At 39.9% G+C, this 60,948-nt stretch overlaps 1 protein-coding gene across 2 annotated transcripts; it reads left to right on the top strand.

The window, feature by feature from the left end:
• The first annotated feature begins 21,023 nt into the window (after positions 1 to 21,023).
• LOC137297645 (probable nuclear hormone receptor HR38) lies at positions 21,024 to 57,984 on the top strand. Of its 2 annotated transcripts, none has more exons than XM_067829543.1 (9): positions 21,024 to 21,192; positions 45,214 to 45,374; positions 47,581 to 48,374; positions 49,529 to 49,712; positions 50,339 to 50,468; positions 52,147 to 52,307; positions 52,923 to 53,125; positions 54,220 to 54,398; positions 55,016 to 57,984. In XM_067829543.1, exons 2-9 carry the CDS (start codon positions 45,354 to 45,356, stop codon positions 55,273 to 55,275), a joined length of 1,932 nt encoding a protein of 643 aa, XP_067685644.1. In that variant the 5' UTR covers positions 21,024 to 21,192; positions 45,214 to 45,353; the 3' UTR covers positions 55,276 to 57,984. The 2 variants fall into 2 exon arrangements, with proteins under 2 accessions (XP_067685644.1, XP_067685643.1); XM_067829542.1 differs by lacking the exon at positions 21,024 to 21,192 and adding an exon at positions 43,320 to 43,418.
• Positions 57,985 to 60,948: the final 2,964 nt, after the last annotated feature.

Below are 60,948 nucleotides of genomic sequence, written 5' to 3'. Positions count from 1 at the left end.
GTTAGTGCCTGTACAGAACTCACGGACAACCAGACTACATCGTATCCCTTTACCCTGTGAGGCAGCTGAATCTATGATGTTTTACAGCACACTGAATACTACCCTAACCATGCCGACAAGACAACAAGATTGTGAGCTACCCATTGCACCTGTCGTCCCCGAATATCCCTATTTTTGGGCGCAAACCAGGCTAGACCCCACAAATCCAAACACAAGGTGACTAGCTTCTCCAAAGAACTTTATTCATTCCCTTCTTATATTATTGCGTTCGGTATGGCCAGTGAGTAAGTGTTTCCAAGAGTATCAGCAGAAAATGGGTACCCGGTCTGATAGAACACTACTAAGCTTCCAGCGCCTTACAGGCAGCTTGTGTTGTCGGGTAATTATGTCCATAATTTTGTATGGGACGTGGGTTCAGGGCTATGTAAGGGGTCATATTGTTATTATCACAGCTATATCAAGAAGGGGAACACAACAAACAAACAAGAAATCTAAAAAAATAAAATAAAATAAAACACTTTAGGGCCACAAAACTCTAGCTTGCGGTGAGGACAGCGTACACTTGTACCACTAGGCCACGTCACTTCTACATCGTGGTTACGCCATCGTCTGATCTGACAGGCAGTGGGTTAGCGAATTAAGGCGGTCGTGATATGCACAGTCAGCAAAATGCTAGCCATATCATTACGACCTATCAATAGTCGTGTCTGGCCAGGCGGTCAGTCGTTGTCAGTCAGCGACCTACGCTGTGGCAGCTAGTAACGGTCAAAGTTACATGTTGGACATCATGTCTGTCCATTTTTCAGACAATTTTGACAATTCTATACACGTGAAGTTAGTAGTCGTTTTATATAGGTGGTTAGTTATGTTTGTATGTCATTGCCACAAAACGAACTTTCAACTCCTTTATTTTTTAGATTAAAACATCAAGTTGTTTCTCCCTTTGTAAACCCTGAAACCCGTGAAGATCCAGGTTATAACTGGTCTTCAGTAGCCCATGTCTGTAAGAGGCGACTAACGGGATTGGGTGGTCAGGCTCGCAGGTTGAAGGTTGACACATGCCACTCTTTCCCAGTTAGATAGATCGATTCTCATGACTATTATAAATTGTATAGAGGCCATCATATAGATGGAATATTGTTGAATGTTCAACAACAAACAGACTTTAAAACATTGAAACTGTACGTGAGTGAGTGAGTGAGTGAGTGAATCTTTGAACATTGTTTTAGTTATGACAGAACGTATCATCTTAAGGAACCGTATCCTGCTGGTACCTCTTCCCTCGACCTTCCCTGTTGAGGGATTGGCATACTTTCGTAAGGGTTATTTCAAATAGATGTATACGGAACAAAAAACCTTCGCGTCCCTGAAAACTGATCAATAATAATCTACAAATCTAAGGTCTAAACCAACAATCAAGATACCCTTATGATACATACAAGCTACCATCAAATACGAATTTTTTGTTGGAACAACTTACGTAATTGCGATTATGTTCTTTGAATGTCGTATACTGTCTAAGAATTGTAAATTTGTGGGTATATCACATTATCTAGGAATACTTGTTACTGAGAACAGGATCCTCTGTATATTTGGAATATATTGCATATGTACATTGTACTTTAGAGTACTTATGGAGCGGATGGGTAAGCTAATAGTAAAAGCTATCGCTCATCCCGTCGAAGACTCGAGCTCTGTTCCCATGATCAGTGTACAGGGGTACAGTGAGTGGTGCTGATTCCCGGTGTTCACCATTGTGACATTAGTGCTAACAAAACTTCGTAAAACCATACTCAGTCGGTCATTCACTCAATTATTATTTGTTGATTATTTGTTGTCTAGAGATGCTGTAATCGTTCTAATGATATATACTGTCTACGGATGATATGTATGGTTTTAGTTCATATACATTCTAGTGTTGATATATTTTGGTTGGGGATGCCACGTATTTACCAGAGCTGTTATACACCGTCGTCTAGGTAGACCGTATATTGTCTAGTAGGGTAATCAGATGCCCAACTTCTATCTTATTCAATTCAGAGGTCAACATGTTTTCCCCTGTAAGGCACAGACAGGAAATTTGGATCGATGCCAGAAATCGATGTGAGCTACTTTTAGACTGAATGATGTGTTTACTGCAAACTCCCAGAACCCAGAAAAGACAGTAGTTTGTGGCATCGGGAGAAGTCGAAGACATTTAGGAAATCAGAACAGCGGGGAGGCATGCTTTAAACATTATCCTCCATTTCTGAAACGGATAGTTAAAATGTTCGTTCACTGTTGGTATTTGCCATGGCGTTGTTTTTGTCAAGGTTGGCTGAAAACTAATACCTACAGCTAGACGGTATCTTCGTTCTTTACATATATGATTGAATACTGAACAATGCAAGTTTAATAGTGACATAGTTGAATTTGTTTCACGAGGGTAACTTGTCTTGCTTCGCATGGACGATTTTTCTTTCAGGAACTCCACCGACAGTTGAATTGATTTACAGTGATAACTGAAAGTTGTTTCATATGGACTCAAATCAGACTGTAATGTTTGTTAATACATGGAGGAATGTTGTATAAAACAGTTTATGCAGCATTGCATGGTATTTTATGTACATGAGAAGTTGAATGTTGTTTCACTGCGGCACATGGAACATTACAGGATCTGGCGGGTGTTGTTTCGCGCGGGTTACATAGCAGGAGATTGGGTTTTACAGGAGCAGTTGAATTATGTTTCCCATTAGTTACATTGCAGGACGTGGTTTTACAGGAGCAGGTGAATTATGTTTCCCATTAGTTACATTGCAGGACGTGGTTTTACAGGGCACTTGGGTGCCGTTTCACACGGGTAACAATGCAGAGGATTGGGTTTTACAGAGGAAGTTAGGTGTGTTTCACATATATAGTTTAATTTTGTTTTTAACGATATCTCTATGTTAGATTTACATTGAATATAGCCTAAGTAGCTTACACTGGTATAAAGTTGTGTTTGGATGTTGTTTTGCATGGCTTACTTCAGACAGTATAAGGTAATGCATAACTTTTGTGTGCTACATAACATGGATTAGAGTTATTACATTCATAGTTTAATGACGCTGAGATATAATGTAACATGTAGTTATATACTACTGAAAAAAGAAACGCATAGCTGAAAATTGTTATCAATGTAAGCAGTTAAGGATCAGTAGTACAGGGCAGTCATGAAGAAAACCTGAATGACAATGTAACGGTCAAATGTTGCAAGAAACTGTACGTCACAAATGACAAGTGTTCCAAGGTCAGGGTTGCAGAGCAGTCAGGATCTTGTGTGGCCACCACATCGGCGCCCCATAGACTGGACCAGATTCCGGATGAAGTGCCTGGGCATAAGTTGGTACTCTTCCTTCAAGGCCACAAACTGAGCAGGTAACGTCTGTGACTGAGGGTCTCGCTGTCGCACACGACGATCCAAATCGTCCCACAAATGTTCAATAGGGTTAAGATCCGGTGATCGTGAGAGCCATTCAAGAACCTGAACGTTGTTCCTGGCAAGGAAATCCCTGGTAATTCTTGCTGTATGCGGCCGAGCGTCATCATGCTGAAATATGACGTTCTAGCGGACACAAGGCCTAATGTCAAATTGCCCTGGATCTGAATGAGATCTGTCGTGAGATGTCAGCCCAAACTATGACCCTGCCCACCAAATCTGTTCACTTCCTGTACACAATATGCAGCGTAGCGTTCGTTACGACGCCGATATACACGTACTCTTCCGTCGGGACGTCGCAGCATATAACGTGACTCATCACTGAAGATAACAGTTAACTTTTGCAATGACCATGGGAGATGTTGGCGACACACTGTCTGCATTGTTGCCGAAGTTGACGTGTAAGGACAGGTCCTCGCAAAGATCTTCTGGAACGAATACCAGTCTCAAGTAAGCGTTTCCTCAAAGTCAGATCAGAATTTGTTCTGAGTCCTGGCACTACCGATGTTGTTGAGGATGATATTGTGAAGCTGTTCCGCAAATGTCGAAGCGGGCGTGGTCACACGGGGTCGATCTGACCTGTGGCGATCACGTGTTGACCCTTGCTGCTGCAAAATGTAAGGTTGTCAACTGTCGCAAGAGCATTGAAACCCCCGACTTTTATTGGAAATGATGCATGGAATGTGTGTGCAAAAGGGAACGCACAATTTATTGCATTTATTGAGGAAAACACATTTAGGTGCGTTTTGGCGAGTTGTCCAGAATGGCAATGGATTCAAACTCGGAAACGTTTGCAGAAACCGTTCACCATAGATATACTGATTATATAGACACCAGTGATTCAAATTCGAAAAGTTACATGGAAAAATACTACATACGTGTTTCTTTTTTTTTTGAGTAGTTTATAATCAGACTCGAATGTTGTGACGCGTGTGATAATGCACGGTGTGTTACTGTATATGGACAAATTAATGTTGTTGTTGTGACACGGGGGATAGTGAACGGTGTGTTACTGTATCTGGACAAATGAATGATTTTAAACGGGTGGTACTGCACGGTGTGTTACTGTATATGGACAAATGAATGTTTCTCAGGCGAGTTGCAAAGTATGGTATGGACATTTATATGTTTCATGCGTTTCATGTAGATACCAGGATGCTACTGGGTATGGTTTACATTATATGGTACTGTCTTTTACATTTGTAACTGTACTTGTTTAAACAATGAATTAACTAGAAATCGGTGTGCGCCTAACAAAGCAACAACACCGTTATGCAACTAATAATTGCATTCTAGCATTAAATTTAATCAATGCCAGTTCCTTCAAGACAGTACAAATGGCAGTACAATACTGAGTGATACTAACTTCGATTTCAATTACTGTTTCAATATGATATATAACGGTGATTATTGCAAATACACTGATGGTAATATTCAGTTGGTATCAACAGGTATCAACAGTGCTCGGGGCGGTGGCTACAATGTGTGAAGCCAGTTTCGGGTGTCCCCCCGCCGTGATATAGCTGGCATATTGCTAAAAGCGGTATAAACCCAACTCACTCACTTTGTTGTGGTCAAACTTCCAACAGTCGGAATCAAGGCATAAAGTGACCCTGCATATAGTATAACATTCATTCTGTGGAGCATGTTGGACAATCTAGGAATGTTTCGGCTGAAATAACTTGGTGAGCCTAGTGGCTGAACGAGATGTATGATCCCCAGGAAGTTGAGATTGATAATATGATGTGCCGTTGAAATAGACATCCAATGCAATGATCGAGCGACAAAAATACCATTGAGTCTTGACCCACAGTAAATAGACCCAGGCACAACTATTTACGGCAATGAAAAATGATAAATGCCTAGTGGTAACGAGTTGGTCTTAGCAAGACTGGTCCTATCTTCGGCAGTTACATTTCACAACATTTGAATTAAAATATATCATGCTATTTCAAACGAAATTTGAAAGATTCTTGCTGAAAGCAGTTTGTACATGATTAAACAATATATGGATGCCTTAATATAACTTTCAACAGATCTTATGGTAGAGCTATAGAAACATTTGCTTATTTTAAGCATCAGTGAAAATCCCAGATGTCCCTATTTAATCTGTTTGATAGGCATTTTAGAAGTTGATGGATAATAGAAAAGGTGACAACGTCTTTGTTTCTATGATGCGACGTTTTGGTAGAGCTTCTTATACCGGTTTCAAGCAAGAGAGCTTCTTATACCGTTTTCAAGCAAGGGTGATTTCTCTTGCTTGAAAACGGTATAAGAAGCTATACCGAAACGTCGCACCATAGAAATAAAGATGTTGTCATCCTTAAAGTATTATACTTTTCTGTCCCTCCCTAGTTAGACAGTGACGTTTTGTTCAGATGAGCAATAGTTCAATTTTAGAACAGTTTGTTTGTAGTTTCATTAGCAATATTCAAGATATGTGGTGGCGACCTGTACATAATCGAGGTGGACCTGACAATCCATTGATCAACAGCATGAGCATCAATCTGGGATACGATGACCTCTGTCAAAATAGTCAGCGAACCTGACTATCCGATCTCGTTATTCTCTTCTTGCGCCAAGCATGTTTAGTAAAGACCAAGAGAAGAGCCTTTTTTCTGTGTTGTGTGCCATCGGTGGGCACGAAAATCTCACCATTTCATGAACATCTGCATCACCACAATTTGACAATGATTCATAAACACATGCTCATATTAGAGATGGATCAGTAAAGGCAGATTTCGTAGTATTTCTATAGAATGCATCGCCATGACTTCAGGTAAAACTGACATTCTGCCAATCCACGAGGACGATGAGAGAGGTCTGTCTCATTTACGTGCATAACGAGGTGTTTCCATGATGTACATAGTAAAATGAGAGTTACAATGCAAACAATAAGGAGAGTGAACTGTTGTTTCATAACAAATACGTGATTGGACATATGCAGCTTTAAATAAGGGCAACCGAATGTTGTTCAGCAACAAATATTTAGATATACATGGCGTACAGCCTTAAACACGGACAGATGTTTCCAAACAAATATTCAACGCGGCTTAATACCCACGCAGTTGAATGTTGTTTCACAAATACTACAGCTTTTAGTTACAGCTGGTATACAGCTTTTAACTGAAAATTGTTTCACAAACATATACTTCACGAGACATACTATACAACACATATTTTTTAGACAGATGAATGTTTTTTTCACAAACAAGATCTCCAGGAGACATGACATGCAGCATTTAACCTGGACAGCTAAATGTTATTTACAAACAAACACGTCAAAGGCTTAGTATACATAGAGCTTTTAACCCACGCAGTTGAATGTTGTTTTACAAACAAGTACATCAAGGGGCATATGGTACACAACATTTAACCTGGACATCAAAATGTTGCTTCATATACAAATACACGTACTGCAAAAGCATAGCATGCAGCTATACCATGGACAATTGATCGTTTCACGACAAGTGAACACAGCATGAAGCTTGTAACTTTGACTGAGTGAAACATTCCAGATCCCGAAATGGACAATTTTATTGATTATTGTGTCCCTTGGTCGTAAAGACATACCTAGACAAAAATATGCAGACACGGTCACCTGATGATATGTACAAAGTACAAACCCAGATGAGGTCTACAAACCATGTTGTCACAGTTCATCTAATAAGGTTTCGAAAATTCACAGTCATACCAATTTATTCTATTTGGCAGTTTGAAATATTTAAGAAGATGTTGAATAGCGATAATACAGTGAAAGTATCATGAAACATTCCCTTCATACAATGCTCGAAAGCCTTCCCAAAACCAATGAATGCGTACATTCTCCTTGTAAGACACTGTAAGATTCAATGCAATGAAAATTCTTCTCGTAACATAAAATGGAAGGTTCCAACCATTCAGTGTAATGGAACTACAACCACTGAACGTAATGGAACAGTCTCATTAATCGGCATAATTCTAGCGATTAAACGTTAGGCACAAAAACTAACATTTCAATATACAATGTAATTGAATATTTTCACCATTCAGCGCCATGGTACAATATCACCATTGAACGTAATGATACAATTTCATCATTTTCAGAATAGCACAGCCTCCCTAATCGACGCCATGGCACAATCTCATCATTGGACGTAATGTACGCAGTTTCATCATTCAACGGAATAGAACGTTGTGTTAATTCAACGCCACGGAAGTATAAATGGCACCACACCACACATACAATAAATAGCACGTTCATACCACACATGCAATATGTGGCACCACAACACACATAAAATAAATGACACCACACCACACATAAAATAGAATGACACCACATGGTACATACAATAACTGAGACCATATCACACATATAATAAATGACACACTCTCACCACACACGATGAATGGTACCGCACCACACTACACGCACAATAAATGACACGCCATGGCACAATCTCATCATTGAACGTAATGATACAATTTCATCATTCAACAGAATAGAACATTATCCCAATTCAACGCCATGGAACTATGAATGGCACCTCGCCACACTTACAATAAATCACTCGCCCTAACCACAAAAACTATCAATGGTCCCATACCACACATATAATACATGACACGGCGCACTACACACAGTAAATGGTACCACATCACACTTACAGAAACAATACCACACCGCACGTACAATAAATGGCAGTACTCCATATAAGTAGAGTGCAATGGTAATTCTCACGTTACAACGTATCTCAATTATTTTACCACACATGTAAATACTAGCATGAAGTAAGGACACAATCTCAACATGCAATATAATGCAACCGTTTAATTGCACAATGTGTTGAAGCACATCACAATAACTTGAACTCTCGTTGTAAAAACAGCCAAAATACCATTGTCGTTCAAACATTTGAAACAGACTATGTGAGCAATAACCTGAAAAACCCTCACATAGTATACATCAGATATGCTACCATATACTGAAAGTCTCAAACTAGAATTAATAATTAGAACAGGTTGTACACTACCAGTGGATCACCCCAACGATAAAACGTTATGTGATACTCTCACTATACCGAGACTCTCCGTACATAAAATGTTAGATGACACTCACACTATACAATGTATCGGGAGTCTTTATCCACATGGTGTTATGCGACTCTCTTATGACACAATGTACTACAACGCTCCATGCACACAATATTATATGATGCTCTCACAATACTTTGTCCCTATACAATGTATCGGAACTCTCCATCCATACAGTGTCATTTGACACTCTCCTTACACAATAATTATCAACAATGTTATGCGACCGTCGCCACTCTTGTGTCATACGTTGCCCAACAATGTTTCAGCTCTTATGTGATGTACCTGAAGATACAGTAAGGGGTAGTTTTGAGCTATATGTATCAGGTTTATACAAAACGAAACGATTTAGTAAGTGCTACACAGAAAATAAATCCAGAATCGTTTGCTTTAAGCAGAATTACCTAGTGTCAATCATATATGAGGTATTGGCTTTGCTTAACATCTTACACTACTGGCCATGTTGTTGGTGACAGGAGGGTCTGGTTCTTCGGCATATATTGTTCACAGACTGATGCCACTGAGTTACACAACATGTAATATTCTCACCACGAAACACATAGGAACATGTTTTATTCATAAAACATAATGTAGACATTTTACCATGCAGCACAATAAAACACTGTCACTACACAACTAAACGAGGCGTTTCCTTTCTACAACACAAAAGAACACCCTGTCACACACACACGCACGCACGCACGCACACACACCCACACCCACCATAATGGAATACACACAAACCATACAACATAATAGGACACATACAACATACAACATGATGGGACACACAAGCATCATATAACAAAATGGAACATACAAACACATACACACACACATTACAGCATTACCGAACATACACACACCATACAACATAATGGGACACACAAACACCATATAACAAAATGAACACACACACACACATTACAACATTATCGAACACACACACCATACAACATAATTGAACACACAACACCATACAACAAAATGGAGCATATCCATCACACATATGATGGAACACGCACACACGCACACACAGACGCACATTACATCATGAAAAATAATGAAACAACAATATATATAAAGCACACACAAACTGACCCAAAACATAATGGAACACACACACCATACAAGTAATGGAACAGACACATCATATAACATAATGGAACCCAAAACACGCACCACACAAAATGACGGAAATCACACATACACACACACACACACACACACACACACACACACAAAAAAAAAAAAAACATAACGAAACATACATGCACTACACAGCAAAATGGAACAGACACCAGACAACACACGTCAAAAGAAAATAATAGAACACACACACAATACAACATTATAGAACACACACGACATACTACATAATGAAACACACATATTAAAACATAATGGAACACACACGTCATAAAACATATTAAAGAACACACATCATGAAATATGATGGAAAAGACTCACCATACAACATAATGGAACACACATACACCATGCCACGTAATACAAAATGCAGACAAGCAACATACAAGATATTGGAACACACGCACCATAGAATATAATGGATCAGTCAGGGAGTACAACATAATGGGACACCCATCCACCATACAACATAGTGGAAGACATTCACACAGAAGATAATGGAACACTTTTATACAACGTCATGGAACACACATCATGAACATAATGAATTACGCACATCATACAACATATGGAACACACACATTACAACAAAATGGAACGCATACACACCAAATAACATAAGAGGACAGAACACACAGACACCATAAACATAACGGATCTCACACATTATGCAACATAATGTGACACACAGACCATGCAACATGTACCATATATTGGAACACACACACCAACCAACATAATTGACATACACACCATACAACATAATGGAACACGCATTATACAATATTATGCGACACTCTCAGTATGAAACATGATGGAACGTACCATACAACATAATGGAACATTCTTGCCATACAATATAACGGAATACTTTCATCATGCAATATTGAAACACACACACACAAACACACACACACACACACACACACACACGCGCGCGCGCGCCATACAATATAGTTGAACACCCTCACAATACAACTTAACACAACACTCTCACCATACAATATATACAAACACACACGCCATACAACATCTGTGAACACTGTCACAATGCAAGGTAATGGTACACGCTCACCATACAAGATGATGGAACACTCTCACAATACAACATATAGGAACACTCTCACAATACAACATATAGGAACACTCTCACAATACAACATATAGGAACACTCTCACAATACAACATATAGGAACACTCTCACAATACAACATATAGGAACACTCTCACAATACAACATATAGGAATACTCTCACGATGCAACATAATGGAGCACCATACAATGAAATGTAAAATTTGCACCGTGTAACACAATAGAACACTCTCACCTTACAGCATAATGTAACACTCTGACTCCACCATGGAGCACACATACTAAACAACATGTATACAAGAACACTCTCACCATATAGCATAACAGAACATTCATACCATGCAACATAACTGAACATGCAAACATCACACAATGTAACAGAACACTCTCATCATTCGACACAAGAGAACATTAAGACCATACAACTTACAGGAACACACACACCATACAATATAACAGAACACTCTCATCATTCGACACAAGAGAACATTAAGACCATACAACTTACAGGAACACACACACCATACAATATAACAGAACACTCTCATCATTCGACACAAGAGAACATTAAGACCATACAACTTACTGGAACACACACACCATACAATATAACAGAACACTCTCATCATTCGACATGACAGAACATTAAGACCATACAACTTACTGGAACACACACACCATACAATATAACAGAACACTCTCATCATTCGACATGACAGAACATTAAGACCATACAACTTACAGGAACACACACACCATACAATAGAACAGAAAACTCTCATCATTCGACATAACAGAACACTTTCAAGATATAACGTACCATAATAGTATCAACAACACCATACAACATCGTGGATCACGCTTATCATGTGTGAACCTAAGTTTCATTGTTAATAGTAGTATTCACTGCGACCAACCTCCTCGTTTCGGTTGAAGAGTGGAATGGTTCAAATCCTCAAACCTTTACTTGCCAACTGGTGTAAAATGCTTTCATATTGTTCAGATATTGCAAAATGGTGATGGAAATGTGTGCTCAGTCATACAGAACCGATAATTCACTTGTCTTTGGATGCAAGTGCAGACAGTTGAAACAAAGTCAACGTAATTTTGATAATATAACAGTGATGATTGTAAAAACGTGACTGAAACATCAACTGTTTTCGTACATTAGATCATATCTGAAAATCTGACAAAATAGTTTGGACTGGAGGCCATGGTGAAATTTGATAACAATAACATGATGTCGCTTGTGGAGAACTGTGGACGTTCGATTTCTCGTAAAATAGTGAGTGAGTGAGTGAGTGAGTGAGTTTAGTTTTACGCCACTTTTACCAGTATTCCAGCAATATAACGGCTGATGGTGATCAGAAATGGGAAATTCACACAATTGTGTCCACGAAGGGAATCGAACCCGGTTATTCGGCGTGACGAGCAAACGCTTTCACCATGAGGCTACGCTACCGCCCCCGCGTAAGGTAGATCAGATGGAGTGAAAGATTTTAGTGATTTTGAATCATCTCCTTGGACTGTCCTTTGAAACCCCATCATGCTGGAAAAATGTCACAAAATGTCACACTGATAAACATAGCCCAGTGACCGCTTGTCATTATATCCCAGAGCGAAGATGTCCGCAAACCGAATAACACCCTCTGGACACTCACCTCAAATTACAAAATAGCACCTCTATTTTAAGTCACGCCCGCAGGCTGCGTCCCATTGACTTAAAAACACGGTAAACGTAAAAACAATGTATTATCTCCCCTTGGGCAGAAGTCTTCAAAGACAAACTGTTTACGCACTACAGCTTCAATAAGCGAAAGATTAGTGAATTATCATCAATAATATATTATGATTATTATATAAAACATGGATATCTTTTGATCAGGTTATGACTGGTAAACGTTGAGAAAAACGCATTGATATATTCAGTGTTGTAGACATGTTAAAAATGTTGCAGTTTTGAATTATGTTGCTTATTGCGACATAGCCATAAGCTTCTTTTAGATTCGCTTATCACGACTGACATTTTACAGGCTAAAAATACTTTATTTTAAGTGCGCGGGTAGCTTAGTGCAGAGATCAGGGGATGAATCATCTGAATGTCAAGTACTGCTTCACGAATTTCGTCAAGTATTGAATTTTTGAATTTGGTAGAATAACCGTGCTTGGTCATCAACAACTGCGTTTTCTGAACCAGATGTCGACAAACGCAAAACACTATGGAGGTGGTCATATTTTTTGCGCTAAACTATCGAAAACACCATTTCATAAAGATAGCAAAAATCACAAAAAGTCAGTCAGTCATGCACATAATAACCAAATATGTTCGGTTTTAGGTGTAAGAAATATCTCAGATTATCACAATCTGTTAAAAATCAAAAATACCAATTTACCCTGTAAGTTGAAAAAATAGTTTAAATGTTCGGTAAAACGAAACATAGAAATAATAATAATCCACGTATTGCGAAATTTGAAGAAATCTGAATGCATTATCACAGGAGATAGATCATCCATATCCTCTGCAAGAGGCATCATCCGGACCAGCTGGAGATTTGTTCCACTGGAGGACGGGCTTCGTCTTGTTCCTTCGCCAATATCCCGATCTCCTTCACCATAATGGGTTCTTGCAGGTTTATCCTCAGCTTTCTAGTGAAACATGTAGGTCTGTACTGACGTCTGCAACCCAAGACGTTTCAAACTTCTAAAGTTTGAATAAGACTTAGGCGTCATTGAATGCTGCTATGTTGCGTTCAATAGTTCGCTATGCCTGGAGTCTGCCTCTAGGTCCATCACCTCTATAGACAAACGACGCTTCTTCGAGACAAAATTAGCCAGAGATCGATCGCAGTGTTTCACTAACAATCGAGTTTTACTCGAATAATAACTCGCTTGCAGAGGAGTATTCCATTTTGGGAACTCTTATGACGTCAGGGTATTGATTCGCGAGTGTCACCATAGCAACTCTCGCGTCACTCATGACGTATGGGTACAAAACATGGCGCGAATGGTAATGAAATTTACCTCCTTTTACGCAAGCAGCTAGCACTATATATACATTATTTGAACGTGAAAACCGATTTCTTGAATTAGAAGCCTTCAATGCTTAGCAACAGACGCGAAAGCCTTGGCGCGAAACGTTCAGCTCTGACGACATGTTCGGAGTGTCGTCTGCTCTGGCCCAACATCATACACGGTATTTAGCTGCAGTTGGTCATTTTTGTAATAAGTGATTATTCTTATCTAATTCATCTTCATAACTCCCCGGTATGTCTTCCACATAAAATCTACGTTTTCTTCCAAACAGGATAGCGTTTGTCATGGAGGACTTTCGGGAAGAGGAACCGACTTCTCAGGACGTTGTTCTGATGCTGTGGGATAACGAGAGGATGTTTCATGATCTATGGACATATACCGCGTCTTTGGATACTCTTAATGAAATATATGTGGTTTATTCAGTTGGAAGGTATTGTCAGTTTGACTACGGCTAACGTGACATTGAGGTGGACATAGCAGATTCGTTGAAGGTAAGTTGGTATCATTTTACGTAATATTTTCTCCTCTTCAGATAAGCTTGACTGATATCCAAAAAGTTTGAAAGTAATTGTCTCAAAACCTTACAGACATAGGTGTGAAAGTCAGTCAGTTATGTTTATATCCTAACGTGGCATTGCGACTGGATGTTGGAAAAACATGTTGGAAAACTGTGAAAAATTCATTACCAAACTGTGACAGTGTTTCTTCTGGACTGGAAAGTGTCTCATGTATCTGTTAATTACATCACCTTTTTTAGAAGGATGAAGGAATTCGTAAAAACAGCTTTGATAGAGGATACCCACCTGTTCCTTTATGGCTGTCGTGGCCCCTAGATAAGGACAAGATTGAGACATATTATAGACATTAAAACAAACGAAATTACGTATGAATATGGAACAAGAAGGAGCTTATTACTTCGAAATGTCATTCAGTTCATATTACATAATATCACTTTCTTGTGGAGGATATTGCAGCGGAGACGGATTTACCATGACAAATTGCTGGATAAAAGGACCAACGTTGAAGATTCTTCTTATGTGATTCTCTCCTAAGCAGTGACATTGTCAAAAGGATGTGAAAGTCGTTTACTTATCGTTGAATCTCACCAACTCGTCACAGACATGGCGCACCCATCCAGGTCGCTTCGGCAAACGTGTGATGGATGTTCATTTATATATCATGACAAGCCTTTCATTTGAAATGAAATGACAACCGATTCAGAGGATTATATTGTGGTCAACATTGACATATAAATTCAGTGAATTCAAAATTGAATCAGACTGATGAACCAGAAGCAGACGATAGCCAACCACACCAAACGACATTTCAGTGGATATCGCTGCCTGAAGCAAGGATCGCCAGTCTCTGTTGTCGTAATTCTAAATGCAGGATATTATGCTTTAAAACCATATTTAGAGGTACAAAGGTGCCAAATGTGCCCCTACCGTTCTCGAGATTATGGATACATTCGTGGTGGAACACTACGTATTATATCAGTGATGATAAGTGATGGTATAATAACACAGCTAAAGGGTGATCTAATATGACTTTGACTGGAAGGGATACTTCGAATCTGAACGGAGTTCTACCCTTTATATATCAGAGCAAATGCCAATCTAGCATCGCTCCACCCCATCTTCTGCTACAATGTCCAAACATGGTCGTCTGTTTGTGAACGTGGGAGGTGGTCTCCGATAGCTGCCAAAGAACGATGCAGACTGCAGGACGCAGACGATAAGATCTGCTCTACCTACATCAGCTAAAACCTGCACAACGGTCATGTGGATAAGTGACGTCACAGAAAAACCCAGGTTCCCTTGACAAACATTTTGACACATCGAGGAGGCGATTGTTTTGGAAATTGGGAGCCTATTATGGTAGTAAAAGCCTCTGCGTCTATGCATCTAAGGGCATTAAAACAATAACCAAAAACAACTGCCGGTTCTGTCTCCAAACAGACATTACTCAATGACCCAGATATGACCTAATGTGCCACTATACTATTAATTCTGCGGCGCCATCATCAATCAATACGAGAATGCTAATCGCATTATTGGTTCCAGTTTGTTTGGGCAAGAATGTATCATATAAGTGTGAAACAAGGGTACACCCAGGTCAATAAATATAGTCCCCAAGAACCGTAACTCTGAAAGAACGTGGCTCGGTACCATATATTTTTTGCGCAGTTCCAAAGATTCAAACATGCGGATGTAAAAGCACAATTTCTAATCGATATACCATGGGAGGTGAAGACTTTCCAATAATCAATACCTCATAGTAGAGCCATTTTTACGTGCCACAATATACAACATATTGTTCCAACAACGCACAAGAAAATGAAAGAATAAATTTCAAAGGAGACTGAAAATCAAGTTGGTTGGATTCTTATGTGTGTAAATATTTTCCACACAGGAGTTCGTGGGACTCTGATGTCAGGGGGCAAATCTGGGAAAATTGCAAGTTTGCAAATTGTCCTGTGCACTTATTGATCATGCTTCACGCTCAAGCTCGTGGGAGGTTAAAACACCATAATAGGGATGTTAGTAGAACAACTATTTTTAGACAAAATCAATTGAGCATTTCTTTATGGAGGTGTCAAGAAACCCTCTGTGACTAGGCACCACAATAGAACGTTTTACGTCACAAGGTGTGATTCCATATACGGAAATATACATCAGAAGGGGCTCGCAGCGTCACTGCCTACGTCATATGATAATCAGCAGACGAAATATCGATCGGCCAGCCGGCAATCACGCAATCTGATGTTGTGCGCATGTCCAGCAATGATTGCTAGGGCACGAGGCCACATGTGTGACGTCAGCAGATTGATCAACCTTGGTGGGTCTCGCGTCATCGCTATGACCTTGTTACCGCGCGGATGACACACTTTAATGTGTGATGGAACCACTGCGTGGGACAACATACACAAAAGACCTATTTTGGTCAATACCTAACGATTCCTTACCATTTATGGTAGTATTTAGACACAATGTTGCAACATGGCAGAAATAATGGCGAACCTTACAACATATTCCTTTTGAACGTATTCTCAAAAGTTTGGATATTTTGACAATGATCAAAACAGGACTTACGTCAATATGAAGAAATACTTTTGAATAAAGAGACACCCGTTGTCGGAATGTTCCTATTGGGTTTAGTTGTTCCGTCCTCCTCGACTTAAGTTGGGAGAGCGATGGAAGATTCTGGTCCTGGAATATTTGGAACAAGACCTATAGGACATTCTTAAAACCTTCCTGGAATATCTCAAAATCAAGAAACAACATTCCAGCATAACACGAGATTCGACAGCCGGTCGAACAGCACCAGGGTGGACATGTTGGAGGATAAGCACAAGTGTCACTGAACACATGAAGCCAGGTTTGCTCACATGGACAAAATTTCACATCCCCGACAAGGACGTAAAGAATTTCAACAATTATTGAATCAGATTTGTGGCATTGTTTCGTCAATATGGCGACCCCCCGATGTTATCACGATCAACGCTGATTCCCCCCAAAGTTCCAACTCATCTGGCAGAAATGTTTTGGGGAGAACGCAAAACATCCTTCTAGCTGGGCATAAGCAAAATAAACGCAACATCTCTGTATATTTATGTCTAGTTTGGTGGTCTGCCCGCTCACAGATTCAACAAACACAGCTCGATCCAGGTGGGAATGGGGTGTTCAGGGTTTATCATTATTGTTTCATTAGCCTCAATCCAAAGCTGCACGCGCACTGCTCGCGGGGTCCCCGTCTTGCACGTGCTTTCACTAAACTAGGCGTGTCTGTTGTCCCCCGTGCGCCACCCCAGTCTTAACACATCAAGACATGTGCTTGAGAATCCACGATAATCGTTCTCTTCTGTTGGTTCTGTATCGTCATCCGATTTCAATTTCGCATCTATTTAACAAATATTACACCATGTGGAAGAGCTACTATAGTTTCCTGGGCCAAAGTGGCAGACTTGGCAAAGAAAAATAGCAAATCTGACAATCTGGTAATAGGAAAGATGATGTGCGTGTTAGACGATACAGAGACTTCGCGGATGGCTCTACTCTTTGGAAAAATACGCATGTCGGACGTAATACTGGAACCATTACCATTTTTTAGGTTTCGCGGGGCATTCTAGGATTTCAGTCCACGGTTCAGACTTAAGACAAATACACAAGCTTGGGTCCGTCACTGGAATGAATTTCAACGTTTTATAATATTTAGGGATACGGTAACTTGATCATGGGGAGGTATGTATTGACATCTCCGTGTACTTGTAAAAACGGGGATATTTACCTGATGGGTCTGTCCCTATGGGGTTATGACAATACCAGGACAGGATGCGTCCCGTCGAACTCTGACCCCGTCTTAAAACAATTAGACCGGCCTGGTAACAATACATGGGACTGTCGTTGGAAATCAAACAAAAACAAGAAACATGATAGTTTGGAAGGAAAACACTGACAACTGGTCTCACGCCCCGGTAACTCCTACACGTAAAATAACATAGGAAACCAGATCCATGCCCTTTAAGCAAAAGACGCAATAAGGAATTGAACTGATACGTTTTAAATCTTCTTCTACCGATTCCACAACGTCGAACGCTACTTGGGACGAACCCCCTCCCACTATGGGAACGTGCAGCTGTCTGGTCGAAAGTTGACAATGGTTCCTTGTGTCGGGAACACGCGGAATAAGTGTCGACTTCCTTTCGGAGCCAATTGACCCTTGACCTGATGTCATGAGACATTATTGTCTGTTTCCTGTTGTACAAAATTCCTCTGCAATTGAGTACCATTAGGGCGTGATGACATACTGGAGGGGGGAATATGAATTTGGTAATGTGAAATAAAAAGAAACGTGATGTAGGTGAAATAATTAGCGTTGTTGTTCCCTTGCGTGTAGACTGGGGTTATGGAAAGCATTGATGGGGCTGTGTAGTAAAGGATGGAAAGTTCTCTGCCCTTAACATGCTTCATTCATTAATGGTGTGGACTTCCCACGAGAGGTGCCTGAATAGATGGAAGGATTGAAGACTATCACCTGGGAAAGAACAAAGAAAATACCGACACAATACCAATTCCCGACGTTCATGATGAAGATGGGCACCCCTCCCTAACAACATGGCCCCCCTGTCAGCGTCTTAGCGACGCCATCATAGTGCATTGAGGACGATCGCGCTCAAAAATCGAGTTCATCTGTATCTACAACCCAACCGACTCAAGAAGCCAGCACATCCTAGTCAACCGTTCCGTTTGTTTGTCCATCTGGAGGTGCCCATCCTGTAGTGATACCTTTCGCGCCATTGTCCAAAATTGGCAGAAAATGGAAACAATAAGTTGTGCAGGCTGGTGGCTTTGATGTCTCCTTCCTCCCATATCCTGCTCCCTTAATTACTCCGGGCGGCAGGCAATGACAAACACGTGCCCCACATGAAAGCAGGGACATGGTCATTTTGGCGCGATCGGACTTGGAAGTGCTACCAAGATGTATCCGACCACATTCTGAAAAAGCAAAATGGCTTTCCTATTGTCTTGGAGGTGGGGTGTCATTCAAACGGGCGGTATGAGTTTCTCTTCATGGAGTACTTATCGGGGAAACTAACGCATTAGGCAACCAAGCTATTGAAAGTAATGGCAGACAATACCTTGCAGGTTCTCAACGTGTATCAAAATGGGTGTGATTGGGTACAGTGTAGGGGGGTTATTACTTAACGGAAATGCCTTCGCTTTATTCTGTGGTCACTTAGGGTATACTGGGCTAGAACAAGGGGATATGCAAGTGTGATGATGATGAGGAAAAAGCCCAACGAAGTCTCATTGATTTCTTCTATAATTACACTAACTATACCTGCATCTGAACGGACACACCTCACCCCAAGAGCTAATACGCCTATAAGACTGTAAACCGAAGAATGATAATCCTGGATACTCGGGCTGGAACTAGTCTGATTCTGAATATTCTCTTGTTTACAGAACATGTTTATCTTATTGCTTTTATTTGCAACACCTTAAAATATTATCTTTCTCAGCATTGTTTAACCAGTCTGCCTTACATCGTAAGAGTTGATCTGGTCAACATTTGCTTAAGATTCTATCATTATATAAACTTTACTCAGTATTATTTCCAGGACAAGAGGAGAAATTCGATAAAACGTTCGATGAGACATATTGAGAGGGCTGTCCAAACAGACGTATTAATTCCAGGGACGGGTGATCAAATTTCTAAAAGTTCCGCCAAAACAAACACCCAAAGTAGCAAATTCATATATTTATACATTATGAAGCAAGAAAAACATATTGTCTGGTTTCTATACAATATATTTAAAGAACCGGAGCTTTTAATGTAAACCCGAGTTTGCATATCGTTTATTTTAGCTACAACGTTTGCAGGCTATTTACAAAACGACAGCGATTTCTTCTGATACATATCTTTAAATCAAACCGGGATGCCTTGTGGAAGTCGCTGTGTTCTGAGGTATCTAATCTTTAGAGACAGCATCATTGCTTTCTCTGTGCATAATAAATATATTGCATTTTATTGGATACGGAAACTAGAAACCATTCGTTTGTCGGCACCCCCGCCCAATTCTTGACCCAGTTCCAGCACCGCTTTCTCATAAACAAAGCCTTATCATTCTATGTATATCCCCGGCCAGTGATTCGCTTCCGCTCAAATGCATCTCGGAACGGACCGTTTGGATTCTTCATAGTGAATCAATATTTCGCCCCTTCTTATGCATGGAAGACCCCAGTGTCATTATTGTTGGGAGTACCCGCTAAATTTAGAGCAAATCTTCAAGAAAGTAAGATTACTTAGTACGTGAAACAGTGTGCTTTGGCAGGACGGCCAAATTATGATAAGTACACATCGAATTTCTCTCTGTTGTCTTGCAAACCTTCGATCAATATTGTATTGTAGCTAATGGTGGCTGTAACCGTTCTATGTTTAGACTCCAATCTGTCGGACTGCGTCAGAGGGATATGTGACGTCACAGCTCTCTCCCGACCGACTTCTGACGCGGAGGCTTATTAACCAACCGAAGGGTATAGACTGGGAGAGCCAATCAGCGAGCTCGTCTCTACGCTTCCAATTACAAGCAATGTGCATTGAAAGCTGGTGACGTCAAGCGCGCTGCTGCGTGACGTCACGGCCTCTCTAGACTTCAGTTACGATGATCATGAAATATATACGTACGATGCACAAACTCTCGGAGAAGCTAGAAGCTTCCTGCGAACGCCAAGCAGGCCAACACGCTTTAGAGTCGTTTGGGTTGAGAGCTGGTTATATGCACGCTGGCTTTGAATTATATTCTAGAGAAGGACGAAGAGAAGCCAGTGCCATTACAAGCTGTGCCCGTAACCATAGGCGTTACAGAGACGTTACATCAAGGTAGGAAAGCTTGTTTGTATATTTCACTGCACACGTGCTTTATCACTTGGTTCAATGGCACACGTAATTAGATCTATTTAATTGCTAAGTAAATGTTTACCCAATGTCGTCTGTTCGAGTTGTGTTTGTAAGCGAGTGCTTGTGGGGGGTCCTCGCTCCAGGTGTTTGGCACGCTACCTGTGCAAGAGGAAGGGGACGTTGATAGCGATATACATATATTGGCTCATTAGCGCTTATCAGCTGTAATGGAATGTTTTCTTAAACAAAGACCGGGGATTTCGCGGAGTGTCAACATTAACACATCGCTTATGCTCATATTAAACGCGCTAGAGTCTGATCGTCGTTTACCTGTGTAACAGATATAATAACAGGTTAATCTCCACACCTCCCTCTCTGTGCAAATTGTACGTTTATTATGCATGATAGTTTTTGCCATTTGCGCTTTCTTCGAGTATGTGAATCACAATATTTTGAATCGAGGGGCATACATTTTCTTCATTTGACCATATTTTGGAATAGTGAATGACAGGTTTAAGTCATTGTTTCGGTAGCGAGATAACAGCATTGAAGGAAATTTCTTCCATTTTCTAAACCCGATTCCCTGTCTCTCCATCTGTAGGATATCTTGCTCACATCGGTTCTGCCAGGGGATGGAATGGGGGGAAATTCGTACAATTCCGTGCTATCAAATATTATACGCACTGGCTGAAAGCCACACGTCTTAGAAAACAAACGATTCCAGCGCGATGTTTTACTTGCTTGGGTCGTCCGCCATGTGTTCAAAGCAAAGTTGTGAGTTCAGGATAAAACAGGAATAGCCCAGGAAAGACTTAAATGGCAATTTGTCTCGTAAAGCATTCTCTAGTAAATTATTAATTGTAATTTCTTGTATTAAATTTTAAAACTCAATGATATAAATCCTTTGTCAATATTTACCTTTTTTTCAAAATCGATATTGATTGAATATAATTTGCTCTACAAAACTCATATTAGTGGCATTGTGTTTTTCCTTGCAATGCTTGTGTTTGCATGTTATCCTGTAAACCGTTTCATATTTGTGACTGTGCAGGTTTTGCGTCTGTTGTTTGTAAACACAGTAAACAAACATAGTGAAAAACATTAACAGTTACACAAACGCCATACGCACCGCGGAAGGAACACACAATTAAATGCATTAAATATTTATTAGCTATTTACACACATTAGGCTAGAAACCCGCCACTATTATATACGAAGGTTGTAAACCAAAGACAGGTAGATTCCCGAACAACCATGCTTTTCCGTCTTCAGCTGCGGAGCCACAATCGATTTTCTTCTCTGATTTGATTTGGAGTAACTTGTAATATGACGAAGCGAACCGGGAGAACTCGCGGCGTCAGTCAATTTCACTTCTCCACACTACCTCGTGAACGAGCGACTCTCAGTTAAAGGGAGATTACTAGGACAGACACAGCTTTCGGGTTCATTCTCGCATCGATTTCTATTCAACGATTGTTTTCATACGTCACGCAAGCGTTTTGAAACAACTGTTCGTGTGACACATTTGTAATATATTTTCTCACACGTTTCCTTATATTATCGATTGACAGATATGTTGTTTTCGATTGATAACTGATAATGACAAATTAAAACATTAGACAAATTCGGGTTTATTATTAATTCAATTCATGTCTGAAATTATTCCGTTTTCGAACTGGAATTTATGTAGCATATCACAAAATTAACTATTTATGGAGAATATAATTCAATCAGAAACGAGTTACTACTGACTGTTCACATTATTGAATCGTGACACTACATCAGTTGTTCCGTACGCTTACCGTTGCCTTGGTAACGGGAGTTTTAAGTGATTCCATTGTAAATGAAACCTCGGAATCATTCAAAGATAGTTTACGGTTTTCGGCTGAGAATGGATAGAATTTCACAAACTTTGAAATTGTCCTGATCAGCGTCTAACGAGTTTGTGTTTGTTGAGCTACTTAGCTTCTCCAAAGTTTTTGCTTCCTCTTTGCTTATATATTGAATAAAATCGATTTGAAAAAAAAAACCCCAGCCAAACCCACCCGGCGGGACAGAAATATAGGCTGAGATGCGTAAACGATAGTTCCCTGCATATTATTAATTCAGACTAGCAGATAAGAATTTAAGCCAAAATCGAGAACAAATGTACTGTTTGAAATTCAGATGTATTCAATTTAAGCAGTAGCTGAAATGTACAAGTTAACTGTACATGTAGACATCTGGCGTTCGGCTTTACAATACAAGTGTATACATTTATTGTATAACCGATATCTCAGGATATGTATATTGTATATGAAAGCTCAGGTCGATAATCACTTATGAGAATATTTTGAGATATGATATCGATTTTGAAGACTCTGTGTCGTGCGCAGGCGAATGATTGTTTCAAAACTACACGAGACATGTTTCATTTTTAATGATATGCCTATCCTACAAAGATAGAACTATTTCGAAACGTTTGAAATCTGTATTTCTTCTTTTTCAACTTGAAACGATTCTCAACACGGCCAATCTGACCACAACGTCATCTTGCGTCCTACATTATATATCATGGTTTCATGTTTATATAACGAAACTCTTGAATATAATGTATACAATTTGTTGGTTTTCGCGGAGAATTGGGCCACCTGGCGGTATTGATGTCCCAGCAGTCTTGAAATGTTAAAAGTGTAGGCGGGATGTATATTAACCTGAGCACATATTCATTCACCTGTGGGTTATACCTACCTGTAATCAAGTACCAGTTTACTTGTACGCCTCACCTGGACGCTGACAGCTGACGAAAGTGTTCTAAAATACACATCTTGGGACTAAGGATCGGAGGGGAATTAAGTCGTTTGTCGTGAAATGACAAGTAACTGTGAAGACCCTACGCGAAGCAGTAGGCGCTAGTCATTCGTGCTACGAGGCAGCTATGTACGGGCTTCCACAGTCTCTCCTAGGTGTTCGATAACCGCTTGACCACAGCATTGACCCACTGATACCATCTGGTAGGTGTAATGTTTAAAACTTCAAACTTACATTGTATTTAAACGTAATTGTGTTTGTGAATATATGTTGTTTAGTTATAACACTTATCACATTTCTTTCACTGTATTGAAAGTATTGTGTGGTTTGTGGTATTGGCATTTTGGCTTGAGCATCATCATCAGCAAACACACACACGCACATACACACACAGAGGCACGCACGCACACACACGCACGCACATACACACACTCTCATACATACATACATACATACATACATGCATACATGCATACATACATACATACATACATACATACATACATACATACATACATACATACATACATACATACATACTGGAAATTCACAGTAAAATATACATATGTTACATTAATGAAACATACTGAGAAAATCACCCATCTGAAAACACACACATCTTTTTTTGGACATTACATGATCATCCACTTCTGCATTTGTCTATATATCTACATGGTTATATTTGACCTACACGTTGTGCGTGTGGTCTTGGTGCTCTGAAAGTATTAAAATATACATGATAAGCATTTTTTCGACATTATACCAGTTGAAGTGTGTTTTCCCAGAGGTAAAATGTTCAATTTTTAATGCTGAGGCCGCGCATGTAAATGAATACTCGACAAGTTATGAAAAATTCAAAATGTTTGAATTCGATATTCTGTAAAAAATAGCAAACATTGTATTTTTAAGTATTTATGTACCAACAGTCGGATAGGTTTTAATGAAGACTATTTGTGAATGTCACAAACAACTTTATAATATGTTGATAACTCGCACCGTTTTACTGTGGTGTTAAGTAACTGGACCTCAAATGGGGTATAATATATCTCTATATGTGATGGATTATTGACGAGACCACGTGACCACTTTGTTCTGCGTGAAGAGACTGCTTATAGAACCAGAAAATTAAAAAAAAAGCTGATAAGAAAAAAAAAACTTACTGAGAGTAAGAAAATGGAGAAAAGTATCGATCCGTTTTCGAATTCTCATTATGCTCCGTTTTCTAAGTCCATAATGTATAGATGTTCAATTCGTCAAATTCCTTTGTTTTGTTTCTATACTAGAGAGTAATTGAGGTTATACTGTCCCCAGTATTTTATCTCTTAAGGAGATAAGCTTCTTTGTTTGGGGTCTGAAGTACCTGTCAGGAAGATAGTAGGGAGAAACACTACCATTCCGGCCTTCAGGGATAAAAGACTCATATCATGGTGGCTAAAGTGATGCTTTCAAGAGGTAATTTGAGATAGTGAGAGTGTTATTGCCCCAACGACTATTCACATATGCGACTAAAACATCTTTCAGCCGATAACACAAATGCAATGAATTTGAGACTTGTTCCTGGGGGCAGTGGCCAACTTTCACTGATAATTTGTAAGGACATCCAAACAACCTACGCGCATATTGCGAGAGAACGCGCTGACTTTCGACCCATTAACCGCCATATTAGAGCCTGAGTTCGAGGGAGTGAGACACAAGATGAAATTGTAAGACTTTTCGGCCAAGGAAATATTGACTTTGGTAAGAGTTCAAATAACACGCTGCACATGTAAGACCGATCGTGTACTATTTAACATTGCCTGTGGAGGATTTCGTTCAAGATAAACGAAATGGTTACCTGTAAATGAAAGTATTTGTTCTGGATTGACATGGTAGTGGCGAAACATCATTAGAAAGGACGTTTCTCCCGGGCTAACTGTCAACTCTGCACACACACCGGCGCACAACCCCCTTGGCTAATGATATATAGATTTGTCAAAACAAACTGAATGCATTAATTGGACATTTCCGCGGTAGATTTACAAAAGAAAGGAAATAAGATAGATAAAGTGGACTATTAGTCGGTCATCCATAGCCAGGAAAGCAAACTGTGTCAAAAAATGAATAAATAATAGCACACCTACAATTTCCTCCTTTTCAAATGATTTTGTTTTGTTACGAGTGTCACGGGGTAAACTAACATTTTGTGAAAGTAAATGAGTACGTCTGATGACGTCACTAGATTTATCTAGTCATGTGACTGGTCTATTGTCTTCACAAGATGTGAAATCAGATATGTTCAATTGTCCAGACGACGTGATGTAGAATTCATTTCATTAGTGCGACTCTCACAACAACGAGGATCGTCGCGTAACGGCAGGCTAGGTTTTTCTGTATTAAGTCTTTCCGGTGAATTTAATCAGTCTTTATAGCCTTTGAAGTCCTATACGACTGGCGATTCTGACAGAAATTATTACATGAATAAGCGATATTTCTCTCGTAAGGCTAACTCTCGTCTCATTTATGTATCTCTTGAACAAGTTTAATGAGTTTTGTTTTGTAAGGACATCAAAACATCTTCAGAAATCGACAGTGAAGACAGGGAAATATATGTTTGACTTGAATAATTAATATGTACTTGTCATACAAAGGGAGATTTGCCAGAAAGAATAAATTGCTAAAAGATGTTCTCTTCGCTCTTGAACTGTATGGCTTTGACTTCACAGTTTCCCATCGCGCATAGTGTTAAGGGAATTGCCTGAAATCCATCGGAATGAAATCCTACCCGACTCGTTTTGCCGTGAGAGAAATAGCCTCAAATCGTACTTGGAGTATGCAGTGGCGAGGGAAATAGGCCTCCAGATATCAAAAGGAGAGGTCTATTTTTCCGCGCGCAAGGCGCAAGACAATGGGAGGAATCCGTCTAGAGTCTTGTGTGTGTAACTCCACACTGTGCGCTCACGTTCTTTCCTGGCAGTGATTGTTGTTTCAAGTGGTTCGTGCAAAATACCCCATACTAAATGACCAGCTGGATTTTCGGCTTGAAAAATACTTTCTTGTTACGTCTGTCAAAGAAAATATTTATTTCAATTGCACAAACAGAACATGCGTTTTGGCCCTGCATGGGTCTTGGTCAAAACTTGGAGGCATCGCCAACTACCAAATTTGTCCCTGCAGAGAGATTAGGCTCATTTGGCGCAAGTTCGTTGGTGAAGAAAATACCACGAAATGTTTCGTCTGCTCTCGGAGTGTATCAACTGCGATCGTGCAAGATAAATGTGTAGATCAAGAAAATGTAGAGTTGAAACGAGTTAACACCAGACATTCTTTGGTAATCATGGACCAAACAGATGTTTGTCGAGCAGAGCAATGTCGGTTGAAAGCCAGGTTTTGCATGACATAAAATCACCTTCTTGGAAACAGTGGGGGTTAAACCGAACCGGTGTATATCAAATAGGTGTAGATAGTCGGAAATTAGCAAGCAGGAACTATATTGATAGAAGTAGCAATTAAGCCCATGAGCGACTGAGTCGGCGAGAGATAGCCGTTAGAATTGCGGAGCGTGCACTCACGACCGATCAATATTCTCTACAAGTTAGCGGTGGTATTGAACGGTAGGACGGGGATTCCTAGAGCTTCGTGGACATCGCCCGATGACGCACGTCGACGTCACGTTCGCACGAGACGAACAATTAAAGGGTGTGACGTCACGTGTTGCCGTAAGCTTGTGACGTCACGATGTCACTGCGTTGTCTAGTTGTGGGCAGCGGATAACGTGAGTTAGATACCAGATATCTTTGAGGCAAGCCGCAGTGCTTCTCACTGTTGGCTATTAAATGCAGGTGAAAAACGCTTTTATTCAGCTAGATCTAGTACAAATAACCAATTGTCAACGCGCCTTGGCATCGTTTGCATTTGTCAGAGGCAAGTCTGTTACTGGATACGACCCTCTCTACGTTGGAGCTTCCTCCAAACTGGTAATTTAATTGGACTTGTCAACATCTCTTTATTTTCTCTCATTGCTCTTTTTCTCCGTAATTTATCTTGTACCTGATGCATTTTAACTTTAAGAACCCAAACCCAAACCTGCCATTTTCTTGTTAAGGAAACTATATTTGGAATTGTTTGGATTAATTATTCATACATCAAACAGCTAATAACTATTATCTTTACGTTTCGTTTGCATGTGGTGCTTAATGCTTTTGATTTTCAGATAATAGTTCGTTTGTATCGTAACTTTTTAGTCATCTACGTTCAAGACCGAAGTGACCCAGTTTTGCATCCTATTTAGATAGGAATGCATCTAATATCTCGCGCGTATTTCACGTTGAGCTCAAGTTCTTCAATATTTGTTGAATTTCCTCGTTAGCAATGTTTCGAGATGTGGTTTCGTCTTTCAATGTATTGTAGTATAGAAGTTGGGAAGGCAGTCGGCATCAATCGATAAAAGCCGGCTGATTGGTCGTACGTGCTGAAGGAACTAACAATTCTCGTACTTCCCTCTAATGGTATAGTCGGCAGATGAAACCGAACACACGGCACATATTGTATTTCACAATATCATTGTAAGCTGCTTCAACCGTTGTCTATTTTTGACTTTACTACAGTTTCAGCTGTTGAATTGTCAGGAAACGGTAAACGATTCAGGTATGTCCGCACGGCTGTCTTTGTGTTGTAGTGTTCATACCTTTAGCATACCTACTTTCACGTTGTGTTTTAGCACCATGCATACCCATCTGAAAAATGTCTTATCTTAACCGTCTGTATTGATCGATGCACTGATAATTACACAAGGCACATTAGGTAACATTGTGAGTCACGTGCGTTAACGTAAATTTTAACAAGGTGTCACCAACAGCTATGGACTGATTAAAATTGTTCTTAATTTAGTCATGCTGGTTTTGGACGTTGGTGCTCTGTACTGTATACCCTAACAGGGCAAGGCTTAGTTGGAATTATTGCACGACGTATATGAATTGTTACTCCTGTCGGTCGATGAGTCTCCGTCTGAAGCGTTACGAGGGGGAGGGGGCAATTTCACCATACACGAGAAGAATGTCCCCTTGTCCCGCGCCGAACCAGGCGCGCGCTGCTTGCTCGTCGTCTCGAGCGATGCGAGGACGTCGGGGGTAAATCCTATCTCCTGCACCGGGGACACCAAAACACTTGTGACTCGTCAGTTACAAAGGCTAGCAAAAGTGGAGGTATGCTTCTGATTTCGACGATTTAGGGCTAGTAGAATCTCAAGTTATGCGACAGGTGCACATACTACAACCGCGGCGTTTGGCAACGCCAACGTGCAAGTGTTTTCGCCACATATCTGCGTCACTGCCTGCCCTCGGGTAGCGTTTGGGTTCGTAAAGCAAGCCAGAGTCCCGGTTTTTTCGTCTGTGAAGTATGTCGCGGACGGGTTTGCAGTCGATTCTGGCGGTGTAGTGTTAATGTATCGCTTCCATGGCCAACAGGCATTAAGATATGCATTTCACAACGTGCAATCGTTATCAAAGTTAGTTTGTTTCCCAAATAGTTCAAGACAAATACCCGCAGTCTTACTTTGTTCAAATACAAGGAATACCCCATCGAACAGCAACGAAAGAATTCTTGTTTAAAAAAGTACCCAAATTGATAGTTTCACGACAATTTGATCAAGGCATTAAAGTGCAAAATAGCGTCAGATTAGAGCTACTTGTCAGAATACGAGTATATAATTATGAAAATCAATATTGATGCTTGATTTCATGTGCGTATAATAACTTGCAAGAACACAGGTATACAAGAAGATGTTTGATAATCACTGAATAAATATGAAAAGATTGTAGGTAGTTGTCAGTAACTAGTATTTGTGGCGAATTGTACATGGTAAACAATGAGATCAAGAACAGTAATGATATATAATGTGAAATCCATCTTCACAGTCATAGCAGTATATATTATCATAGGTTGTATCCTACAGTCTTGTTTGCGCAGGAATAGCTGATTATGGACATCGCTATCAACAGTGAAGACAAAGTTAGTTTTGTCATCGATCTTGTTCCTTGAGTATAGTTATGGCGTGAAGCTATTATCGCCGGAGCTGAGGATTCTGTTACGAACCAAAGCCATCATTTCTACCTTTGCTAACAAACTGCTGTCCATAATTTACAACCAGATAAGAATTGCTTTCACGATTAAACGAGCAAGTCAGAGAAGCAGAATGTTTTTTTTCATATTTTCTCTTTAATCATTATCATCCCGATTTTCAAAGCATTTCAAAGACAATAATCTGAGTTGATTTAATTCAAACGTAAGAGTTGATATGTTTTTTGCATTGCCTCTTTGTTCAGAACATACTATTCGTGTAACAACGATTTCATTTAAAATAGTTGGTTTTAGACTTTTGAAATATGTTGAATTATTTCATATGACTACACGTCCATCCACACAAACGTAATGACGTCATAAGTTGTAAATGTGAATAGTCCGTAAAAGAGAAGAAAAAAGATGGATAAATGATAAAGTAAACGAGCTGCTTATCCTTCCTCTATAAATCAAAGAGCACAAGAAGATCGCGGTATTTCAGTGGCTTGCCTAACTGTTGTCTAAAACCCCAGTAACTGACGTGCCGTCAATTTCTCAGCAACGTCGCAACTATTTTAGGTGTTTTTTGGCGGTATCGTGCTGGCCATTGGACGTATCCATTGAATTCCTCCTGCGATTCTTATCGTGAAATAGACACTATTTTGACTAGAGAGCCGGTTTCCTCAAATCCTGTCCTGGGTATCATAGTGAAACGAACGAAAACCTATACTCGATACGAAAACAAGCATCGGCTTAGAAACGGAAAGAAGATAGGATGTGGCGCCGCAATTTCTGATACTAAGACATGGGTCCATATTTTTGCATCCAAATATTTGTGATTGGGGAAAACATCGACGAGAGGGTAGTGCTCTGTGCATTTCTGTGTGCGCTCGTGCTGCAAATCAAAAGGTATAGTTTCTTGTTTCGGGCAAAAATCTGCCAAGTCCTTCCGAATGTTTTCATACTATTGACGTATCGCACGTCTATCAGTTGACGGCATGCAGATCAAACTCTATCAAATCGTTGAGAGGTGTCAAATGTCGAACTGTTCTACAAAACTGCAAACACATGTAACGTATACCTACCGTCTCTTTGTTTGCATGTGTCGTCTGCGGACGTGCGCACGTGCAAAAGATCTGCCACAAAAATCGAACATTTCTTGAAGGACGATCCATAATTCGTAACCAAATCCTGCGTCTTTACATCCCTAATCTATTGCCAGAGAACCCGCTTGAAACTTAGCGATTAATTTGCGACAATCACTCGTTCATATCGGAAGCTCTTTGTTGTGGATGTCGGTTCTAAATTCAGAGGTGTGTGGATTATTGAGTGTTTTATGTGTTTAGTAAAGTGAGTACAGCTCGTGTTTAATTTCCCATCTATGAATAGCACTGGTTATAATTCGTTCACCAGTGTACGTTTTGGCACCAATTCACCGATATAATGGCTGCACGTCAGACCTGTGGTCAAGAGCTGTCAGAGCCTTCTTTAAATATGACCTTTAACAGAAGGTTTTGATATTTGGCTAGTGAATACGATTTTCCAAAGCTTTCCAAACCTTTCAGTCCATTTGTGTTACCTGTTTATGACATATGGAACATTTTGCTGACCAGATAAACCAAATGGAGCAAGTACGGGCTACGTAGTGTCCTCCAGTGGACAGCGACCTTAGTTCACCCCAGCTCATGACCGACACAGCAGAGGGAAAGCAGGCTGCGCTGAGCTTCCACGGTATCGTCTAAACGAGCAACCTACATGGCTCCATAAGAGTCGAAAGACGGCGTTTAATTAACCGCGAGCAAACATCAATCGTTTTCGCTAGGTAGGAGCACCTGAAGCTTGTCAAATATAGCCGAGTAAGACTATCCAACTACCTCACAGTATGTAGGTATGTTGAGACAGAGGACGTCTCCCTCGGCCCCTGCCTTTGGCTGACATCCCCCCTCATGTACATATGCCCACGGACTAAGCATGCACTTGGTGGAGACGCCGAAACTGGTGAGTTTTTGTTGGGGTGGGGATTTAGGGAAGGGGTGACAGGTTTGGGGTGAGATATGGTACTTACCTGCTGCTAACATTTTGACGAGATGGCGGATGGGTTGATGCAGAGATTGTGGGGATGTGTTTGGTGAGGGTGATGATGATGATGAAGACTGACGGGTGGGATTGATGTGTCGGGGTGGAGATGTTGTTAGTGATACTCAGACTTGTCGGGATTAGGGTGATGTGTAAGAAGGTCAGGGGTGGGTGTAGTGAGAGTAAGGGTTTGTGTATGGTGAAACCAGGGTGACATGGGGATAGGTAGTGTCGGGGTTAGGGTGAAGTGTAAGATGGATGAGGGGGTTGGTTAAGTGAGGGTAAGGGTTTGTGTATGGTGAAATCCCGGTGACTTGAGGTTGGGTAGTGTCGGGGTTAGGGTGATGTGTAAGATGGTGAGGAGGTTAGTTAAGTTTGGGTAAGATTTTGTGTATGGTGAAACCAGAGTGGCTTGGGGAAAGGGAGGGTCGGGGTTAGGTGGATGTGTAATATGGTCAGGGGTGGGTTAGTGACGGAAAGGGTTTGTGTATGGTGAAGACAGGGTGGCTTGGGGTAGGGTACGAGTTAGGTTGATGTGTAAGATTGTGAGGGGGTTAGTTGGTCAGGGGTGGGTGTAGTGAGGGTAAGGTTTTGTTTATGGTTAAAACAGGGTGACATGTAGGTGGGCAGGGTCGGGGTTAGGGTGATGTGTAAGATAGTCAGGGTTGGTGCAGTGAGGGTAAGGGTTTGTGTATCGTGAACTGGGGGTGTGGAGGAGTCTGTAACGTAGGTGATGGGTTGGGAGTGGGAGTTAGGGGTTAAGGATGTCGTTTAGTCTGGCACAGTTTTTAATGAAGGATGCCTTAAATGTGACAGAGTGGGTGGTATAATTGGGTGAAGGGGGTAAAGAATTTTGGATGAGACAGAATGACATCAATTATCACCACCCGCACAGTGGAAAAATAGATTATGGCTAGGGGTGAGGCAGCCTCATAATACGGAGGAGATGGACGGTGCGAACTCAGATATCTAAGGGTTTGCCCCTGGCGTCTCATAGCGGTGTTAGACGTGCCATCATTAGTGACATGCCATCCAATACGGGTTGGACTTAAAGGCGGGGGATGTGTGTGTGGGGGTGGGGGTGGGGGTGGGGGGGGGGGGGGGGGGGGGTGGGGGGGGGAAGGGAGAAGAGGTTGTGGTTTTGAGTAGAGGAGGGGAGTTTAGGGAGTATAGCATATGGGCAAAAAGGGTGTATATGTGATCACATAAATAGAAAATGCAGTTTAACTTTTATGTCAAAGTAGTGATTATGAACTAACAAATGCCATGCTATATTTTGTAAAGAAGCAACGTAACCATCTTAACTGCGACACAATAATAATTTGGAGTAAGATGCCTTGAATTTGATTATCTGTACTATATACCAAGTAAGATTTTTTGGGGGTCACGAAAACATGCATTTCTTGTGTGGACCGTGTGTAACTATGCGCCCGTTTCAGTGATACTTGTTCAAACAAACTGCCGCGTGAATCACTTCAAACACCACGTTTTAAATTTCAAAACAAACTTTACTTTGTTAAAGTTGCCGATAGATTTTTAAGTTAAGTATACGTAAAAGTAATTGAAACAAACAGAGGCATGGCTATTCATATACGCTATGTACATACTGTTCTTATCGCCACCGTGTCATATGGTCTGAACAGAGAACTCTGTAACATTCAGTTGCAGTGTTTCACGTTTTCCATGTCAAATAATTTATGACCACTGAATGAATGATGAACGTATCAGCTGAGTTCCATGTAAATTATACGCCATATTATGATCTAACTTTCTTTGACATAGAAACCGAACCTTGAGGCAAGCAGTCCGTGTGTTAAAGACGAGGTAATATCTTCCTGCTGTGATTTTTGTGCCTTTTCGCATTGACACGACACTGCCATAACGTAACGGAGAGAAAATTAATCTCCTTTTTACCATGTACAAACAACACCTGAAAACAAAGAAGGTTGTATAACCACCAACTGCTTTACTAAAGACGTGCTTCTCGTACTAATTACGTGAAGAATATGAAACGAGTCTTGACACTTTGAGAGAGGGTATCGGTATAGCAATGATACGCGCGTTGTTGCAGCCGCTGTGTCGTATTTCGAAAAATTACACGTCTTATAGAACTCAATACTCTTAGGCGTAACAGCACACGGTATTAAGACGTCCTTGATTTTGAGTTAGATGAATGCCACATAGATTGGAAAAATAAGTATGGGACGAAATTCGTGCTGTTTAATTAAAAGTGCTGTTTTGATTTTCAGTTAGAGTAGCTGAGTATCATTAATGCTGGTTTTCTGTTATCGGGTTTGATTCTTTTTCAAAGCGACGTCGGCATTATTTCATCCGTATCACGACGAGACCAGGTCTGCATACATAGATTTAATTACAAAATCCCCAAAGTTATTTGTCCTTTAAAAAAAAAGAAAGAAAATAAATTTTAAAAAATGTATGTATGCATTATGTAATTTAATGTATATGTATGCAATTGTACTCTCCTTTGGTGGAATAAAAGTTTATATATGTATTAGCCTTGACAAAAAATATATTACCAAAGCTATTAGGTCTCGTTAACAGGAGGAATCAAGTATATATTCTTGAATGTAATGCAAATAGGAACTTGAACATGATAAATGTATAAGAATTGCCTGAGTTCTTCGGCACGAAGAGATGGGGTATATGTTTTGTTATCGCTGACACTTCTGTAAGGTCTTAGAGAAGTGTTTAGTTGCTAAGGTGACCAGGTTTCATCCAGCACGGCGTCCGTCATATGAACGTCACACCTTGCGTCAATCCTGTACAACGTCAGAAGGCGGCAACACTAACGGGAGAGTTCAGCGTTATACATACGTATTAGAAGTAGATAATTCACAGGTTTCTAGTGGTTTGCAGTTTTATGGAACTGATATTTGTGTTTGTACATGCGGATTATTTTTCGTGATAGACCATGGAGAAATTTACAGCCAAAGGGACGTTCACATCAGAAACCTGAATGACATGTGAGGATTTCATTCACGACTATGTTAAATGATAACTTAACTTGATAGTAATTTAACTATAATGAACTCTAAACCGGGTGTTGCCTCACTTATGACAGTTAAATGAGAAGTCTCGATACGCCATAGGTCAGTCACAATGGGACGAAGGGGTAGCCTAGTGGTTAAAGCAATTGCTTTTGACGCCGAAGACCTGGGTTCGATTCCCCTCGTGGGTACGTTGTGTGAAGCCCATTTCTGGTGTCCCCAGCCGTGGCATTGCTGGAATAGTGCTAGGAAGCGGCGTAAAACTAAACTCACTGTTTTAAAAGAAATATAACGTCCACACAAACAATCATGTTATAGTTGACCTATACCCCAGAATAGTTTTGTGCCGTGATATTGCTGACATATTGCTCAAAGCCGCGCGTAAAACCATACTAACTTATAACGACATTGGAAGCCCCCCTCCCCCCCCCCCCCCCAAATCTCTTTTTCTGAGCCGCTCATGAGATGCGTTTACTAAACGAACAGTTCCCTGATTCGAAAATCAGTTTGCTCATGATAGGGCTCAATAAGGCACTGAAACTCAATATTACGTACCCTATGAAATCTTGTAGGTTAACGAATCCTAGCTATATCCTTAATGTGTGTCATATTTTTTTACACATGGGTGTTGCCAATAAAACCAGTCCAGATAGACGAGGTATCGGACTAACGGGGTTACACTGTATGGTATTGTGATTAAAGTATGCATCAGTATTATAATACACTTATCTTTGACGTTCAGAACTATTCGCAGAGAAAACGTAAACCAAACATCCAGACTTAGACAATGGTTCTTAGAGAAAGGCGGGACAAGACAAGACATCTGGTTTCGGTGTCCGACCGACACGAGCAAGGGTCATTTCATCTGGACTACGAAGGTGACCTCTATTGGCACACATTGCCCAGTTTGTATTCAGGGGGAGATCCTGCGTTGTTCATGATCCAGGAGGGCGGAGACCGCTTGTTGCCCATAAGTGTTGGCTCATTGTGGACAGCGGGGACCTGCATTACAAGTGGCAAGTTAAGTCCTGTCTTCGTCTCTCCTGTTGACCCCCAGCTTGGCCCGTGTTCGTCCACAAAAGTGCATGAATGAAGCTCAAAAGTGACTACAAGCTTCATGGTTGCCTCTGTTAAAACTTGGTGAACGTTTACAACAACGTTCTGATATATCTCACCCCCATTGTCTGCCAAATTTCAAGGGAAGAAACTGATAACGGTGACGCGCCACAAACTCGACGTGTATGAGAACGGAAGTAGGTTTGTGGCGTGTTCCTCTTCCTTGTTTGCTCCGAATCAGCAACCGCTTCCCTTGAATGCTTGATAAGGCCGGGTATATCTCCCTAGGATATAATGCAGGTTTTCCTATCGGCACCCTTCTGCCCCTAACGAGCGGCCGCGGTTGACACCGGCTCTGAAAAACACATACATCGTTGGTAAATTGACCATCCAGGCAGATACGAATACTTATCAGAGACCCTCTCGGATTCCTGTTCAGGGGCTGGGTTGGCAGACGGAGCCGGGTGTTCTGTCTTTGGCGTTCATATCGTTTTGTTACTGCCCCTCTGCACTTGAACAATCACTAGTTGAAGAAGCATTGGCTGTGAGTAGATCCTGGAACTGGTGCCTAGGTTGAGGTTGCTGGTCCAAGACATGCGACCGTCTCGTCTGTCTCCTCACAACGCGCAGCATCACCGTGCTGTGGTGCGCGATAAAAATATGGCCCTGGGTCTAACTTAACTGTTGTGTTTACGTCACAGGTTTGAAAGTGACGTCACTGGAAGCGGGAATAGATTTCCTATTGTTGTTGAAGTCGTCACTCGGCCTCCGTATTGCCATATTGATTAACCTACCATGAACGTCAAAACCCCATTGCGGAGGCAGAGTTACATAGGTCCTTGCTCTGAGATCGATTCTTCGCCGTGACGTCGGAATTTCTGATGCCGTCTCGCGCTCAGCGTGTAATTGTGACGTCAGTAGGATTCTAAATTTAACTGATCTGGATGCAATTGGACTGCGCCGCAATGAATATAGAAACCCATTGTGTCTAAGAGACGTCAGATTTAGTCAGGGACGCCGTTAATTAGGAATTTGTTGTTGTCCGAAATAGTAGATGGACGTTATGTAAACAACGCCCTCTGTGGTACAAGCTTCATTTAGATTAACAATTTCTCAGATCAACGTCAAACGGACAACCCGCATGTCTATATAACTGGCGTCGTGATACGGCGCCTCATCAGCGATGTCTTTGTAAGATGAGGACGGTTTCTGGTTGACTTCCAATGCTGGTTCATTGTTTCCCTTGAAATGAAACTTTCCCTATTAGATTTCTCATAGCAGAGGTCAATGCGCATTGCCAGTGTCGTATTAAATCAGTCATTGACACTGCAGCCGTATTGGTCGTAAGATGGACATGCGTCAAAAAAGTGTTTTTTTTTATTTAAAAGAGTGTATTTTCTTTGTCTTTTTAAAAGTTAATTCTCATTATTATTCATTATACTTCTGAAACTTCACTTATGTTATTTGCTTTCGATTGATCCATTATTATTTCTTTTAATAACCCTTGAAACACTAACATACCATGAAATGAATCTGAGCTGGTCATTTATGATGAACAAGTTGGAGAGTATTAATTTTGTGAAAAATTGATTTTAAAAAGGATCGGGAATTATGGAGTGGTGAAGAATGAGCAAAATGTCAACCATATACAAAACCATGCACCCATTCCCATCACCTGTCATGGCTTTTATCAAATATTCGTTGGGTAAGAGACTTAAAGAAATACAATGCATAAATTATTGCTTCATCATTCACATCAGTAACTTCGGATTCTTCTGGATCAGTGAAGCGCCATGTTGGTAATACGAGAGGAAGCTTGGATGTGCCATCTTGCTTGAAGTTTTCTGCGTTCTAACGTTATAAATATCCTGGTACAAAGACCTAAAATTGCTTGATAGGAACATGTCTAATATCTGTCGTCTACGTATGTCAGTATCAAGTCAAAGTTTTAGAAAACATTTATAGTAATATACATGAATATATTTAGCACTGTTATTTTGTTTAGGTTGAAAAATATATACATGCGATTTAAAATAGGATATACTCTGATATTTTAGAAAAGATATTTCAAATGAATGAAAATGGTTATAGTGTAGTGTTGTATTTCTTGTGTATATAATTTGACTATTATATGTACATGAATGACTAAGTTTTCAACAAATCATTCGTGGAACCGAATTTGTAGAAATTTGTATAATACTGTTTTAGTAGTTATTTTGATAACTCGAAGGTTCAGATAAAGTTATGTTCTACTTAATATTTTCAGATATTATTTTAGACCCTCCCTCAGGGGAACCTTGATAGCAAAACTGCCAAGTATAAACAAATGACCGGCAAAACGTTCTTGAGAGGCGGTCAATCATGGTCATCTTGCCAGGAAATTATTATTTTTCAACAACAGACAGTGAGAAAGTGACAATCGTCGTAATTACACCCCTGAGAAAATGTCATGCTCATTCCAGCTTTTAGATCTTTAAATATCAATACAATAACCATACGTTTTTGCATACGTTTGAAACTGGTCACAAAATAACAGGTTAAACAAACGAGACATGGCATATTCATAATCAGAAGTCTTTGCTAAACCTTATTTTTTTATTTTTAAATATTAGCGTACAATCTGTGGTAAATTTGTACAGATATTTACTATATATTTTAATTTATTTTTTGAACTTTAAACCTTATATTATTAAAATGCGTGAAATGTTTGAGCATTTTAGGGCGAACATTGTGGTTCCTAAAGACGGAACGTATCTCAAAATAAAATGCTCCTACGCGCCTACGCGATAAATATAAGTTTGTAAACAATCCTTCCCCGACATGCCGTGCTTTGGGGAACAGCTGTTTATCAGAATGGGAGAAATGAACCAAGGTTTCCAAACAATATCGCCTCACCCGCCGCACGTGCAGACCTCCTTGCACGCACAGGGTAGTCTGCCTCCACCGAAATTTAAATACTTTTTTTACACAATATCTAGAAAGTGTGATTCACATTGACATCGCCGCAGGAAAGGTCATTGTGACACACGGCTGTCTACCCCGAATATGCTTGTTTATTTTAGGGTTCTAAAATGTTTATTGTTCCTGTGCACGTGACATTATTTTCATAAAATGACGGGGATTTTTAAGCATATTTATGAAAAAGAACGAGCCATCTTTCATTCATGTAATGAAATTAAAAAAAATGTCACCCCCCATTCTTCACACGATGTGTTTCGATTAATCCTGTGTGTTTTTTTATATAAATAATTGTGCAATTCAGAGTAGGAAAATGACCGATAAAATTTCAATGCAAATTAAAGCACTTTCCACAATTTTTCACACCATGCATTTTGATAATGTGTGTATTTTAAATGATTACAGACGTTTATTAGCAAACAGCTGAACTAGAAAGAAATTCATCCGTAAAACATAAATCCATCCATTCACTCACCAGCATAGAATCATCATCGTCCTCGACTGAATTTATTTCCACTTTGCAGCTCCGGAATCACGAGTTGTTTCGTACATTGTCACATACAACGACCCATGCAAATTATATCCAACGTAAGGAATGCTGAAATGGGTTGTTAATAAACAAACACGAACGAAATCCGGGCAAGTAAACATAAACAAGTCGCAACGAAACAGAAGAACATGGCGAGTGCAGGTAAATTGTTACGACTTATATGTGACATCCAAACAACATAAACTAAACAAAATAAAGTCTTTGATGTGAATCACAAGTAGAATATTCACACAATGAAAGCCAACAAGAACTGGTACTGCATATATTCCTGAATACGCATGATTCAGACTCTCAAATGTCGCACATAGCCATTTTGTAGTGGCATTTGCTGTGTCTGAAAGGTCGTGTGTTACAAGAAGTACCATACCGTCCCCGCTACCATCCGCTGTATACTGATATTCTATCATTGACATTTTCCTATCAATTTTTCCAATTAAAGATTCAGAAGTGAGCGAGTTTGTCTGATTTCCCAAGAATGTTAATAGTATTGAAAGGTTTCAGGACCTACACAACCCACCATGGTCAAGAATGGGCTTGGAATTCATGGTAGTGTCTTTCCGATCGCAAATGTCAGGGTGGTATTTTGAACTCCAGGTTCTGCCATGGAATATCTTGTTGTAGGAGAAGGTCTCACTTGGTTTCGGCTGGCATTCTCAGACTTTTGAAAGGTGACAAAATGTCATGAAATGGTTGGTGATATTTTGAAGGCTTATATATATCATGAACTATACATATAGCGGCACAGTTGTCGAGAGCGGGAGAGCTGCTTGCACTAATAATGAAGGCTTGGATTAGGATTTGCTTGCGTTAAATCACCCAGCGGTTCATTGAGAAAAAACTGTTTTGGATTTATGTAATACAATAGAAGAAGCTGTGTTCATCGTGTTGTCATGGTGAATCGTCTGGATACAGGATACTCTGTTATCTGCCCTGGTGTCTTGGCCAACTGGATGAAATCATTAAAAGACGAAACATATGTTTTTTGTTAATTCAAATTTGAAAATGTGCATTATTATGACAGAGCTATGGGACACTGAAGGCTCTGGAATACCACTGAGCTATCAAATAGATGGAATGATGTCGTTTTATACGTGCATTCAGGCAAGTGAAACGTACGTGTTTTTCCCCAGGATGAAATCGACACTTGTGACTGTCAGGTTTGTATTACCCCACCTGAGGGCTGGTTTTATGAACTAAGTCTCGAAATCAAAGTAACAGGCTCTCAGAACTCTATAGGATGTTTACTAACAATATCATACAACGCTATATGATATTCATTTTATTTTTCATATCTACAACGTTTGTGTGCAGCCATTAGAAATTTGTTGATAAAAATTCCGATTTCTGCCAGCATCTTTTGTGAACATATTCATTTGCGCAGTATATGTGCCCCGCTCTGGTTCACTATCCAGTCTTCGGTGTCTTTGATATTTGTAATTATATCATATGTAAATGTTTGATGATACTGACGTAAAGTACACGACAACCGAATTGCTGTATGCAAGATATTTTCACAAAGTGATTTCATATTGACAAGTAAAACCTTTTCAATCTTGTCTGATATGCTCGATAATCTCAAGCAAACGAAACATTAATGTTTGTTTCTGCGATGTGCTTAAAACTGATATTTATGTTTTGTATTCTTCTAGAGTCAGTGTCATATCACGACATTCCAAACTTCATATATGAATTATGTCGAGATTCACAAAAAAACGTGTATAGTTAAGAAGGTATGTCGACGTGCTCACGCCCAAGCCACAGACACTAAACGGTTAAACCAAACCGACTGTCATATACTATAATTATGATAATAACCATGATTGTATGTATACATTTACATATCTACAGGATCGGTGCTTGTTTTTGTAGTTTTGAAAGCGAGTCACCCTTCCTATTCGAGATCTGTATGATTCTGAAATGTAAATACGGTCCTATTGAAAACAGTTCATCAGTTAGAATTGTTTCCGGCATAAAACGACCACACAAAAATATGACAACTTTGTGATAAAATCAGGGCGAGAAATTAAACAATGTAAGACCTTGATATGTAGATAGTTCAAACCAACGAGTAAAAAACATAGTTCCACTCGGTGCCCCTCGGGGCTTTGTTGACTCTTTATGCTCAAGTTTCATGTCAGATTTGGAGTGTTCCCAGATGGATATACTCGCCCAATATCATTTACCATCATTACTATCCTGTTGTTTAAAATTTCCCCCCGATCACGAACGTAGATTTCACTGGCGGAGGAATACTCAGCGTAGACACAACTGACATGTTCGGTCATTCAGGGCGGGTAACTCTACAGCGAGAACGGAAATGAGGGCGCTTGTTTCAGCCAGTTAGGTGACTAATGACCCTCTACTGGAAGTTTCAACTAGGGAGACGAGAACGATTATCCTGCCTAATTTTCGACAATCAAATCGTTAATAATTAATTGTAAACTGGTACATTTGTCATCGTTCCATATGTTATTTTCACCCTTGGCATTTCTCGAGGAAAATTGGCCCATGTGCAGTCGCAGTACAAAGTTTGTGTGTAGTTTGAACGCTTTGTAAAGAGAAGTCAGCGAAATGTCATCCTGTGTATAGGGACTTAACCAATACATCAAACTATAAAACTTGCAACTGATAAGCCCACCGTTATGCTTTGAGATACGGGCGATGGCTAACGGGCATGCTAATTGAACGATTTAGAAAATTAGGTAGGATCCCGGCTTTCAAAATGAAATTCAGCACACAACATTTTACAAAGCCGTGCTGGGCGGTTTCAAACCTATCTGTCACTTCAATCTGAGAATTTGGATCGTTCTTCTAAACGAAATCATGTACATATGAATAATGTTGCAAAAGTATTTCACGAGTTTGAAAAAAAGTATTCTCATTTATGTAATTAAAATTCACGAGTAATGTTTGTATGAATTGATATTATTTAACCGAATGTGTAGATGCTTTATTGATAAACTCCTTATCAAAGACTGACTGGTTAGATTGTCATGGAAATGTATATTCTGTCATAGTATAGGGGTTCAAAACTGTGATGCAAGTTGCATTTGAAATATACACAAATAACAGAATAAAATGATAACAGAATAACAGAATAATTATTTCTTCACGTATAACATGGCGAGATCTTTAGTCTGTATTGGTCCATTGGAATCAGATGCTCACTGTTAGCGCCCGTTAATAGACAAACGCATGAGCAAAGACAAAGTTAAATTTAAATATGTCCTTAGACAATTATGTATAACATGTTTAGGAACGAAGAGTACATTAATGTAAGCATGTTTCGTTTATTTTATACCAATATTCGTTTATTTTATTCCAATAAATATAATATGTATATTAAAAGTTTGGAAAGTTGCCTGGAACGGGTCACTGTTGAGGCTTGGCGACCAACGCATACAGGGGCTGAAATATGAGTACGTTTAAACTGAGACTGATAGCAAACTTCATAAACCGAAGTAAAACTTCGAGTTCCAAATCATCCACTGCATCGACGGGCTCCTCGCCATATGGAACGTTGACAAATTGAAGTAGAGGTAATAGTGTCGAATTTCTCCAGGACGATATCGACTGCAGTGAATAACAAAGCTTCGTCCGGCCTTCTGATTGGTCGAAAACATAATAAGAGCAGTCAGGAGTTTTGCAAACTATTTACCAAGTTAGCTGCAAAATGAAATATAGGGCTTTGTTATCAACATTTTCATCCTACAATCCGACACAAACTGCGAATCAAGGTAAGGCTAGCTACTTTAAAACTCTAAAGCAGTGTTCTGTAGAATTTGAAGACGATGTCTAAAATATGTTGTCGGATAGTACAAGCATATGTTGCACGCATGTAATGGGGACGGACCGCGTGAATGTTTGTTTTCACTGATAAAAGAACGACATAACTTCCTTACTGTTTACTTATGAAACTTTCATGTATCTAAATGTTCAATTCATTTTAGCGAAGTACTATGGGTGTTTTTAATTTAATTTTTGATATTCGATATTGAAAGGAGTCGTTGTTTCAAGCTGTATTTAGGTAGCTCTGAAATACTATAATTTCGTTAAAATTGCACAGGAAATAAGTTCTTCACCGGATTAATGTCCTTTTATTTAATACACCGAGAACCTATTAGGTATTATATTGAAATTCGATTTCACCGGATAATTAATCTCACTTTTGATTTTTAAAAATAATAATTGAACTCATTTACGATTTTAACAAAGTAGTACGATAACATTTTGTTCATAATGTAGAAACGTCAATCTCACGTCAGGTGTTTGTGTTTTGTTAAGCGTCATCTACTTGTTTTTCACACCATCTACACATATATTTTACAGTTTGTGTTTTCTTACGTTAGCATAAAACAGCGTTAAAAGCCAGGAATATTTTATCATGTATTCATTGTAATCTTGAAAGCTGATAGATGCGCTTCGCTGAAGGTATGTTGCAGACTCTTATTTAGTTGATAGTATTTTGTTTAGTCTACTTGTTGACAATATATACGAAAGAAAACCATCTCATTTCAGCATTTTTACTTTTCAAGCTGGCTCTTTCACATTTTGCTTGTAGATTTGACCAAGTATATGTCCCTAATAGTAGAAAGCCGTATTGGTCTTAGTATAATTATTTTAAATATTATTTTTCCATATTTATATCCTACGTGTACTAAAGTCTACTCGATTCCTAACATGCAGTTTGGTGTTTCAGCGACTTGGCCATCGTTTTCCGAAAATCGTTTAAACTGTTCATTCAGTTGAACAACTGAAAATTGAACTTGACCCCGGATTAATATTTAGTGTTGACACTCATTAATGTGGCACCCGTCGATGCTATTCGTGGTTTGCTGGGGTAGTCTATAACCCGCCCACCCGCGCGTGAGGCGCCTCCTGTAATGTTCCCGTGGTTTATAAATGAGGAATCATTCAGACGCGAAACTCCGTTCACCGTGGTAGTGAATCTCACAAGATCTTCCGCCAGGCGGGTTGTTTTAAGCTTGCCCCGGGTTAACTTTGTGGCTGGGCCCTCGGTGAAGCTCTCACTGGACTATCATTTGTCATAAGCTACCATTGTGCTATGCTCTCTTCCGAGTTACATTGACTCTCTCTTGAAACTTCCGTCTCGGACCAGGTAAACATTAAGCCTCTCGTTCAAATTCGAATTTCAATTCTGACATTTTATTCATTTTGTTTCTTTTTCAAATTTTCCTCTATTGAGGACATTTATCCCCTTCCTTTTATTATCCATTACCCATTGCTTGTTTTATTATTTTTATTCGATTTAATTCGGTTACAAAATACTTTTAGTTTTTTTCGTGTTTGAAATTTGAATTTCTAAATTTACTAAATTGCAACAACGGCTCCTTTTTCCTTCAGTTACCTAACGCATATAAATATTTGTAGGCCCGTGATGTAACACACACATCCTGTTTTGAAAATTGGCAGCCGAATCTCTGACTAGAATAAGGCGATTGTATTGGATTTGGAATATCGTCTTTAAAAATACTAGTCCCATTCCTTTACTTTTCGCCGTTGATGTTGCAGGTCTCTCGACGGAGGTGCCCCGAACCTCCCCACCCTTAGCGCCACCCACCCCGGTGTCAGCCACATACCAACTCCCGTCACCACAGACGGGCCGAGATTCCACCCCCGGGACGACAACCACAGCAAGCCTTGAGAAGCCAATGCTTCTTCTACAGTCCCAGGTACGTCTATCACTTTCTTCACATCCATCTCTACAGATGTTCTTCATCCCGCACAAAGTGTACGTTCGTATCGGGATTTGAAAATATAGTCACTGACGTTCCGAGTTTACACTGTATTATCTGTAATCTGTAGCACACATAAACATGGTATGAATTTGTTAGGGACATAAGTTTTAGTCGTTTTAACTTTAAGAAAGTACAATGTGAAAACTGAGAAATCGTTAGGACACTTTAACGCAACTGTTTCAATCAATAGTAAGAAAGCTTCCGTACATATATAATCTGTCTGTCTTTAATTCACAAATAAAAAAAAATGAAAAAACAAGAAATATCTGCTTTCACCCTGACCGAATATTACGCTGACGTGACGAGTCAGAGATATGTCAACACAACTTAATATTATTTATTGTGTCGCTTTGTATAGAATCATGTATACAACTGCTGCAACACTGTAGCAACGTCGGCCGATTTTGTGTTTAATATTGTACTAATTAAAAGATGAATAAATGGAACTTGGCTTACGTAAGGGTAATTTCATCGTGGTATACTTCACACATGTAGGCTGTTACTACCTTCAAGTGCCCAATCACAGGTGTTGAAATTCTTAACATGTGTTTAAAATAAATAACGAAAACATAATTACAAATGGTGCAAATCTGATTAAGGCATTCGTTTTGATATAAACATTACTTATTCATAGTCTCATACTCAGGCAATTGTCAATTCATTGCGCAGTTTCGTCACGTGCCGTGGGTGTTCATTACGCGAGAGCGTAAGTTGCAATATGTCTTTATCGCAGAAACCAAATAGACGCAGTATTCTAGTGAACGGATAATTGCTGTTTATTGTATTTGCGGTAGCAATATGGCCTATCATAAGCTGTGAATCACTGAATTCTGTTTATAAGACGGTTTCTCGTTTCCTGTTTTAATGAGAACACTCTATTATTCATAAGACCAAAACGTCACACACGAGAAGCTTCGAACAGATTAACAGTGCTTAGTTCCTTCTGCCTATAAAATGGACTTTTGCCCAGTTAAAATTATGTTGATCCAGCTCGTGTCAGAGTTGACCCCAATCACCACACATGGCGTGACGCACGTGTCGCACGTGCATCGCTGTCATCAGAACACCACGTCTCCTTTGATTGGTTGGTATGAACAGATTGACTAAATGTCATGGATACCTGTCCAATCATAAGTGCCGTTGGTTGTGGCTATTTCTAACCTCACTTTTACAACCGATACCCTGCTTTGAGCAGTTCATTGCTATTCTTTAACATATGGCAGGGGTCCGTCAAGGACCATTCCTTATTCAACGATTATTCTCCGCATTCGCAATCATCGTTTATCGCCGATGGCATCTTGATAATTTGTCAAGTGAAAAACCGCGACTGATGTTGCGGTAATGAATACCGCATGTCTTTTAGAATTTGCTTTTACTCTTGTATTCAGATCTGCAAAGTGATTCGTGATTGAATCTTTTTATGCACTTGAAAAGTCATTTGCAATTCGCCGAATTTGATCACCCAAATCACCTAATTATTAGTTCCCGTATTGGTCTCATACTTGATTAGAATATGACATTATTATGTCAACTGATCACTCCGTCAGCCAAGACCCGTGAAGGTCCGGGGTTGAATAGGCCTATGAAAGGCGACTATGCTTGTAAGAGGCGACTAACGGGATCGGGTGGTCATGCTCGCTGACTTGGTTGACACATGTCATCGGTTCCCATTTGCGCAGATCGATGCTCATGTATTTGATTACTGGATTGACTGGTCCTAACTCGATTATTCACAGACCGCCGCCATATAGCTGGAATATTGCTGAGTGCGGCCGAAAACTCAATTCACTCACTCACTCACTCTGTCAGCTAAACTGTTAACCAGGAAGGTTTAGTTCAGAATTTTCCGTTAACGTTTTAAACATGCCTCAACGGCTAAAAAGGTGTATTTTAATACCGGTTTGTTTTTGTATATAAATATATTTTAAGCAAGGAAAATTACATTTGTTCAAGAGATAAACTCGCAGAATTGATTTGCCCTTATTGTTGTTAGCCCTAAGAGTTGTTAACTTTGATCGTAACCTATGTGTTGGCTCAGGAAGTTCGGAGGGCTACCAACATTTCGAGAATAGCTAGCCTGTTCTTCCTAACTTGAAGCGTCTGTTGTCTGAATGATGCATTTGTGTTATTAATGTTTCAGAGTAACTACGACTCCTCGCCTGGGATGGGAGGAAGCCATTTTGGAGGGGTGACATATTCCGGAAGTGTTACTCCCCCAACAACAATGGCGGATATAGGGGTATTCTCAGCCTCGTTCTCGCTACCGCTTCATGATTTTCAGTCGGATCCGGTGTATGCAAATGAGGACATATCTACGGAGACGTTTGCACCAGGATTTGAAGGGAGCCAGTCTAGTCTTGTCGGGTACCAGTCAGATGACCACACTCCTCAGTCAACCTCCACATACCCAAGCACGTACAGTTTTGAAGGCAACTTCGCACTTCAACAGAGAGATACGACCAAACCGTCGACCTACAGCCTATACTCTGAGCATTCGTCATTAGCGCATGAAAAGTACGGAACCGCATCAGTGCCATATGAAGAGGGTTTCCAAGCTTTTGGTGGTAGTGACACAGAATATTATCAGCAAAGGTTCTTGGAAAACCAGAAACCCTTCATGAAACAGTCATACACTGACAGCACAGATATCTTCACACAGTCGCACATGAACTTTTCTGAGCTGGACCATAAACAAGCCCTGTATCATACGGGTTATGATGGTACTAGTCCGTATAGTACGGAAACGCCAGCATATCCAGCATTCTCGTCGCCATTCTATGGAAGCCAAGGGGTGACAAGAACGAACTCAAATTTCACCTTTTCCAGCCGTACTGTGCCTAATACCTATAGGGGGGATATTAGTATTCAAATGAGTGGACAGCTTCTTCAGCGACGTCCTTCCCTCACCATACCAACTCCGCCAATAACTGATGGGTAAGTTGGAATAATACAACTAAGAGCAAATTAACTTCGATCCTTAGGCCCGAAGCCGACTAAAACTACTTTGGGCCCCCAGCTTTGGTTTTCTGCAGGTCCTTATGACTAAGAATATTATTTCCATATTGAAATATAGGGTCAAAACAATCTGATCAGGACCCACAACTTTGTATGGTTCTGGATCCTTTGAGCCTTCAGGTTTTTGTGGTTATTGACAAACACAGGTTATGGTAAACAATTTTCTCAAAAAAAACCCAAAAAACAAAAAACATGGAAAGGAGTTAGGCTTTACAAGACCGACGTAGACTCAAAATACCCCTTTGTGCAATTATCCTATCATTTCCTATTGATCTACACGATTTGTTTGACTATTTACTAAAGACTTGTGAATCTAATATGACCCCACATCTGAGAAAATTTGTCAACAAACGACTTTTCACAATTACACATCTTCGAGAAACACAAATCAGTTCGTATAAGGTGTTAAGCCTCATGGAGGTATCAAAATTATTTGTCACTCATTTCTCCCACTCTAACTCATGTTTCGACATCACGTAAACACTATGGAAGAATTGGTCTGGACTGTGACCGTACGAATCATCTAGCAGCTTATTGTTTTGCTGGGCACTAAGAGGATAATGAAGCACCCAAGGCAATGTTAGGCGTCTCACAAGACATCCTTGACATAGAGCCATGTTGCTTCAGGCTACGTTCTAATCATCAACGCCAACACAAGACGTGTCTTTACAAACAATAATATGGCCAGCACTGGAAGCAGCATTTCAGCATCTTCATCAAGTCAGCACAACACTTGCATTCTCTACAAATTCCATACTTGATCAAATATTCAATTCAATACTGGTGCATTTGGAAATTTTAAAAAGAACCATTGTGTTTACTTCTGTAACAAGCCATGTCTATATAAGGCGAACTTATGAAAATGCTGGAAATCAATAGTGTAGCCGGCGCACTTGTTTGTGGTTAATAATATATATTCACTCTGCGATATCATGCCTTGTGGATTGTAGGTTCGAAATGTATCCACACTTATTAACTTTGTATCCAATTTATCATTTTCCTGCAATATATATTTTCTAAATATTCTCGTTAGAAATGTATGAATATTTTATAGGGTAATCCTTTCCTTGCAGCCTAGAAGTTCAGAAGTACCAGCTTCAGTCCCCTACTACTCCCCCTACCCCAGGATCGTCTAGATCGTCCCCACCCCGCGATCAGCCGACTAAGGAATGCCTACTATGTGCCGTGTGCGGGGACAACGCTGCGTGTCAGCACTATGGCGTTAGGACGTGCGAGGGCTGCAAGGGTTTCTTTAAGGTAACTGTTCAGATTGGGATAAGTCATCCTCTCGACCGCCTACCCGTGAGGATTAAAACTGTGCTCCCCATCGCGACAATCCCGAAACAACGTAATTAACCGACTTCTGTTAGCGAAATCATCAGTCTTGAAGCGCTCATTCAATATCCAAGTTAGTGAAAACGTGAGGGGTTGAAAACATAGTACCTATTTAGTTAGCATTGTACCATGATTAGAACTCACTTGTCATATTCACAAACAAGTTATGATGTTGATGTTTAGGGCAGTATTTGTTTGCATGAAGAGAGGAGCGTGGGTTTTGCAAAATATGTCTGTGAACGTCCACTAACTGTAAACAGGCAAGACAAAACACTGTTGATGTAGCCTTAGAGAAGAGGTATTGTCCCTCATTACTTGCTACAATAAATCCGGAGGCAGTGAAGCACCCTGCGGGACTCCAGGTTGACGTAAAGCATACGTCACAGTCCGACCCCTACGCACAGGAAAGCAATACAGCGATGGTCCATGTCTGATCCCTCGGGTGTTACAGTTGTCTCGGCAAGACATGAACCATCTTTAATGTTGCCTATCATAAGGCACGTTCATGTTGTGCCCCTCAAACTGTAATGACTCTTTTTGCCTTGCAGCGCACAGTGCAGAAGAATGCTAAGTACGTATGCCTAGCAGACAAGAACTGCCCGGTGGACAAGAGGAGGCGGAACCGATGCCAGTTCTGTCGCTTTCAGAAATGCCTTGCCGTTGGCATGGTGAAGGAAGGTCAGTGGATCCAGAATCAGGCTTCGCGTTCAGTCATTCTTTTTATTGATCAACGTAACAGAAAAAGCAGATTTCAAGGACTTGCGGAATGTAGGGCTTAATAGTCATAAACACTACAGATGTAGGTATCGATGGTCTGTCTCAGTCACTTGTGCCATACAGAAAGATTTATTGTGGATTGCAAATGATGCTTCAGAGACGCGTAGGGCTTTTTGTTGCAGGAACCTGTTGCCCTAAATATAATGTTGAGTGTATGGTTCAAATTCTTGTTTAGAAGGTATTCCAGAATATGGGACACAAATATTGATTCTGATAAACATAGACTGATACGCTTTGGTGTTAAATGTGATTTGAATGAGGCAAACAAAGTATTTTTGGTCTTATTTGTACAATTTCTTCAAACTGACCAAATGCAGTAAACCTCAAGATGAATGTTGGTTCGGTATTCAGCATATGTGCGTCCTTATCATGAGAACGTATCGCTTAAATTACTGCAATAACACAAGCGTCTGTTTTCTTAGATCGGAGTGGCTTTTATTCCAATGTAGACTTGATAGATCCGGCAGACTACGGTCTGATACACGTCCCGTGCGTTGAAATCAGCTCAGTCCTATCAATTTTCAAAGTTGTCTCTGTTTTGTCCATAAACATGTCTGAACATAGGACATGGGATTAGATACGAGGTTGGTCCGGTTGTAGATGCATCTATCCCCAGTTGTTTCAGAAATCATAGGGATTCCTTTGGTCTTAGTTTTTTTTCGCCTTTTCTGTTGCCAGTTCTCACTCTAGGGTGAAACACAACGTTGAGTTAACGGCTACATCAGAATAAAATATTTGGGCTATCTTGAAGAATAGGCAGACATTAAACGTTGTATCTATTTGTGCTAGTGGCATTTTCTTGTAAAATATTTACACTCTTTGTGACCCATCAAGTAGCTCTTGAGATAGTAAGAGGGAATTAATGAGTGTTTGCTCAAAGCACGAGCGTCAAGGAGGCCCTGTCATGTTCGTCTGTTACGCACGCGGGCACGTGCCCTCGGGCAGACGATACCTTGCGCATGTGGCGGCCATCTTGGGCTACTCTGCATTGCCCGGCTTGAATGAATCAGTGCCAGTTAGTTTGGCCAGTGAGAATACATATGGGCCTTTATATGCGTTGTGAAGAACACATATTCGACCACTTTCCGTCAGCCCTTCGTTATCTTGCCCAGATTATGGCCGTGTTTACTTCGAATGGGAAGGTTTGTCAAGAATACAACCAATTCTCCTGAAAATGCCAAATATACTCTAACCGTTGGTGTTGTACTATGAAATGACTCAACAGAAACTCTACTTTTTCCTGCTAGTCGATACTCTTTAAAACACTAAAAACCCTTTCGACCGTTTCATCCACTTATTTTTTAATGCCTGCTTCGAGGTGTAGTATGTATCTACCGATAGTAACCAATCATTGTCCTCGACTGTCAGTACTATTCACGCTACAAGAAACCACGAGATTATTAACGAGTTCTACTGTATGGTAAATGGACCTTTGACATTTCCGTCAGGGTGATAAACTACGAAACTGCTCGTTAATGACAATTTAATGTTTGTAATAATTCACGAGGAAGTGTGTATGGAGAAGTGCAGGATATTTATACGTATTTATTTATTTTCAAATCAAATCCTTTTGTTTCAGTTGTGAGGACTGACAGTTTGAAGGGGCGACGTGGACGACTTCCCTCCAAACCAAAGTCCCCCCAAGAAAGCCCCCCTTCCCCACCCGTCAGCCTAATAACTGCCTTGGTGCGCGCGCATGTTGATACATGCCCCGACATTCCAAATCTTGATTACAGCAAGGTAGGTTTTTAAACGTTTTAACAGTAAATTCTGATTTTAAAGATGAAATGCCTTTGCTGAATCAAACCTCCTTGATGATTTTTATCCAAAGTTGTAAATCTAATTATTGTCGTGGTTTTTGCGTGGCTAAAATATATTTTTAGACAAGGCTTCACAATCTCATGGTAAAACTGCACTACTCGTTCAATATGAATAAAATACTCTTTGGTCACGAGGAACGCGGTATCAAAATTTATGTAGGTGTCTCAGTCAATAACAAACCCACAATAGCAAACACCTATCTTTAGTTCTTATGCTGTGTATTCCAATATTCTTGGGTGTAAAATTGGCTTTTTGATACCCCCCGACCTAGCTCTCTATCATTTCAACTGCACGCTTGTAGTGGTAGTCATGGCAACATGGAGGGAGGAAATTGAGTGTTTATTTCCATCGTTACTAAGCCCGACCCGTTCGTTACTGTCAATACCTTCATATGATAAAGAGTATGTGTTGAACGAATCCGAAATGGCGATTTGACTTGGACGAATATTTTAGGATTACAGTTGAACATAATGGTAGTTCCTAAAACGTGCACCTTGCCCCAGGCCCCAGTTGACGTCATGTCTCCCCTTACAGTACAAAGTCCCCACAGACGACGAAAGCCCGACTCCCCAGGACGACAGGATCCGTATGTTTTACGACATCCTCATCCAGTCTGTTGACGTACTCCGGGGATGGGCGGACAAGATCCCTGGATTTTCGGAACTCTGCAAGGAGGACCAGGAACTTCTCTTCCAGTCTGCAACACTAGAGCTCTTTGTTCTCAGGACCGCATACAGGTGAGGTACAAGTTGCTGCTGAGTGAGTAAGTGAGTGAGTGAGTGACATTGTATGCCGTGATTGGCAATATTGCAACCACATCATGTCAACAGATATATATATATTTTGGGAATCGAACAAACGACTCGAAGATTTGTAGCCATTCTGAAAAATGACATTATGCAGCATCCAAGGAAATGACGTTTGGAGACATACAGAAAAATGACATTTTTGAGACAGAAAATGTAGCATCCCCAGAAATGACGTTTTGGGAGAGACACGTATAGAATAGGTTTTCTACACATTCACAGAATGGCATGTACAGAAATAACGTTGTGTAGTCATTCCAAGAAATGACGTTTTGGAGCCATAAACAGAAATGATGTTTTGGAGACATACAGGAAAATGACGCTTTGCTGAAAATTGCTATTTTGTAGCATCCACAGACATGACGTTTTGGGGGAGACACATATAAAATAGGTTTTCTAACCACTCACGGAATGGCTTATAGAGAAATGACTTTGTGTAGTCATACCGAGAAATGACGGTTTGTAGCCGTAAACAGAAATGATGTTTTGGAGACATACAGAAAAATAATGTTCCCTAGCCACCCAGACAAAGGACGTTTTGTAGCATCCACAGAAATGGCGTCCATACGATTCAACAGATACGAAATACGACTTGATCTGATTAATACTTGCTCTTCACTGATACACGTATCATCCTCGAATCCAATGGATCACCATTGAATACCCATTTTTAGCGTTTGTTTCAAATTAACCACGATTAACTATATACTTGTTGTTTTTACTCATAAATTGTGTAAATGAGTTTATCATATCCTTGGAAGATTTCCCAGAAAGGCTAATTGCACTTTGCTATGTTTCATCCTCGTAAGATGACGAGAGTCATAATGTAAGAATTCTTACAGAATTTCTGCCTGAAATTAGCATTTTTCTTCAAAGCAAACTAAACGTATAATTTGTAACATAATCTTCATATGAAAAACCTTTTTACAGATTGGTCTTTACGTACATATCAACCTCGTTTAATATCTGGCTGAATACACAACTAAAAAAGTACCTGATCTTATAACGAGCTGCTTTTCTCCCAGAATGCAACCCGGAGAAGACAAGATCGTGTTCGACAACGGGCTCGTGCTTCATCGTCTACAGTGCCTCAGAATGTTCGGTGACTGGATCAATTCAATTGTCGACTTTGGCCTCAGCCTCACTCGCATGACGCTAGACATCTCTTCACTTGCCTGTATGGCCGCACTCTCAATGGTAACCTGTAAGTATAAATCCGCCATTTCACGTTTCCCCCGTAAAATGTAACTTTATCATCTGAAACTCTTTTATCTTCATGGCTTCATCACTTATGCAAGTTATAGATTTCGGAATAACCCTGTGGCGTAATACTGGCACAGTGATTGTAGCGAAAAGTCTATAAATAAAAGCGCTTTCTATGGTCGAAGAAACAGATAAAGTTTCACTGGTACGATGCAACGTAAATGTATTTGAAACGAGTGATTACCAGGGAAGTTAATACATGCTGATATAAGGCTGTTGTTAACGTGAACACCAGTTAAAACTTTTGGACTTACAGCTTTTGCTTGCATTTGCGCTGCGTCAAAGACCATTAAACACAAAACAATGGAAAATAGTATTGTACCTATTGTAACCTCCATTCTCCAGCAAATGGTAGAATATTATTCAGGATGTTAAAAGCAAAGTCGAGAGCACATGCGACTGTAAAACAAAATCTGGTGATTTAGCGCTTAAGGTCATTGACAAACTTGACGTAAGTATACTAAATATTATACGAAGAATATACGTCATAGGTAACGCACTTCGATGGTGTAATGACGTTTTTCGATCGCTATGACAATATCCTCTTCTTTATTTCAGTGCGACATGGCCTGAAGGAACCCAAAAAGATGGAGGACCTTCAAATGAAAATCATTGACTGTCTCCGCGATCATTGCACATATAACAGTGAAGCACAAAAGAAATCACACTTTTTCTCGAGGATTCTCGGCAAGATTGCCGAACTTCGTTCGCTTAGTCGAGAGGGCCTACAACGGATGTTCTACTTCAAGCTGGAGGACGTGATACGAGCGCCCCCGATTATCGAAAACATGTATCTATCAAATCAACTTCCGTTTTAAGTCACGTGACCGGAAATGCCGCAATGATGCCACCCCCCACAGATTTGCTGACTTGACCCGGCTTACCTTTCCTTTCCTGCCTGATATTTCAAGGCGGTGTGCTGTCTAATTGGTGCAAAGACTTTTTCTTTTAGTTTGAATTAGAGTTTGAATTTGTTGCGGTATATTTTACTAAATTGTGCAATAGTTTTCATTATGAATGCTACCTCTATCGTCTGATACATGGAGTCAAAAGACCAAATTAAAAAAAAAAACAGAAATATTTTTTAAAAAGGTTATCATTATTTTCATATCATATGTGTTTTTTTGTAATGGAAACGTTATTTAGTTATATCCAGGTTCAATTAGGACTGTTTTATGAATATTATTGATCTAGTGTAAAGTAAAGATTTATTCGAAAAGAATTCATTCGAAAAAACACATTGGTGGTCTTGAAGGGGTTAGAGGCTAAATGTATTCATCCGCGCCAAATGTTTCAGTTCATAGGGAGCGCATGCGACGAGTAGTGCGCAGGTCACGTGATTTCAGTATCTTCTGGGTCTAGTATTTTTTTAAACATTTTATTGATAAACGTATTTGTTTCCGTATGATTCTTTTAATAATGTTAAATGTTTTCAATCTCCCAAGGTGTAGTTTTATAATGCTTGTGACATTGTTGATGAAATATAGTACCGCTTTAGTGATGGCTGTGAAGTGTCGCGGACCAACATACTTATGTATTACTACGCCAGGATGTGAGTGCGATCTAGTCAAAACGAGGCAGCAAAGCATAATGGGATTGAAGGATAGTCGAATTCCTAAACTGTACTATCAATTTTAGTTAACCCAAATCTATACTTATATCATTCTTAAACAATTAAATTCTGAAAGAAAAACGACACAAAATTCTACCCTAGTGATTTACGAAATCTTTCTGTCTTACGCTTTGAACTGAAAAGCCAAACAAATTGCGAAAGTGCAAAAATATTGGAGCAAATGTTCTGTCAACAAATCTTAAAGGTTTCTGCCAAAACGTGTACCACGAACCAAAGAATATATTACTTAATGCCTTGTTTGTTCAAGTTGCATCATTAGTGTGTATTCCGTTATGAAATATTGTGATAGTAAACGTACTTAACTGACTCATAATAATCTATTTTTATTGCATATTATTGCCAAGCGACACGGGCAAAGGGACATGACTCTATGAATAATTAACGCCGACATTTTTTCCGGCATCGGCCACACTAAGCGTTTAAGCCACGGTGTCTTCCTTCCAGTAGAGTCTTCATGTATAATGGACAAACTATACTTTTCGCTCGAATGAAATAAGAAACTTTGGGGTTATATAACGCTCGGGCAAGATGTGGTACATTTCACTGCATAATTCATGGAGCGGTTCTTCAGGTTCTTGTTAAAGAACCGTATTACTGAAATCCTAGCGAGACGTGTTCGTTATGCAGTTTCGTCATAATTGTTTGTGGGGCGTTGTACATATTGTATTTGAGTGTAAAAGAGCTAAATATAAGTGTGAAAGAGGTACTTAGAATATATTGTCTCCAAACTGACAAGAGGGTTACTCTGTACTGAGTAAAAGAAGATCTGCAATATGGACTGTGCACGTGCTAAATGATGTTTTACCCACTGTCTTACGTTTGGAGGCATATACATATACATATATACATATATATTTTACCTATTGTCAAAGAAAGATTTAATAATGCAACTCTTTGCATGATCCTGTCGATTTCTATTATATTTATATCCCACGATCAGATTTCTATTTTTACATCTTTGAATACAAAATACTTTAGGTTTGTAATTCCTAACTGTTTTAAGATCTAGTCGATTGATAGTATAGTATTTAGGGTTGGTTTTATACGTTTATACATGAATGTGAACATAACTTGGGATCATCTCAAAGATTGATTGTTTTCCGTAGGCGGGGCATTGCCTTACAGTGCAAATGGAACCCCTAGACAGATTTCTACTTATTAGAGATTATTTATTCTTTGAACTTTGAGATGATCCCTACTCTTTAATGAGAATGGATGAAGACGCAGTCATAATGTTGTTATATTTTAAGAAAAATTATTTATTTAAGTATAAAAGGGCTACTTACATTACTAACGTCAAGACCGGATATTGTGGTATGTGGTATACATTAGACGGTGTTGCTAGGATACCACGACTTCCGGTAATGGCGGATGTTGTCAAGGTATCTTGATCATTCATTCCAACACCCGGGGAAGAGTTTATTTATTTACCTTTCGTAAGGAGTATGTACATAAAGCACTGAACGTGCATGTTGAGATCTCAATACGTACAAATGTACAAATTCTAGTCGTTAGTCGGTATATAGTCTTTGTGTTTGACACAGTTGTTTTTACAGTTAGTCACGTGATGCAGTCGGTGCGCCGATTTGATGCGCACAGATCTGTGTAATTGTCTACGTGAATTACCTTAATTTCCATATTTGTATTGCCCGGTAATGGATTGTTAAATCTTGACATTTTACACTGTTTTCCATGACAAAGAATCGAAATTTAATGTACTTTGTATATTTGCACAAGAAATTAATGTAGTGTTTGGTCGTGACTTGTTTAATTTGTCAGTTTCTTATCACCTTTATATGCTGACTGTTTAAGCAAAGCTTAAACGCGAAAAATCTCTCCTCGAAAATGATTTTTGTACAGAGATCTGGAGCTGAATAAAATGCCTAAATACTTAGTTTGTGACGTAGTCTGTAATGTGAACACTGAACACTGATGTGTTTGTGTTAGTATGTGAGTTGAGAACTCAGAGCACGTTTTTCATTACAGCTTTACGGGAAAGCACTCGTAGGGTATGTGTGAGTGTGCAGATCCGTAGTTAATGTATCTTAATAGGTGGTGGTGGCGTGTGTATGTGTGTGTGTGAATGAGTGTGTGTGTGTGTGTGTGAATGAGTGTGTGTGTTGGCGTGCGTGATTGCGTGTGTGTTTGTAAGTGTGAGTGCATGTGTGTGTCTGAGAAAGAGAGAGAGACAGAGTGTGTGTTTGACACTCACCGCTTGTGTGGAAATGAACTAGAACCAATATTATTCCAGTTACAGTCGGACAGCTTAAATGGGTAAATACCAAGTGGCAAAGGCATAAACTATCCGCCTTGCTTCTGAAAGACACATTCAATGCTTGCGTGGAAAGGCGTATCGCTATCACTTACAGTATCCCAGATACGTCTCGACGGGACAGCTTACTTGGGTAAAAGCCCAAGTGGCACAGGTTTATGGCGTAAATCGAAAACCCACAGACTTGCAGGGTAAAAACTTGGCACTGGCCAACTAGCCCGTGGCTAGTAAATGTTAGTCGGGCCAGTAGATCTTCACAGCCACAGGCCCGACTGGACATAGACTTTTCTTGGGGCCATTTTATATACAGGAGAAAAATAGTTAGGGATACACATACATTTTGAAATAATGAATAATGATCTATCTACTCACTGGCACACTGATAAAATATAAATCATAAAAATGCAAATATCCCTAACTTTTTTTGTCCAGTATGATGAAACCTGTGTCTACATTCAAATTCGGGCTTGTGTTTTATTTTGTGGGAAAGTAGCCTTCAGGCATAGCGTGCCCTGCAGGCTAGCTAAATTTCGTAAGTATTTCGCACAATGCAGACTGCAGTGATTTTCGATGATGAGGGCCATACTAATCTTCCTGTGGTTTGTCAAAGCAAGGGAACTGGAAATGGCCTTCAAGCTACCAATGTGGGGAATCAAACTTGACCCTTCGTTTTGAGGAAAGAACGCCTTAACCGCTTGGCTATCCAGTCGACCTATTCTCAAGTGTGTAAGAGGTAATGTGCTAGCGGTTCTAACAGATAACGAACGCAACTTTGCGTGATTTGCGATACACTTGAATAATGGCCAAAGCGCCTCATGGACCCAATTTTCGCTTACATGTACGTGTCGAGGGAATGATCAGAACAGAAGCTAATGAACTTCATATTGTACTCATTAGTAAAGTTCGTCTTGTCCTTCGTTCGTTACATCAGAATAGTCTCAGAAACAGTAACATTTAACAACCAGGTAATTCCTGGCGTACTCGTAAAGTACGTATCCGTGTTAAACTCCATGATTTCGATTGCTGATGGTGATATCGGCTATATCGGGAATACCTTATAGGACAACTTCGATATAACCGGGATGGACATTTGTATAACCCGTGTCTATAACCTTGGCTAACTGCATTATTCACATGATGGTGATGATGATGATGATGATGATGATGATGATGATGATGATGTCGGTTATTTCGGAGTGACTCTACATAATAACTTGGAGACAAGAGGGATGGGCATTTGTATAAACCGCATGTCAGTGACCTTGGGTAACTGTATTATTCATATGATGATGATGATGATGATGATGACGACGACGACGTCGGTTAGTTCGGAGAGACCCTATAAGATAACTTCGAGGCGAGGAGGATGGGCACCTGTACAACCCGTGTGACAATAACCTAGGGCACCAACAACTATTATTCACACCTTGTCTGTCACCCCGGCTTTAAAGTAGTGGCACCCTGACATTGACGTGAATGCGTCGCCATAGCAACCATGACATGACATCAGCCGACGCTTTTCTATGTCACTTACCCTTGGGATGTTTATGTCAATGGCTCTCGTGTGAACATTGCAAGATTTGTCACGTGGCTATAGAACGGAGGGGCCTGTTTGTATCGGTTCCTACCCGCAGCAGCCTCCTGTCGTTTGCAACAAAATGAGAATTTACAAGCAATGAAACGAAACGAAATATCTCGTTCACCGAAGAAACCTCTCTCTATATAAAATTAAAGGCATAGAAATACTTTTGTTTTCTTACCATTTACGTGATGATAGGAATTAATGAAATGTGACTCTAATACACGATGTAACATAACATAAACGGCTTTCGAATAGAACGGTCTAAAAAATTTCACCGAACAGATGAAATCGGAAACGAAATGTGCATGTGAATTACATATATGAAGAACATATTTAAGTAAGCACTATTTCAGATCGACCATAATATCACTTGCTAATCTGATTCAGATTCGATGATTTACAGAGTGAGGTAATGCAGCTGGATGATAAAAAGTCAGAAACATACACCCTCGTTTACTGCATGGAGCGACGGTAGGGTATAGATTCTAACATCATTATCGCTATTAGCTTCATACCGATGTAAGAATCTACTCACTGGGTGTGACTATACAGTATAATAGACCATTTATTTTCGTACAAAATATGAAAATAATACATAAGAAAACTAACAAAAAATAAAAAAAAATATAATGAATAGAACGGAAATATATATTTTAAATGCAACATATGCTTTCCTTTTGAGGCACATTTAATATCATACAGTGATTTCGATGTATATGATTAAATGAATTAATGTTTTAGTCACGTGAGAACTGTTGTTAGCCATAATTAATCACATACATCGAACAGGAAATATGCAGTAGAGTAGCAATACAATTCAACCTCGTTATTCCTCTTCATGACGGGCTCAAATGTCCCGGGTCGAATAGGGTTACCTTTATCGAACAGAAACAATAATTCTCATTTATGTTTTCCATGTTGACTCACAAACAGAAATCACAAATCATTTTGGTCTCAACATTCATGAAATGGTCTTTTTATCAACTTAACCATTTATTAAAACT

This window comes from Haliotis asinina, chromosome 10 (assembly GCF_037392515.1).
Source record: "Haliotis asinina isolate JCU_RB_2024 chromosome 10, JCU_Hal_asi_v2, whole genome shotgun sequence".
Lineage (NCBI taxonomy): Eukaryota > Metazoa > Mollusca > Gastropoda > Lepetellida > Haliotidae > Haliotis > Haliotis asinina.
This window is presented reverse-complemented; position numbering and strand designations above follow the sequence as displayed.

Coding starts and splice junctions, on each gene's coding strand:
- LOC137297645 (XM_067829542.1), top strand. CDS start 43,355: ATGAAATATAGGGCTTTGTTATCAACATTTTCATCCTACAATCCGACA. Junction 43,419..45,213: donor GACACAAACTGCGAATCAAG/GTAAGGCTAGCT, acceptor TTGATGTTGCAG/GTCTCTCGACGGAGGTGCCC. Junction 49,713..50,338: donor GCTGCAAGGGTTTCTTTAAG/GTAACTGTTCAG, acceptor TTTGCCTTGCAG/CGCACAGTGCAGAAGAATGC.